Here is a 72,089-nt window from a genome sequence, read left to right as displayed (position 1 = left end):
TCTACTGTGGTTGGAAATGGTACACACTTTTCATATTTGTTCTTAACCCACTTCATTTAACAGTAAACTTTAATTTTATATCCTTAAAACACTTTTTTTAATACACACCAATATGTGAGTTTTCCAGGAACTATTAGAAAAAATGAGTAGGATCTTTTTTATAGGAAATTTAATTTTTTACTGGGAAACATTTGTGGCAGAAGCTGTAGTTTTGAGATATTCAAGAAAACCATAAAAAGTGAACTTTAAATGTCCTCGCACTCCCACACTCACATACTGCTGATTTGGATTTTTCAATGTTATTTATGATATTCCCTCCGATCACTGTACAAAAATTTGTGACTACACAAGAGTTTCCCATTATTCAGCCTTTGTTTAATCTTCGTTGGCTAGGCTACAATGTCCAACATTACTACTGTCTGTGGCTAAAACAGGCTCTTGAGGAAGAATGGACTGTCATTCCTCCACAGACTTTGAGGTACCTCATTAAAAATGTCATGAGGAGAGTTCCAGCCTTAATGAAGGTGTACACCAATAGCTATCCAGATACTTTTGATCAGATAGTGTATGTTGCATACTGAAAAAGGACTTAATTGCATCTTTTTATCCTAAAGCAATGTTAAGATCATAGCTTAATGAATTTGCTTCTGTCAACGTAATTTTGGTCTGCAGTGACGTCATTGGGCAGTAAAGATGGCCTGTCTTGATGCTGCGCAGAATCTGTATGTATCAAGTTGTTGTTCATTTCTGTCCACAATATCTTTGTTTATGAATGGTTTACATTTTCACCTTCATAGTAACTTCGTTAGCAGTGAAGCAGGTGGTGACTGAAATAAGTTATTTTTCTTCTTCAGGTGTTCCATGTTGATGACTATGAACTTCAGGTACTGCTGAAAGGACACTGTCCATTCTGCAGGTATCAGGAGAGACAATCATCGAGTGAAACCGAAGATAATAAATTGGTATAAAATGTCAGTGCACTCCCCACCATACAGCCTTGTGCCATTGAAACAAAAGAGGATAATGTGGCACAAATATAATGTAGGAATAATATTTCTCAACACATATATTGATTGATAGAGCATTATTGCATATATTTGTCACTGAAATGTATTGTAGCCACAAAGCTATGAAAGTGGGGACAACTTATGACTTTTATATAAGGCTCATGTACAGACAAAAATTACACACATCAAGACTTGAGTTACATTTCTTAATGCATTTATTAATGACAACTTTGTTTCCTATGATACTGTTTTTTCATTGTAAAATCTTATTTGCATCATCATCCATGCTGTTTGTTTGTCCCACTAATCAAAGTCATTAAATTATTTGAGATTTATGTTGCTCTTGTAAAACTAACATTCAGGTGCAGCTTCTGGTTTCCATAAAAGGCAAGGCTGCAACATTTATCGATCGAAACTAACCTAGATTTTGAGCTACGCAACACATCATTCTGTTACCAAAGCCAAAATTTGTGGGTGGGGGCACAGTGCCACACTCCAATCAAAAGTTTACATATTGTACCTTGCTTCCATTTCATAATCAATAACTAAATAACATGAAAAGCTTATGTCAAGATAAAATCTACCACAGCACATTGTACCATTAGTGTCACATTTCCTGATGCTTAACAAAATTGTACAAAAACTCTCATTTTGGTGAAATATTTAATGCTTTTTATGTTAACTTTGCAGCACACTTAATGGTTTCCATGTTTTCAGTTATAAATCTGAAATGTTTAGTGTTTTGCCTGCAGTGTTTATGAGATCATGTGGCAAAACAGTGGTGTTTCCATGACATCACTGGCCTTGTGCTGTGATTGTGATTTTTGGATGAATAAATACTGAATTGTGATTGAGTCAAGCATTGACAACAGATAACATCTAATATTACAGAATGTACTTCTATTAGATTAATAAGAAAGTCTCAGAATCTATTAGAAAACCTGAAATTGAATAAAAACAAGGTGGGGACAACAGGACACGAACAGTGACACTGCAACTCCGCAGTCCACAGCTGTGCCTACTACACTACCTTAATCTTTTGAATGTAAGTATCTTACATTATATGATTCCTGATAGGTCATTAACTGACATTTGATTATAACAAATAGTATCAAGTATGACACATTTTTGATACACATTCAAAGTGCCATTGCCTTGACGCAGCATATTTTTCACAGGCAGCTTATAATATCAAAACAATGAAATACGAAAATTCTTCAACATCAGTATGACATTTCCCAATTTTCTTGCAATAAGTCATACCAATAATGATGCATTTTTGAGAGATCCTCAATGTGCTAGTGTTTTGAAGCGACATTTATTCACAGGATGTAAGCTATAATATAAAACCCAACAAACATGGGCTTCTGCTGATTAGGAACAAAACTTAATATGGCATCTCCCAAGTTCTGCTTGTGACATTGGTCAGCTAGGCGAGGGGGGGTGTCCCCAGAAGTGTTACGCTACTATACAGTAAAATAGATTCACACATTCACCTTACATTATGTAGTCAAGGGCCACACATTACAAATACTGGGTTGTGTACAGAACTGCTGTCGTAACTTAAGTGGAGTAAATTGTTTGTGTACAGTTCATAGAATAATAGGTACATTTCTTGTTAAGCAAGTCATAGCCCTATCGATATGTGCTGTCGTTAAAACTACCTCATGAAGCTTACTGTAAGGCAAAACCATAATAATATTAATAATCAGTGGCAAATATCCACCCCTTTTCCACTCATTCATAAGTTCAATTCCAAAAAACCATATCTGGTTATTAAAATAATTTTAAAAGGCATAGTAAAACTACAAATAGAAATTATAACTCCACTTTTTTGAGCATTAATATACATAAGTCGTGCATATAACAGGTTATTGATGCCATTAAAATTACCCTATATTAACATAAATTAAATATACCAGTCGGACATGGTGACAGGATCCTTCTTACATCTACAGTTATTAAAATGCAATATATGGTGAGGAAGGTATGTACAACATACATATTTATTTTCAATACACATATTTGGTACATACACGCATTTGCATATACTCATGAATACAAATTTCAAATTGCAGTGAGCTTCTGTATTTAAACAAGATGGCAATTGTGAAGACAATTTATGTCGACAGTGCTGACGCACAAACACGGTTAAGTATCTCCACTTCTGCAGGCATGAACACATATCTAAGATTCACAACTGGTTATAAATTATATCATTTAAAGAATGGAAGTTCATTAAAAGCATTGGGAACAATTTATACAGCAACGAAGTGTATATAATTGGAGAAGTCACATAGTGATGTGATGTGATTCATCTGTGGCAATGCTAATGTCACAAATGTGCTGATGAATCACTGTTATTATAGGCATGAGCACACACAATAAAATTAACAACCATTTTAACATGACATTAGTAAAAAAATTAAAACTGTAATTTCCATTTTTACAGGTTTAAGCAGCAAGCACTAAAAGCAATCATGGTAGTATGACAAATACGTAACAGTAATTCCCTTCAATTATTATTGGATGTGATTCATTATGATAATAATGTGATGGCATTACACATACTGGAATAACTAGTTCCCATTATCACTCATTGTGGAAGAATGATTTCAAAACCTCAAATACTTTCAGAGTGTAAACATGAATGACTTGCAACAAATAGAACACTTTATCTACTATTTGCAAGTCAACTGCAAGTGCCAAGAACATTGTTTTAACTGATGTAAACCAAGTATTGCCAACATCTGCAACTAGAGTTTTGGAATGTTTACACAATTGTTTTGAAATGAAAAAGTTGGCTTTAAATATTTAAAAAACTAATTACATCAATTACAGGAAAACAAGGTCACAGAATGACTTGGACCTCAGAATACAAAATAAAGAAATTAAGAGAGTATCTGTCACAAAATTTTTAGGTGTCGGCATAGGAGAAAATTTAGACTGGAAAGCCCACATCCACTATCTCGCTCGCTAGCAAGTTAAGTTCTGCTTGCTTTGCACTACATGTAATTAGTATTGCGTCTAGTACACAATGTAACAGAACTATCTACTTACTATCACAGCATCACTTTTTAGGGTCATAATATGACAAATCTAAAAACCATCTTCACACTACAAAAACAAACTGTTATAATAATTACAAACAGTTCAAGGCTAACTCCCTCCAAGCAGCTAAATAATCTATCTTTACCATGCCTCTACATACAAAAAAGTGTAACTAACACAAAAAGGTGCATCGAAAATTTCAAAACCAACTCAGATCTGCATTCACATAATACAAGAATGTGCAATGATATCCATGTAAAAAGAGTAAGCAAGGCTATTACACAGAGATAAACAAACATTCAAGGTACAAAATTATGTAACAAACTTCCAATACATATAAAAGAAGTGAAAAAATTGTCTATGTTAGAGGAAGCAGTATCCAAGTTATTAATGACCAACTGCTATTACAGTGTAAACGAGTACCTTCAACAACCTAGTAGCAATTAATTATATTCATTTATTATGTTGTGAATATAATAGAGGGAAACATTCCACGTGGGAAAAATATATCTAAAAACAAAGAAGATGTGACTTACCAAACGAAAGCGCTGGCAGGTTGATAGACACACAAACATACACACAAAATTCAAGCTTTCGCAACCCACGGTTGCTTCGTCAGGAAAGAGGGAAGGAGAGGGAAAGATGAAAGGATGTGGGTTTTAAGGGAGAGGGTAAGGAGTCATTCCAATCCCGGGAGCGGAAAGACTTACCTTAGGGGGAAAAAGTACAGGTATACACTCGCACACACACCCATATCCAACCGCACATACTGCTTGTGTCTGTGTATGTGCGGTTGGATATGGGTGTGTGTGTGAGTGTATACCTGTCCTTTTTCCCCCTAAGGTAAGTCTTTCCGCTCCCGAGATTGGAATGACTCCTTACCCTCTCCCTTAAAACCCACATCCTTTCATCTTTCCCTCTCCTTCCCTCTTTCCTGACGAAGCAACCGTGGGTTGCGAAAGCTTGAATTTTGTGTGTATGTTTGTGTGTCTATCAACCTGCCAGCGCTTTCGTTTGGTAAGTCACATCATCTTTGTTTTTAGATACATTTATTGATACTATATGCCATAGTCAGTGTCAAAAGTATTTTCAGTCAAATGTTTGCTATGACCTGAATTAGTACTTTGAACAGAAGTGTTACAACTATTATGTGTTTTTATTTAAATCTTAACATAACTCCATAATCCATGAAAAATATATTTTTTGTAACCAATCAAAGTTGTATGTGCTGTTTTAATAGAAGTTTGTGTAGGGTACTGTGAACTCTTGTATATATACTGTGTATTTTCCAATAAAACATGTGCAATGTAAATTGTCTCTGGGTGAATAAACTACTATTATACATGGGGCAAACAGAGTGATAAGCATCATTATTTTTTCACTTATACACTGTTAAGGGAATACTTACACAATTTAAACTGAGACTTTCTTGAAACTACTTTTGTCCGTATCACATGACATGAAGATACCACAAGAGCCACCTATTACTGTACAGACACTGTGTACAGCAAGTTGTCTACTTGTCTTGTAGCACTACTTGCATATATGCTTCCGCCTTCTGGGTATCGACATTTCAGCTAAGATCTTATACATCATACATATTTGAGAATAGAACAGCAGGCAGTAATAATAATGGGTAACATCCATACCTGCAGACGCTGTGTAACTACTTCTTGCACGGCCAGCTACAGGTTTAGCTAATAACTACATCAGAATCATCCATCTACTGTACATTATAAAGCAACTATAAGAACCCACTCATATTAAACTTGTTCCATTTGTTTAACAAATTGTGTGGGTTTCTCTTCTTTTCAATGAAGATTTCTAATTATTCCAATATTTTCAGCATTGGGCCTGACAGGTCAGTGAGAGTAATAATAATGAGGATATTTCTAACAGTTAGTTAAATTACATGCTCACAAGATGCTAAAAGCTGTTTAAGATTTAATAAATGTACTAGCACTAAAAATAGTATCCAATATACAAATACGGTGGTGGATATAAATATTCCAGAAGATAACAATATTTGCATTCTGGGATTTTACAAATGAACCAATCTGTTAAACCTTAGAGATAATTATAACATCAAAAACAATCAGTTATTGTCAAAATTATTTAATGTGTGCGAGTGTATACCTGTCCTTTTTTCCCCCTAAGATAAGTCTTTCCACTCCCGGGATTGGAATGACTCCTTACCCTCTCCCTTAAAACCCACATCCTTTCGTCTTTCCCTCTCCTTCCCTCTTTCCTGATGAAGCAACATTGGGTTGCGAAAGCTTGAAATTTGTGTGTGTGTATTATTGTGTCTGTCTACCAGTGCTTTCTCGTTTGGTAAGTTACAGCATCTTTGTTTTTTTTTATATATTTTTCCTACGCGGAATGTTTCCCCTCTATTAATATTCAAATTCTTTAATTGAATAGATAAAAAATCTACTCACCAAGTTGCACCAGAACATACACACAAAAGATTTATGATTGGCAAGCTTTTGCAGCCAGTGGCTCCTTCTTCAGGTGGAAGGGTTGAAGGGGAAGGAAGAAGGGAGAAGGAAAAGGACTGAAGAGGTCTAGGAAAAGGGGTAGATTTTGGGAAAGTAACCCAGAACCGCAAGTCAGGGGAGACTTACCATGCGGGATGAGAAGGAAAGACTGATTGTTTGAGACTGCTTTGGACGAGATTCGAAAACCTGAGAGCTTAAAGGTGGAAGACAGAGTGATATGAAAGACAGAGATTACTACTAAAACACTGTGCACGAGTTAATAATAGTGAGAAGCTAAGTGCATCGTAAGTAATGGAGGTGGGAGGGGCTGATGAAAAATAGACAGGAAAGACAATGAGAGATGTAGAAGGCTGCACAGTGTTTACATAATAGCTGGTATATGGCGTGTCATTTCGCAGGTGGCTCTCCCTTTGATAGTATATGTTTTGCCAGTTACAGAGCTATTATAGGTGGTGGTAGGAGGGTGCATAGGAAAAGTCTTGCAGCAGGGTAGGGTAGGGAGATGGGTGCAGAAGAAGCATAGGGTCTGACAATAATATTGCGGAGATTGGGAGGGTGACGGAAAGCTATTCTAGGTGTGCTGGGCAAAATTTCGGACAGAAAGGATCTCATTTTGAGGCATGATTTTCGGAAATCATGGCCCTGTCAAAGTATATGATTAACACATTCCTGACCAGGATAATACTGAGTCACCAATGGTGTACTTCGAAGCTCTTTTGTGGAGGGATCAGCAGTACCAGGTTTGGATGTGATGGCCCGGTAAATCTGCTTTTTAACTAGGCTGGTGGGGTATTCCGTGCAGTGAAGGCTGAGGTGAGAATGGTGGTGTATTGCTGTAAAGAATCTGCATCCAAAGAAATAATTTGCCTCAGGTGCCAAGGCTGTATGGAAGCAAACAGTTGACATGCAAAGGATGGCAACTGTCAAAATGTAAGTACTGTTCTTTGTTGGTAAGTCTCATGTGGACAGAAGTGCGTAGCTGGCCTTGGGTGAGGACGAGATCAACATCAAGGAAAGTGGCATGGGATTCAGAATAGGACCATGTGAAATTTAATTGGGAGAAGGTATTCAGAGATTCTGGGAATTTTAGCATGTCAGCCTCACCATGAGTCCATATGGTAAAGATGTCATCATTTATCTAAACCAAACCAGGGGCTGAAGGCTTATGGATCCCAGAAATGCCCCTTCCAAGCGACCCATGAAAAGGTTGGCATAGGAAGGTATCATCCTGTTTCCCATGGCTGTACCCCTGATCTGTTTGTATGTCTGCGCCTCAAAAGCGAAGTAGTTGTTGGTATGTATAAAGTTAAGGTGAGTAGGAAGGATGTCCTAGGTTTGGAATCAGGTGGGCACTGATTGAGGAAGTGTTCAGCAGCAGGCGGACCATGTACTTGGGGGATATCTGTATAGAGTGAGGTGGCATCAATGGTGACAAGCAAGGTGTGTGTGATTGGAGTGGGACAGACACGGATTTAAGACAATCTAGGAAATGGTTGGTATCTTTTATGTAGGAGGGGAGTTATTGTACTATGGATTGCTGGTGTTGATTAACTAAGGCAGATACATGTTTGGTGTGTGCTTTGAAGCCAGCAACTATAGGACAGCTAGGATGACTGGGTTTGTGGATCTTAGGAAGAAGCTAAAAGGTGAGGGTGCGTGGTTTGGGTGGGGTGAGAAGTTCCATGGATTGAGGTGTTAGTCCTTGTGGGGTCCAAGTAGTTTAGGAAAAGATGCGATAGCTTTTTGAAGTGAAGTCTGGCAGATGATACCATGCAAGGAAACATGAGGCATGTAACCATAGGGTGAGCACTTGAAAGCAAACAACCATACATTCAGGATAGTATGAGAGTTATTCACACAGTAGATAAAGGCTCAACATTGAATGTACTGGAGGAATTGGAAATATTCATTATTTTATCTGTTATTTTATGTTGTAATTTCATGTACTGACACATTCCATGACCTGAGAGATTTGCTCCTATGGAAATAAAAATAAATAAGAAGCATACACAATTTATTATATGAACAAAATGAGTTTATATTAAACAGGTTCTTCCGGTTATGTACTGTAGATAGGCACTTCTGATCTAATTTTTAAACCTGTAGTTGGCCACACATCGAGAAATTTTACATCGTCTGCAGAAATGAGTGTCACCCATTATTCAGCCGTAAATAGCTTTTAAATGCCTGGATATTTAGCCGAGATATCTGTACCCAGAAGATGGAAACAAATGTGCAAGTAGTGTTAGAAAACATGTAAACAACTTACTGCATACCACACCTTTGTGTTAGCTGCAGGCTCTTGTGATGTGTCTTCGTGTCATGTGATCAAACATAGTTTCAAGCAAGCCTCAGTTTCAACTGCACAGTTATTTCCTGAACAGTGTATACAGTGGAAGAATGATGCTTATTACTGTTTGCCCCATGTATGTTCTTGGCACTTACAGTTCACTTGCAAATAGTAGATAAAGTTGGATGTCATTCATGTTTAGACAGTATTTGAGGTTTCATAATCATTGTTCCACACTGAGCCATACTGGGAACTAATTATTTCAGTACAGAAACCACTATCATATTATAGTAATAAAGAATCACATCCAATACTAACTGAACAGAATGATGGTTACAGATTTGTCAGTACCACTATGCTTTTAGTTCTTGCCACCTTCACACCTGTAAAACCTGCAATTACAATTTTAATATTTTTTACTGTATTGTTAAAATTGTAAATTTTAGATATGTATACTCATACCTGTAAAAGCAGCAATACATTACCACATTTGTGATATTATTATTGCCAACATCATTGATCTGTTCGCTGTTCTTAAATATGAAAATTTCATGTATGATAATTTGAAATTTCTTACATTGTTCCATCCGTAATCTTTAGATGCATTTTATATCTATGTCTGACTTCTGCAATCATGTACACTTTGTTGCAGTATGCACTGATAAGCCAGAACAGCTGATCTGAAAGTTTATTGGTAGGCCTGTGGATGTATTTGGTGGCAGTTCATGTCTACGCACAGGTCATGTAATTTGTTTAAATTTGTGCATGTGGTGACAGTATCCAATAGCAACCCAGATGGGTTCCACAGGATTTACATGAGGAGAACATTGTCACCAAGATATCTGTGTGGGTTCATTGTAATTCTCCTCAAACCACAGTAGCATGGTTATGGCTTCAAGACATGGACAATTATACTGCTGAAAGGTAACATTACCGCTGGGAAAGACATCAAGCAAGAAGCGCTCTGGTTTGCACCTTTCAGTGTGTCTTCGAGTACAATCACAGGTCTCATGCAAGTGCAGGAGAATGTCTCCCATAGCATAATACTGCTCCCACCAGCCTGCATCCATGACATGCTGCATGTTTCAAGCCATTAAAGAGCAGACAAGTCTCCAAACCCCACAACCTTTGAGGAGTCATGGACGTCTGACCATTTAACAAATAATGGTAGTTTCAGTTAGGACATAGCACATGAAAATTCGACCAGCTGAACCATTTCTGAGATACTCATTCACCAGCTGTGTGTGATAATCCACCATTTCTCAAAGTTGCTTATCTCAAACGTTTCCCCATTCGCAGCCCATGTCTTCACTAGTATGACACCCCATCTGTCTCTCTTCCACTTATACTTTTTTTTTAACCACATCACATACCTGCTACACCACCAGGCAGCATCCAGCATCACAGCAGACAGTGGTCATAATATTTTGGGTGGTTACTGTGTTTCCTAATGGTTTGAACGAACTTTTACAAATATAACATGTAAGTCAACACCTGTAAAAACAGAAATTTTAATTTTTTTATTATTTAAAAGATATTTATAAACAATTGTGAATCATAGACACATGTTCATGCCTGTAAAAGTGGGGGCTCTTTACCATGTTTATGGTGTCAGCACTGCCAGCATAAATGGTGTTCATAATTGCAGTCTTGTTTAAATATGTCAGTTCCATAACTGTACACTGTATGACTGTGGCCCTCTCCTATGTCATGTAAGTTATCACATTGTCAAGTTGAATCTGTGGATCAATTTTCTTGTATAGTTGTGTAACAAGTTGTATTCCCACAAATCTGAAGATGCTCATGTTGGTAAAGTGAACCATGTCAAAATACAGAAAAGTTACACTGTGACTTGTGTATGCTCTACAATTCTAATGTCTAAAAGCATTGACTGTCCTTAAGTAAATTCCTGTCGGAAATATTCAAAATGTGTCATAATTTAAATTTTGTAATAAATAAGAAGACAAGGTAATTTAATACAGCAATGAAGCTAAATTTCCTCATCAATAATTGGATTATGATTAATATTTTTGTTTTACTGTTAAACCAACAGGTAATTTGGAGTAATGGTGACCTATGCCATCTGGATTCTTATCACTATCAAATTTTCTTAATTGTGCAGGTGGATCCTCTCCTGTGCAACACATCCTTCATTCCAGATCCCTCGCCACCTTCCTGGGCGCAACCTTCTACACCCCTGTGAACTTGCATAGCCCTCACCATTTGTCTGCTTCTTTTGTCTCCCCCATTTGCTCATTCAGGCAGCACTAGCATCCTCCTCCATTACTACCCTGCTATACTCCCCCAGACACACTGCCTATCCGAACATAGCTCCTGGAGACAATTGTGACTGCAAGAGGGAACGAGTTTGGTGGTGGTGGTGGTGGTGGTGGTGGGGGGGGGGGGCTACATATGGTGAAGGACAATGTCCCACAGCAGTCTTCAGCGTGCCTCTTACACAATCAGTGCCTCCTCTATGTGGTGAGTAAGAGTATCCTTTTATTCCTTCCAAGATTTTCCTTTGTTTAAATTTATAGTAATAAAGACATGAACAGAGTATGAGAAAAATACTATGAACACAAGGCATGCAAGAAAATCTGGTGGAAGGAAGCTGCAATAAACTCAGGTTCAAGTATCTCCAACACAGGAAAGATGATGGTACCCCGTGTTGGTGGGAGAAAAGTAAAAAATGAAAAACCAAACTAATGCCATACTCATAAGAAAAAATCTTCAATGCAGGGGGTCTTCTGTTCAGTAAAATATTGTATTTCATAGAGCATCTGTTCATTTCTACATATCTTTTATCATTCTTATGTATAAGCACATACAGGCTGAGAAGACAGAATATTTCCACAAATAGCTCCTCCAGTTCTTTATGTGCCTTGTCTTGGTTTTGGACTAAATATTACAAAAGCACAATTTACATTTTGTATCTGGCCCTCAGACTACAGCTCTATGGGTGTGAGGCCCAACCAAGTGGTTGCACACTGCTGCAGTACACAAGAGTACATAAAAACTTTGCATAGCTTGGTGAAAGTTACCAAAGATGACGGATGCTGTGACACCTAATCTCGCATACTACTGACAGTAAGTGCTGCCCACGACCACAAGGATGTTATGCACTCCCACTCAGTCACACATAGGCTGTGAATTTGCAGTCTGTGCCTGCGCTTCTCTTACCACTACATGTTCAACTCTTGAGTGCCTATTGTATAGCTGGATTAAAGTTTTTTTTAATTATGATGAAGCTTATAATTATAATCAGTTGTCACATTTGTCTGTGTAAATCTTTCATTTGTGCTGCCCAAATTGTCTCATTGTCAGTGCACTTTTCAGATGCAAATTAAATGCGAGCAGTATATTCATTCACACAAATTTCAAGTTCCACACCTAAGTCAATGACCTTCAATTATATTTAGCATTCAATTATCACTAATTTTTATTCTACAGAATCATACTAGTTGCTGTGGTTATACTTGGGGAATCTCAGATATGCAGCAGACACTTTATAGAATGGAAAATCAACAAATAAAAACGAATTTTTTCCAGGCCCATTAGTGCCACTATGTTATGAAGAAGTTATAAAAAGTCCACATTCCCTCAGCAATCTGTCAAGTGCTCTCTCACACAACTCAACTGCTCACATGCTTCTGCACCACATGCAAAGTGAGTGGTGTAAAACAAATGCCGTCACGCAGGTTCGCCGTGCAGATTCAGTGCTCTACCTCAGACTGCACATTCTGCAAGGTCTCGCTTTTATTCTTCAAACTCCCTCCCATGGTGGTATAGAATGATTGTTTTAATCAGTTTTACTATAAGGAACTGTTGCCCTTCAGTGAGCTCCTTGTCAATAATTAGGACCACAAAGAACGCTACATTGACATGTACATGTCAAGACTTTTTCAATACAGAGAAGTGAACAAACATTTAAAACATTTTGGATGTATAGAACTCCCATATTTATACGGACAAACACAAAACTTACATTTGTGTGATAAAAAATATGACATAACATGCTAAAAATTGTATTCTAGTAAAGCCTGCCCTAATGTCAGCAGCTTGTTATAGATAGAGCTCAATGTCTTACCAGACTAATTTAGTCCATCACCGTAACTTCAATCGCTTATCTCTAAAAAAGGAAGTACATTTGATAGTTTTTAGGTACCATAGTAACACAAATTGGCTCACAATCCATACGTATTATAAGTAAAGTATTAGCCGACCATGGTCTTTCTGATAGATTATATCCTGCACATGTAACAGTATATTTGCTTGAGAACTTCTGTACTAGCCAGCCTATAAGACCTTTCACTTTTCTTAATTAGATGTATCATCCATGAAAAAGTGCTTGTTACCACTGCGAAAAAATAAATTTTCATAATTAGTTTTCGTTTGTTTGCAGTATGTATCTGCAGTATTGGCATATACTGATATCGCCTTGTCACAGTTATGTAGCACACCACTAGTAGCCAGACCAATAAAAATGATTCAGCCATTAAGAAAGTGAAGTCACCGTTTTCCTGGCCTTATTGTGTACATTGACAGGTTCGGCACGTTAATCGGGATGTGACAATGTTAGGGTTAGAGAATGGCCACATGCCATTTCTGTTACAACCCGTCCCCTCCCATGACGTAATTTTATTTGTGTACCCCACCTGTTATATAGCGTTCTCAGTTGAACACGTGAGGGCATTTTTCGAAATGTTTGCTGCAGATCTTGTAACTGAGGTGAGACATGGTACCAGCCCAGTATTCACCAACTCAAATCGGGAAACTGCCTGACATCCACCTCCAGTATTGTTGTTGTGCCAACCCTCTGCTGCTGCTGCTGCTGCTGCTGCTGCCGCCGCCGCCGCCTCCTCCTCCTCCTCCTCCTCCTCCCCCGCAGTATTTGTGTGCCTTAGAAAGTGTCTCAGCACAGCTGTGTGAGTGATACTGTTCTGTATCTAATTAGCAATTAAGTTATCTTGAAAAGGGGAAGCTTTTAGAATATGAATGACTTACTACCTACACTCTTATAGACTGGTGCGTTACTACATCCCAATTCAGATGTTTGCAAAATGGGTCATGACCATACCTCAAATGTTACACTTACTGGACCTTTCCTTACTACTTCGGAATATACTACACACCTTTCTCATTGTGCTCCCAATCAGACTGCCATTTGTACATTCTCTACGTTTGTAGGTGTGTCATATTCGGTATCTGATGCCTCACTCATGTTATTGCCTAACCAACACACAAAACTTTTGTAGCTTCTAGCCTGGTGCGCAGCTGTGATTTGACATCACTTCAACAACTTTTGTTAATTTCACGGCTTTTCGTGTGGCCTCGCGAGGCTTAGTGGACCCTATTCTAGACCTTTACCTCAGATAAATTGGAGGCAGTTATAAGGAATTGAAAATATTGCCTCCACATCAGTAGCAAACAATGTTAACCACTAAGCCATGAAACTCTCACATCTTCTTGCTGTAGGCTTTTAGTTCCCTGAAACTTCAACTGCTTTACGTTAATGGCACTTTATTGTTCATTCTGATTGACCAATACTATTCTCAGAAGCTGCCATTTGCCAAAGCACTTGGCAGCTTATTGTTCCTACAGTCTTGAATTTACCAAGTTTTACACATGTTTATAAAAGAGGAAAAATGTACTTCCTCAGATGAACTCCATGGACCACCCTCTGCATTTCATTAATCAGGTCCTGCTCTTTAACTGCAATGCCAGAAGCATGCCACCACTGAGCTTTTACGCCGAAGTGCAGTTAGATATGAATACTTGCGTATACCTGCTTACAACATTACACACAACGACTGTTTTATTGAATCACATTTCGGAGTCCTTATCTTTATTATCTGAAGGAGGAAATTACCAGTTTCATAGTTAACCTAAAGATGTAGAGAAAAGAAATTTTAACATGAAATGGGACTGAGTTTTGACAAATAAGGGCTTAGCAAAGAAAAAAAACAGTAATGGTTATCTGATGGTGAAATATTTTGCTCCTCTGCTTTCTATCTCTTAGTAGTAATAGAGAGTGGCTTAGAGAAATACACTAGTTGTTCACAACTTCGAAATTTCTGATGAAACAACATATCCCTCATGCAGGTAGATTTTCCTTGTGATATTTCCTGACATTGTAGTATGGTGGGGCACAATCTAGTTGCAAGTAAAACCTTTCATTCCCATCAGCAATACTACCAAGTTGTTAGAGATAAATCACTAGAATATGAAGTTTCATGCATAATTGTGTGTTCGCATGTTTTTACTCTCAAAGAGAAAAACAATTTCCACGTTCAGATAGTGTTGAAATAAATATTGTATGACTATCTTTTAATAATTGTAAACTTTTTTATCAACTTTTAGTGTCTGTAGCAACTGAACATTAACCTGCATTGTGAGCCAGACAGATTACAAAATCCAATACTGGTATAGAATTGGGGAAGTATTAAAAGACAAGAACCTGGAGTGTTTACATTTATTGAAAAGAAATAATGTAGCTTTATTCAGTTTTCTTTGCCCGTGCCTTCTTGACAGGAAGTGGTTTCTGAGAACGTAGAACAGCACTAGCCCTGCGCAGTGCAGCCTGAAAAGAAGGAAAATTGTGAGTTGCAATAAGGTTTAAAAATAGGTAACTTAGTAAATTGTCTATAATTCCATCAGTAATGGGTAGTGGTACATTAATGTCTTCATACTGACATCCAGAAATGCTAAGCATCATATGGCAAAATATTTACATTGAAGAACAAATTAAGTGATATCACAAACCTTCCTTATGTCACTCCTGAACCTGTTAGCTTTAAGAAGCCTCTTCAACTTGTACAGGGACCGTCGAGGTCCTGCTTTCATTGTCCTTTTTGTAACTGATTTTGCAGGTTTGTGCTGGAAAAAGAAGAGGCTCTGTAGATAAGTCAATTACAGACATGTTTATGAGAAATGATTATGCAGCATCAGTAATGGGTAGTGGTAAAAGAAAGTCTTCATGTTCTATCCAGATTAAATAGTGCATCATTTAGACACGAAATTTCCTAGCATTCCTGTTACATACATACCGAGGCTTTAAATTTCTTGCAAACAACAGTGAAGCCCTTGCTATCTGGAGCAGCAACTACTCCAACACTCTTCCGGTGAATCAACCCACTGAACCGATATGAACTGACATTAATAAGGTTGTTTGGCTCCTGTAACAAAGAAACAAAAATTATTAATAAGCAAAAACTTGTTATAAACTATTACCTTTATTCTACTCTTGTGGGATTCACTTCACATCTTTTCAAAAACAATCCATTTCATTCATGTGCTCTTTAGAAGAGAGTTTTGCCATCTACCAGTTACAATGCTCCTTGACAATGCGTCACACGAATAAAACAGAATATATTTCATACTCTAAATTCTGGAGGACATTCCCAGGATCATATGAATAAAGCAAGTCTTGAGATTATACTTCACCTGAGAATGTTAGTGTGGGGGATGTTGCTCAAACGAACGAACGTTCTCCAATTCCATATGAATGAAACCCCAAGGAGTTTCACCCAAGCAGAAAACATTCTCTACTTTTTCTGTTGAGGTTGTAAGTTTTACTGACTTTTGATAGTACTAGAATTTATGTTGCGTGGAAAGCATAAAGAGATATATGTAGCCCAAAGAAATACTGAAGACAGAAAATATATGGGTTTCACAATAAAAACCTTATTTGCCCGGCAAAATTACTTCCAGAAAGTCGTGGAAGAAGGGGAGGGGTGACCTTTCAAATGAAGTGAAAATTAGAACTTTTTTCGGAATTTAGCAAATCCAAGTTGTCAGACTAGTGCCCAAGAAGACTAACTATATGCCAAACAACTGTCACCAACGTTTCCACATCGCCATCATCATATCTTCCCAAAGTATAAATGTTATTTCATTATGAAACTTCCTGGCAGATTAAAACTATGCTGGACCGAGACTCTGAACTCGGGGCCTTTACTCAGTAATACTCAGTTGGTAGAGCACTTGCCCACGAAAGGCAAAGGACCCGAGTTCGAGTCTCGGTCCGGCATACAGTTTTAATCTGCCAGGATGTTTCATATCAGTGCACACTCCACTGCAGAGTGAAAATCTCACTCTGGTTATTTCGTTACGTTAGAAATAAGTAGGTGTACCAGAAAATTAATAACTGGTTTTTTACAATCCTAGCAAACTGTTTTTCTTAACAAACCACATTTTAATGGCTTACATGCTTAACATGTGAGCAGACCATTATATATTGTATAGTCCCGGTTTGGAGTAGATGAAATTTCATGTAATCAAGATTTTTGTTCACCTAACTTCAATAAAAAAGTTTATCACATGTCAAAAATTCAGGAACATCACAAGAAAATTCCTTTTGTACACCGTTTTAATAATGTGTTGCTGCACATAAAAGTAAAATTGAAACAGTGCAACTCTTCCAGAAAACACTGATGCCAGTTGCACAGTTGTAACTGAATACTTTGCCTGTTAAGAGTGTTGAATCAAGTGTAACATTACACATGCATCTTCTGCCATACACGGCAGACACACCCAAGAACCTTCTCAAGGAGGAGGGGAGGCAGTGAGAAAGATATCTCGTCAGAGAAAAGGTTTCAATTTTTTTTTATTTTTAGAAATTCAGAACTTTCGCAGAGAATGTTGGTTTGCTTTGAGAATCTTCTCCAGTAAATGTTCTCTTTTTATTCATAAGACCAATTAATTTCCTTTGTGTTTATTTAGGTTTAAATCACTGCTTGCTGAATAACATGAATATGCTATAAAAACCCTGGGCCACTTCACAACCACTGCTTCCCAAAAGCAGTGTCTAAATCTGTTAGATATGCCTTTTTATCACCCTATCTGAAGCCTTTGACTGTTTAATAACTTGTGTTGCTCTGCTGCTCCCCATTTGCCGAGTTAAAAATGTGGCCTCCAGATTTTCCTTGAGCACTGTTGGTGAGTCAACTCAGCTGCCTTTGTACCGCTGAAGAGTAAATTTATACCGGACTTTCGGCTCCGTAACTAGATTCACACATCTCTGGCTGCTGTTTTATTTAGGTACTTTGTTGTAAAGTGAAGCCAACTGCATCTTACTTTCCATCAGGACTGGTATCAATTTCTTTTTATCAAATATTCTAGATAAAGCAGAAATCATCGAGATGTGAAGAACAGTAAGGAAAAACTAATGTCAAAATAAGCAATAATGCCTCCAATGACAACGTGGAAGTCTTTTACAATAAAGTCAACAGCATTCTTACATTACAACAAGATAATTGATGGCTCACCAGAACCTGAAAAATCTGGACCTGGTACTGAAACACTTAGGATGAAGGCACAGTTTAATGACAAATTTGATTGGGAAGAAACTTAACTGTCCACTTAACCACACACTACTTGCCTCTGAAAACTCAACTAGGAAACAATCCAACAATTCTGTCATTCTTAAAAGTAATTAGGTTTGTGCATAAAGTTTTAGTGTTTTGTTTCGTATGGTTGTGTTCCAGTTGCTATGTTTATTTATCAATTGTCATTTTTTACTTGTAGTTCTGTTTTTTGACTTTACATGCTGATATATGGAGATAATGAGTGGGGCTGTGGACACTAGAAAGTGGAGTGCCAAGAAGACAAATCTGAACATTTCCAACATTCTTCTGTTCAATAGAGGGATGCCAGCAGCAGATGCAGCCACAAACAATTGCAGCATATGTGCAGAAAATGCCACTGGACAGAGCACACCAAGAAAATGGTTTTCTTGTTTTGAGGAGGATTGTTTTGATATTAGTGACACTCCATGTTCAGGAAGACTTTCGGCAATGGTAAAGGTAATTCAAACACATTAATCCACAATGATCTCCATCAATGTACTCAAGAACTGGCAAATGTGACTGACTGGTCATCCCACAATCGTGCGACATTTGTATGCAATAAGAAAGGTTCAAAGATTGGGTGTATGGATACCACATGCTTTAAGCCAAATCAAAAGGCATCTCTGCATGCTCATCAACTGGATAGTGAAAAAACACCAACCATTCCTATCCAGTATTATTACTGGTGACAAAGTATCTTTATGTAAAAATAAGGAAAATAATGGCTGAGCCCAACTAAACCAACAACTCACTGTACAAAGACTTGTGCGCATCCACAAGAAATGTCATCGATTAATTGATTAACTGAGAGGGGTTATGGGACCAAATGGCGAGGTCCTCAGTCCCACAATGTCTAAGTCATAGGAGAAAGAGGGTCTGCTAAAAGCAGACAGATCCAGTCAGGGTAGTCAAATTATAAAATAATAAACATTAAACACACACAGGAAAAGACATAAAAGGTGGGAATCTAAAAACTGGAAAAAGGAGGAGACAGTCATGGGGTCACAGACCGAGAAGACTTTAAAAAAGTCCGAGCCACAACCAAACTGCCCCTGCTCCAAGTATAAAGTAGGAGAAGAATCATGAGTCCTCCATGGGCTGGAACGCCTTCAACAGAGGGGAGATAAAATCGGACGGACTGAAAATGGGGGAGAACAAAGCGGTCATGGGGACGCAGCTTTGTTTCCTGAAGACAGAAGATGACCGGCGAGTAGGATCTTAAGAGGATCGACAATTCATCCCGATTGGCTCGAATGCCGCGGATATTCCAGTGGATAATGGACATAGGGTGAACAGAAAATGGAGGAATGTGACCAAGGTTGCTGTCAACTCAACTGCTCAGAGCTTGCGACCGATAGCATGGAATGGCATTCAGCCGAAGGCAGAAGATCCAGATCCATAGGTTGTTCAGGAGCAGCTCCTGCCACCAGCGATCGGCCGCCAGCAGTGCGCCTCGGCAACACAGAAGACGGCCGAGAGCGATTTCCGCCAGGTGGTGCTGTAGATGGGACACGCCTTGGCAGAGAAGGAGATGAACTGGGTTTCTTAGTAGCCTTCTTGGAAATATGATGTTTAGATGAAGGAGGAACCGATGGTTGTGAAGTTGTGGTACGTAAAAAATCTTCACAAGTATGCTCTTTTTTCGAAGTCTTGGTGTCTGACTTTTGGGTTCGAGATTTAGCAGAACCCGATGAAGGGTGAGCCATAGAGTGGGCAGGCGAGAGGTGAGGTTGAACGGGCGATCTTTGCGCTGGCCGATCTGACAACCGTGGCACTAAAGGTGAGGTCGCAAGTCTGCGTGGCCGCCTCCTTTGTTGGCCGAGGAGAAGCAAGGACAGTGCTGTATTTTCCTGTCTGAGGCACGGTGGGCTGTCAACTGGCGAATAATTTTCGAGCAGCGAAGGTCAACACCTTTTCCTTCACTCTGATTTCCTGGATGAGCTTTTAGTCTTTAAAAACGGGGCAATCTCGAGAGGAAGCAGTGTGGTCACCCATACAGTTGATGCAGCGAGGGGATCGAGGTGGACAAGCACCCTCATGGGCATCCTTGCAACACGTTAACACATTTGGCCGGATTTGAACAGGACTGGCTGGTGTGATTGAACTGCTGACACCGATAGCAACGCGTAGGGTTTGGGACGTAAGGGCGAACGGAAATTATCTCATAGCCTGCTTTGATTTTCGATGGGAGTTGAACTTTGTCAAATGTCAAGAAGACAGTGTGGGTTGGAATGATGTTCGTGTCAACCCTTTTCATAACCCTATGAACAGCCGTTACGCCCTTGTCAGACAGGTAGTGCTGAATTTCTTTGTCAGACAATCCTTCGAGGGAGCGTGTATAAACGACTCCACGCGAGGAATTTAAAGTACGGTGCACTTCAACCCGGACAGGGAAGGTGTGGAGCAGTGAAGTACGCAGCAATTTTTGTGCCTGAAGGGCACTGACTGTTTCTAACAACAAGGTGCCATTCCGTAATCTGGAACCAAGACTTTACAGGACCTGCAATTGCGTCGACACCTTTCTGAATAATGAAAGGGTTGACCGTGGAGAAGTCGTGACCATCGTCAGACCGAGAATCAACAAGGAACTGTGGCAACGATGGAAGAACTGTCTGTGGCTGAGACTCAGTGAACTTACGCTTGTGAGCAGACATAGTGGAAGGTGAGGAAACCATTGCGGAAGAACCCCCATGATTACCAGCGTCTCCGATAGTGTGCTCCACCCTTGTGGGGGCCCTCTCTGAGGGCACTCCCGCCTTAGGTGATTGTTCACACCTCAGGTCACACCTCCCGACGAACGGACAGAGGGACCAATCGGCACTTTCGGAAGGTATCAGCTCGGGTAATCACCCCTCCCTGGGCCTGGCCATTACCAGGGGGTACGTACGTGTCCTACCTGTCTACCCGAGGCGGGGAATTATGATTGAGAAGAGTGGAATGGCCTGCACCCCAAGATGTGTGGGCCAGAAGGCGGAGAGCATTAAACTTCCGCATACATGTACTCTTGAGGTGGCTAAAGTGAAGCAGCCACATCAGCTTGTTATCAAAAAGAAATCCAAAGAAACAGGACTGGACTACAACATTGAGGAGCTGGTTGCCTAAATAAAATTCTGGACTGGGGGTGTACCGTGGGTCGACAACAAAGATGCATAACCCGCATTTTGGAGGAAGAAAACGAAGCCGTGGGCGGTGGCCCACACAGAGGCCCGTTGGATGGCACCTTGGAGCTGGCGCTCAGCGGATCCTACGGAGCGGGAGCTGCACCAGACGCAAAAATCATCTACATACAATGCCAGGGTAACCAGAGGTCACAAGCCCATTGATGGCAATGAGGAAGAGTGGGACACTAAGCACAGAACCCTGTGGAATACCATTCTCCTGGATCTCAGGGGCACTGCGTGAAGTGTCAACTTGAACCCATAAAAGCCAGTGAGAGAAAAACATGCAGATAAAAATCAGAAGGGGACCATGACATGCAGATAAAAATCAGAAGGGGACCATGGAAGCCCCAGTCATGGAAGGTAACTAAAAAATGATGGCATAAAGCCATGTCATGTGCCTTATCAAAGAAGACTACAACAAGGTGCCAGTGGTGAGTAAAAGCCTGTCGGATAGCTGTTTCCGATCGGAGAAAGAACAGTTGATCGCCCTGCCCAGAAGCCACACAGACAGGGACAAAAGCCCCCCCCCCCCCCAATATAATCTGAAGCTGACCATCCATTTGAGCAATTTACAAAGTACATTCATCAGGCTAATTGGGCAGTAGCTGTCTAAGAGTCGTTGGGTTTTTTCCAGGCTGAAGGACGAGGATAACTATACTGTCTCACCATTGTGACAGGAAAGCATCTGTGAGCCAGATGTGGTTGAAAACCCTGAGGAGCTGTTGCCTCTGGGTAAGTGTTTGATCATCTGGTTGTGGATGGAACCTGGACCCTATTCTGTATACCGATTGGTGCAGTAGGTTAGCTTCTGTTAGTGACATTTTCGGGTCTTTATCCGAAGTTCCTGTTCAGTAAGCTTCTGAGACATGTTACTAATTGGTCCTCCTAACAAATTTTCAACCACTACAGGGAGGTTTTGAATTTTGGTATGGCTCTCTTTCAGTTTGGTTTGGTTTATTTACACCCGGAATTTGTTATTTTAAACATATTGAGCCGTTTTAGCTCCGGATTTAGTGATTGTGTTACCAGGGTGTATACGTGGACAAGGAAAAAATTCCCGGATTTTTCCCAGATTTCCCGGTTAAAATCACTTTCTCCCGGGTCACAGTATATTTTCCTTTACCAATCCTTTGAATGGTTATGGTTTTGTAGAAGAGCGTACAATTTCCCAGCACTTTAGAAAACTAAACTCACTCAGGGAAAAAGACGTGCTTTGGAAATATCTTTGATGTGCAACAACATGTACACTGCGTATTTTCGTATTACAAAAGCATACTCCATTCCACCAAACACCGCATGTCACTTTCCGAATCACTGAAATCGAGATTTCGATGCGCTTTCGTAAGCCATTCATAGCTCATGTCACATGATCTCGCCAGCTGATGACAGCGGATATTCTGAGCATAGGACACGTGATGTAGTCAGCCAACAGCAACATCACTGTTAAGTAGCATAAACACACAAACAGGGAAAATCAATAGTTTAAATTAATATACATAGTGTTGCTACAAGAAAAGCAAAGCTTTCACATATAATATTGATCAAGCTGCAAGAGAAGGTAAGCTTTCGCATATACTGTTGATCTTTTTTGCACGTGTTACACTAAGATATATCAACACAAATAAGCCAGTAAAATTTTTAATAATGACAAATGTCTGATCTGCAGGGTTCAAAATTCTTCTAAATGGCTCGTCATCAAAGAGTTGATTTTTAAATGAGAGTCAAACGCTCTGATTTAATAAATTCATGGTACATTCTTGCACATAGCTCAACTTATGTAAAAGGATATTTACTTTGAAATTAACACTTTTCAAACCACCATTCGCAATATTTTCCCGCGACCTGTTAAAAGTAGGTTCGTTTCAGCAATTGCCAAAGAGCGCAGATAACAAGCGACACCGTGCTTGGGTAGGAAGCCCGTATGTAAGTACGTGTAAAACATTGAAAGATCATAATTTATATCATAAAAGAAAGAAGACATCAGAGGATACTGCAAGAGCATCGGAATTTCGTGAACCATATTAAAATGTGCACATTTTAAGTACATACTTAAAAGGCACATTCATGTATCCAGATTCCCAATGAAGTAGACCTCAACCTGATATTAAGCTTTCCCATGTGGTTTTTGGGATGTAAATTTTCTTGGAGCACCAGTACTGTATTCTATCATGTTTGGTTCTTTATTATGGCATAATACCATATGTGCTAGAAAATGAAAACGTGCACTTGAAATGCAGCGAACAGTTGAAACTAGCCAGTACTGTGGAATTAAACATTTGGTTTCAAATACATTGACTGCCTCTGCGGAAAAGGTTAACGAAAATCAAATTTCTTTAGCAAACAGACAAAAATAACTTCATTGTTCCGCAAGGCAATTAATGCTTGACTGTCAGAAAGGTGGAAATAAAATTTAAAAATGGCTCTGAGCACTGGGACTTAACTTCTGAGGTCATCAGTCCCCTAGAACTAACTTAAGGACATCTCACAGACCCATGTCCGAGGCAGGATTCGAACCTGCGACCGTAGTAGTCGCACGGTTCCAGACTGAAGCACCTAGAACCACTCGGCCACACCAGCCGGCGAAATAAAATAAAATCTGAAACTAATGACATATTTCAGCCATCCGCAATTATGTGAATGTGTTTTTATTCACCTGATAGCTCACGGTCACAGATATCCTTTTTGTTTTCATTTGATGTGAGAGTAAACGAAGGGGAAACAGCAAAGTCACTAAATGTAAACACAGGTCACGTGGAAACTACTCACTATAACTCAAGACTGCTCAGCGCATCAATCCCAAATCTACGATGTTTGTGAACCGGGTCAATACTAAAAAAATCGAATTTTCAAAATATGTTAATCTTGTAGAGCGCAACTTTCTGGAAAGTCAAACATAAAACATATGTATTCGAGGAAATTTAATACATTTGGTTTTAAGTATGCCAAACTGCAGTGCCACACCTCTTCATAAAACATTTTTCTACCGCACGTCCGCCCCTCTTTAAAAAATGATATCAATATAATGGAAGGAAACATTCCACGTGGGAAAAATTATATATAAAAACAAAGATGAGGTGACTTACCGAACAAAAGCGCTGGCAGGTCGATAGACACACAAACAAACACAAACATACACACAAAATTCAAGCTTTCGCAACAAACTGTTGCCTCATCAGGAAAGAGGGCAACAGTTTGTTGCGAAAGCTTGAATTTTGTGTGTATGTTTGTGTTTGTTTGTGTGTCTATCGACCTGCCAGCGCTTTTGTTCGGTAAGTCACCTCATCTTTGTTTTTATATATAACCTCTTTAAAAAATCTCGCAATTAATAGCAGATGGGATTATTTGTAATCGAGAGAGAACAAGAACTCTTTAGAAAATTAATAACTTGCTGTTTTGTGTGACATACAATTAAATATACAATATATACAACTAATACTGACAAGAGATAAGCAAGAAATTACACATTTCTCAAACCTTAGCTCCTAGCATTTTTTTCTCTCTAATCTTGCTACAGCTTTACATGGCATGCTTTCCTTTCTGCGAAAGGATCTATTACCTCAAAGTTTGTCAAACGTTTTGCTACATGAAAAATCGAAATGTCGTAACCTAATACTGAAAACGCTGTTTTACAAATAATACCCAAGACTGGTGTGGTTTCACAATCTGATAACGTCTATTTTGTCACTGTCTGCTAGATAAAACAAAATAGGCCTTTCTAATAAGGCTGCAATTTTGTAACACACCAAATAAAGGAGACTTTTGGCACAAATGGCCATTTTTATAACACGACAGAATATAATCCAATAAGTACCAATATCAAATGCCTATTAGGCCCACTACAAGCATAAATCTGTATATTAGGAAATAGTTTGACATTTCATTCATACGCACCAGCTTCTGAAGCACGAGATCAAAAAGTAGTATTACGAAATTTTTATATAAATTTGGAATCATCTTATTCTGCCATAATTTGTGTGATGTCCCCGTTTCTTCTCCTTCCTCATTCTAACAATCTTGTCATGAAGTCTGTAGCAATTGCTGCCACTGTCAAAAATTTGTTCGCCAATTAACTTCACTAACCCTGCCAGAATCCCACGATTATTTTCCGGTTAGGCATTATTACGTGTTCAAACAACATGTTTTCCACGTTACTTCCAAAATAGAACTTACGCAGCTGCTAGCCGGGGACTGTACTACTGGTCCTTACTAGTGTAGCGATCTGGCCAAAAATTGTCAAAATTTCATTTTCTTGGATACACTGAGAAGATCTTTTTCACCTGTTATTCCTGTCAGTTTATTTCCATGCTGGTAGTCTGAATCTACGGATTTCCCTAGTAATTATAACAACACTGATCATTTGCAAACCCAATCAAACACATAGACAGCGATTGGCATTCATCCGTTCGGCTTTACTCCCCAGCTCGTATAGCCCCATCCTTTTTGCCTGCGGAAAGTTTATTGCTAAATGCGACGAGGATTCTCCTGACAGACATCACGTACACTATGCATGCATTCAAAGTCAACTTATGATTCATTCAGAAATGAACTTAAAATGTGTTCAAAAATGTTCAAAAACAAACAGGGAAGCGTTTCAAAATCATATGAATAATCAACAGATAAACGTGTGCTGGATGCTAGGTGCTTTGGCAAAAAGTTTTTTCCTTAAGAATATGAATTTGGTGGGGGGCACCAAATTTTTGCGGTAGCATCTAGCTGTGACTGCTTGCCCAGCCAACATCCACATTCCCGTTGCCAGAAGCGGAAGAATCTACTGTTCAAACATGACAACTGCGTATGCGCCCGCGCATAACTGCTAAAACAAATCTAATGCAATTGCGACTTCACGCTCATTGGAGGCAATTTTTTGTTATGAAGCACTGCATAGTCTTCCTAAAGCCTTTGACAAGTTTCAATTGGCAGACACTTGCATGAGCACTGTGTGTCGTCTTATATGGCGCATTTCGTTTGCAATTTAAGTTATTTTCGTTTTTTCTCTTGTTTATGTTTTATTGTTGGAGTATTATTCTGCAGTAGCAGGATACAGTAATATCCTTTGTTAAGAGTATCTGTTCTCACCAGTCAAAATTAAAAAAAATTTAACTGAAAACTAAAGCAATGAAAAATTCCTGGAATTTTAAAAATATCCCGCGTTTTTCCCGGTTTTCTCCCAGATGAAAAAATTCCCGGGTTTTTCCCGGGTCGTATACACCCTGGTTACTGAAGAATCTCCAGGATGCAACCGGTTGAAAAGTGAGTACATAATAGACTTTTTTCCTTTGTTAGAATTATGATTTGTATTGTTATTAGGTACGACAAACAGTTTAAATCAATATTCTCACTAAATACCTGTTATGTAATTACATGATTAAAAATTCATTAAATTTACTAGTAACTCTGCGTACTTTTTTCCACAAATGGTTAAGTTAATGATTATCGAAATGTGTTTAAAAGTTTTATGTAACAATGTGAAGGAATTTTGTGAAGCCTGATCGAGGAAACCTTACAAAATTTTGTGCATTTATGGCTTATGCCCGCATCAGTCAGCAACAAAGTCAGCCTGCATCTCTCTCAACTGGAAATACACGGAATAAAGTGCTGGAGACAAGCAGGTTGTTGTAGCACAGTGGGTAAGGCAACGAAGTGCCGTGTCAAAAGCCATAGGTTCGCATATCGCTGAGTATCAACACATTTTTTTCTCCTCTTCGTGTTTGTAAAACATTGAGACTTCATTATTTGTTAAAGTACAGCATTTTTCTGATATATTCATTATTTACACGTAAGAGCGCACTTTCTCAGTAATGAGAGTCTTGGATTTCTCGACTTCCATTATGTTTAATAAAAGAAAGAAGAAACTGCTGGGTGTGAAATAACTGACAGTGACATACTTTTTCCCATCAAAAATCACAATTTTTTTCTGAATATGTAGCAATTTCCAAGTGTGAGGTCAGACAGGAATCTAAGAGCACAACTTAAATTACTGTGAATAAAACTAGCAGCAATTGTCTTTATACTTTGGCCTGTCACAAGTATTTATATATGATCAAATCCTGAACAACAGTAGACGAATCCTTAACAGTAGACAAATGAAAGATTCCTGCCACAATATTTTTAGACTATACCATATATGAAACACTGATTCATTAAATGCAACTACAATGAACTTCTATAGCCACACTCGCCACACACTCTCAAAAAGACTTCAATTTTGTTTTTACGAACCAAATCAATAATATATCATATGGGGAAGTAAGCTACTTCATCATCTGAATTTCTAGGAGTGGGGTACAACCACATTCTATGCATGTTCTTAATTCTTTGACACTAACAATTTTTCAGGTTCGTGGAGATGTGTTCCATCTATGCAACTAACTGAAGGCAGTTTATTGTCACACGCAATTCGCTTCTTTTATTTGTGAAGCATCTTCACAAATAAAAGAAGCAAAATGGGTTTGGCAATAAAGAAAGTGCCTTCTAATTAGTTGCATAGATGAACAAGACCTCCACGAATTTTGAAACAACCACGGAACGACAAAAAACAGAAAAAATGATGAATTCTTAGAGTTTCTATAAATGTATTTGTACAATGTGGTACTACACTCCATTCTTAAGTCATATCACAAAACAGAAAATCCAAAACAAGATGATGTGAATGAGAATAAAATGACAATATGACATTTTCAAGAACACAGTCAATATTATATCGTTATCATGCATTCACGGAAGCACTTCGGGTTCGTGCCGCTGTCACGCTGCAGTGCACATGCACGTGTCTTGAGGCAGATTACTTTTGATTGGTTGGCACGAGGAGAACTAACAACAGCGTTTCAGTTCCCTAGGACCATTCGGTATTCTTACAAAATGCTTACAGAATAATCTTGGGGCACTCCTTCGAAAACAATACTTTTCGGTGCACTGGAGTACCAAACCAATCGGGAAATGGTGGAAAAATACAGAATAGGCCTTTGTCTATTGAAGTGCTAAGAGCTTGCAACAATTCCCATTCAGTGAAAGATGCATTATTGGGTTTAATGTGGTATGGGATGAAACGGGGGTCTGTTCAACTCTGCATTTCTGCTGGAGAAAGGTATTAAGGTAGGAAGAGGATGATGCCACCGCAAAGTGTGTCACGAGGTGTTCCGCAAAGACCAATGGATCAGTGCACAGGGCACCCTGGAGGTTTAGGCCCCGAACAGTCTACTGTTGCTGGCAGCCCTGAAGGTTGCGGAGTTTGGACCATACCTGCGATGAAGAGACATACGTCCCAAGGAGGAAACATAGCACTCCCAGCATTCCTTTTACTCCGCTTAATACGGTAATGAGCCTTAGCACGGGGACACTTAAACATGAGCAAGGTGGCCTGTGAAGGGTGCCACTTAAAATCATTGCAGCACCTGTCGGCAAATACAACTTCCTTGGTCCACCACGGTACCGGTCGACAGGGACAGCAATACCAGCAGCATGAAGAATAGTGGCAGAGATGCCTTGCAGTGTCAAAGTGGACAGCAGACATATATGAAGGCCAAGTGGCCCTGCTGAATGCCCAATGTAGGGGTCTGTGCCTGGTGGCAGCAGGGGAATGATAGTATCACCAGAAATTGATCACTGTCACATAGGTCATCATGGGACAAAAAGCAAGACCTATCAGAATGTGTACTTATCACATCGGGGCAGTGACTGAGTAAGGGATGTTTGTGTGAACCAACAACCGTAGAGCTGCCTTTCAACCAACTAATGGCAATCCCATGGCCAATCGGAGCGCATGGCACCAAGTTTCCGTAGTTTGAAAATGGTGCGCTGTCAACCTACACAACATTAGTAATTTTGGTTCCTACTGGCATCAGTTATCTGGAATTAAAATTTCGCGACAATTTTTCCTCCATCCTGTATGATTGATGACTAAAGTATTTTATGTGTATCTGTGGTGTTTATTAAACTTATGGAAAAATGCTACAAATGTATGCGCCAATCCGAAATTTTTCACAGAAGTTAATGTGCTGACAAATACAAAGAAATGTATGTCTAAAGTATTGCAATTATTTCATATGTGAAGTACACAAAAGTAAAAATACAGCATACTAGCATCAGATCTCAAAAATAATAAATTATCTGTTACCTACACCACTTCTCTACAAGCCATCTCAGTGTGTGGCAGAGGATACTTAGTGTATCAGTGACACTTCCCCATTTCTTCTGACACTTCCAGGAACATATGATCTTGAACTTCAATAATAGATCACACTGTGATGCATAAGGTTGTCCTTGCAACACGTCTCTCAAGCTGTGACACTGTCGTGAATAAAACAGCGACCTGTATATGCAATAAGTTTTATTTAATTTACATCTATGGTCACAAACTTTGTTAATAGATTACCAGTTTTGGTCTATAATGACCATCATCAGATGTGTTTTATAAAAACGAAGTCCTAATGTATTGCAGTCATAGTGGCATAGTCAATTGCATTTAACATTTGACAATGCCACTATAGCTTCAGTACATCAGGACTGTTTTTATAAAATAGATCTGATGACAGTCATTATAGACCGAAACCTGTAAACTGTTAACAAAAAGTTTGTGGCCATAGATGTAAATTAAAGGAAACTTGCAGCATGTATCACTGGAATTGGCGCTCTGATGCTTTTGTGCTCACCAATGTACCTGTAATGAAATGTGACCTGCTCTTTGGATCTTCTCTATGTTCTGTATCAATCTGGTATGGTACAGATCCCTGATTGACAACCAACATTCTAAGTATTAAACAAGTGTTTTGTAAGCTACCTCCTTTGCTGATTGACTATTTCCTGAGGATTCCTCCAATGAATGTCAGTCTGGCATCTGTCCTGCCCACAAGTAATTTTATGTGGTCATTCCACTTTCGATTACTCCCTACATATTTTGTGGAAGTAACTGCTTCCAGTGATTGTTATGCAATTGGGTAATCACACAATGAAGGGTCCTTCTGTCTATGAAGAAAATGTTATTTATCTATATTTAAGATTAATTGCCACTCCATTTCAATCCTCCAGTACTGATGTGTCTGCGTACAACAGAATCATCTGCAAAAAGACTCGTGGAACTTCCAGCATTACCTATAAGGTAATTTACATATATTGTGAAATGTAATGGTGCTGTGACACTGCTGGGAAACAACCAGAGTTATACTTTCAACTCTGGGGGCTTCTCTCCTTTGAGAATGAAATACTGTGTTCTGTTTGCTAAAAAGTGTTCAGTCACATCATTCATCTAATATTCTATACACTCATTTTGTTCATTAGGCAGCAGTGTTTAATTTTATTGAATGCCTTCCTGTAATCAATGAAACCAGTATCTACCTGTGTGCCTGTATCTATTGCTTTCTGAGTCATGGGCAACCAGAGCGAACTGGGTTTCACAAAATCATTTTCCAAGACTATGTTCATTCCTAAAAATGATATTTTCAGCCTCCAGAAACATAACACACAAGCAAAAATATGTTTCAAAATTCCACAACACACTGTCATCAAGAGATATTAGCCTGTAGTTTCGTGCACCTGTTCAATGCTCCTCCTTGGAAACTGGAATAACCCGTGCTTTATTACCAATCATTAGGAACATTTCTCTTCTGCAGAGACCTACAATACACTACAGTTAGTAGATGGTCACGTTTTTCATATACTCTATGTAGAACTGAACCAATACCTGACAAACCGAGTTCAGTAACACTCATCAGCACCTAACTTTTGTGGAATTGGAATTATCCCATTATTGAAATCTGACACTCATTTTGCAAACAGATGGAATAGTTGTCATGGCTGGCTTTGTCAAGAATTTCAACAATTTTCTGGGAATATCATCATACCAGGTGCCTAGTTTCAACAAAGGTCTTTCAGTGCCCCACCAAATTCTCACTGTATCACCTCAAATGACCCATTACCTCTTCCCTTTCTGTAACACTAAGTTTCTTTTGTTTAACATACTACTTTCAGCATTCCCTTCTTTGCTTAGCACCAATTTTCTAAGCTCTTGATATTCACATATCTCCAGAATCTTGAAAGATCCTCAATAAGAAAATCCAATATTCAGAAGTTAACTAAAAGTACTTTTGAAAGTTTTCAAGAAAAACCCTATGACTTTGTGACAGTGGCAGAAATAATCCTTACAGTAATAAATTAGTATTCAAAGATTGTTTTAAGAAACATTGGTGTAGCCTGTTTCAAACAATTTGTATTACAGTAAATACCAATCACTAACCGTACTGAATGGTTTGTTGATGTTCCTTTTCTTCAGGAGATACGCATTGTTGTTCCGGATGATCATCCATGATAAATGAGAAGACATTTTACTTCACCTGAAAAGAATGTTAAGTTACACATGTTCAAAATGTTATAACAGGTAATATGCAGCCATTTCACAATAATTAAAATTACCCCACCATTAAGCTGGCAACAGAAATTTTGTTCAATGCAAATGTTCTATTTTGAGCGTTAACACTTTCAAATAGTTTTTATAAATGCATGAATTGTAATTTTAAATTACATGAATATTTCTGGTACACGAGTTATGAAGGTGAAATGTAAATACATTCAGGCAGGAGAGATTTAAGTTCCCCCCCCCCTTCAATTTTGCATGGTCATAATCAGGCCAGTTGTCACCTACAGATGTGAAACATTGACAAGTACTGATGAACAGCAGCTCAGGATATTTGAATGCTGGCTTCTGCACAAGATATATGTGAAGTTCAGGATAATGATTTCTGGAGTTTCAGAACAATGAGCTGGATCACTTAATACAAGATGACATTTTTTAAGACTAATAAGTTGGAGAAGACCCTAGCATGGACATGCCCTTAGCATGGATACTGGACGAACTAAGGTTTCTGAATGAAGGCCACCTGGAAGACAAATGCCACAAAAGAAGTGGACACACAATAAGGAAAGAGACAAAATCCCTTTGAACTTCAAAGGATGGCAGAGAACTGCACTAGAGGGCAAAACATATGAAACTTTAAGAGGCAAAGACCCCATGCAGGGTTGTATTGCCATGAAAATTAGATTAATAAGGCAAGTTCAGTTCATGAACATATACAGAAAAAGTGAAGCTGTCATCAATTTGAAGGCTGCTCTGAACACCACAGTGCCTTTATTAGACATGGTTCTATTACAAAGGGTAGGCAGTTAATTTACTCCAACCAACTCACTTAACCAGGCAATTACAACAGTTTAATGGGAATTGCAAAATAACAGAGATAACGCCATGTTTTCTGGTGCATATTACATACCCAACTGTTCACGTAAAATGAAACTAGAGAGGTACAGAGTACACACTAAGGAAAGCCAGTTTCTTTCACAGAATGGGGAATCACAGAGATGTGAGCTGTGGTTATTTGATAAACAGGTTGTAAGAGGTATATAAACTTCTAAAGAGTCCACACAACAAATTCACTCAAAAATATAAAATCATAACTTACATGTGGATCAGAGCAACAACAGCATAGACTTTTCCAGGCACACAGATCTCACCCAGAAACGATGCTTTTTATCACAAGAAAAGTTATTCAAATTTCACTTATCTCAGCCTATAGTACAGCATGTTAAACCATATTTCCTTGACACGGTAGCCATCTGAAAATGTCTTTATATCCCACATAATACCAATGACAACTCAACCACAGTTCTTTTCTACAGCATCGGACACAGACAATTTAAATCTGAACGTACACTTCTGAGTTCAATTCCATTACATAACAGTTTTGTTCAAATGAAGAAAGAAGAAAATACTACTGTTCATCTACTGCATATTATCAAATTCATATTCAGAATAATTTACTCCAAGATCTCATTGTGCAGTTAAGACTAATACTGTTGCCAGTTTGGCAAGGATTACTTTCACATACTGTAGCTGCCAAATATACCATGGGTCAACAGAAGCCTCCAATTCCACCCGTCTGCTTTGAGCCCTGATGTTAGGGTGTTGTATGACATTACGGTGCAGAAATTATGATTTGGTTGAATTTGTAGATCTCATCTTGTGTTTGATGGCACTGTGTGTGTGTGTGTGTGTGTGTGTGTGTGTGTGTGTGTGTGTGTGTGTGTGAATAAATATATACCCACCAGTCTAAGATAGGTTGGGAAGTGACAATTCAGATAAAAGTTGGCAAAGCCACAATTTTTTAGCACAAATGTAAAAACACTGATCACAAGTACAGCTAAATGCATGCATCTAGAGACTACTGAACAAATGTTTTGAAATTCAAGTGTATGTTTAGGGGGGTGGGGCAGAAAAGTAACTCAACTAAACTATTTGCACTATAAAACTTATGCACTGCAGACTACTGTTTTGAAAATACATGTGAACATAGTCTGGTAAATGGAGCATCATATCAGGCAAGGTGACATGGTAAAGAATGTGCTATACTATATCTACTGGACATTACAGTTTTCAACACATTCAACACTCTACGAGGTAATTCATGCATTGAATAAGAAAATTGGGACTAATTAACAGAAATGGAAAGGTTCTAATCGCAGCAGAAACACGTTTACATTTAATATACACTTTCTGGCATCCTACAGGAAACATGTCTGATAGCACTAGCCACGAGAAAATTTTCCACCAGTGGATATTGGCACTCTGTTGGCAATAGCGTCACATGGATATTTCCATTCTGTGCGCGTACTCATCCACAGAGAGGGGCTCATGTTCAATAATACGAACAATCTTTGATTAGTTAATCTGTTTCGTATATTCAGGAACACTGCATTACATAAGCCATATTCGAAAAAGTCTTAAAAACAATTATAAAATTACGAAATTAATGTTATGCTATGCTGTGTTTCTCCGTCAGTTTAAACAGAAAGCCCGTAAACCGCAACAAGATTTTAAACAATTTCCGACATTTACCGATCAAAACCTAGATCACAAGGTTTTTAAAATTATACTCATTATCATCTTATAATAATGAAGAATTAACAGATGTCACACCATGAGCCTGCACTAACCTGAATCGAGAAACTTACAATTACTGCAAGAGACGGTTTTCCCAACCCAATTATGATGAATAAGCATAATAAATTATATAGGGACAATAAAATAAGTACATAAGTAATTATTATAGCGGCGGGGGGGGGGGGGCTCAATTAATTTATAATTAACACGACGAAAGGCTACGTGGGGGGGGAGGCGGAGCGTCGGGTAATATATAATTAACACGACGAGAATGGCTACACGTAAGAGGAACTTACGTTCACAAATATACTAACTAAAGCAATTTAAAAGTGTCAACAGTACCTGCAACCAGAGACTTTCGAACAAACACAACGGCAAAGTGCACACCAAAATTATGAATAAAATTAAGGCAATAGATTACAAAGCTACAGTATAAATTATAAGATACGAACACACTTTGAACCAACTCCGATGTGGCTATACATCCCGTACTATTACAACCAAACTTCTTTACAACTAATTACTTATAAAATTTGTATCTACATAACAAATATACCACATGCATAAATACTTACCTTACCACCACACTCCCTAACGGAAACGGAAGAACAATATGCCGCAACATCGCAGTGGTCGTCAAAATTCACTTTGGCCAAAGAGAACACAACCAGCACGAAATGCAATGACGTGTCCCAATGATCTTCAATTGGTGTTTCCACCAGTTCATAGGCGTTCAACAATATTGTCAAACTCTCAATACATTGACCGCCTGAGGGCATGTATTGGCTTCTTGTCAATACCAGAAATATTGATGAGCAGTATTGATGGACTTAAAAATAACCTCAGTACTGAACGTGTGAGGTCAAATATTGACGATTCGACAATATTCTTCATTCGGATGTTGACAGAGCTTCAGGAACCAGCCACACGATGTTAGTGTGGACGGTTTTTTTTTCAGTTCGCAGTTGCATATGTCATACATCGGATACCATTTTTAAGCAGCCTTTTAACAAAAAAGAATTTTAATGGGGCTATGCAAGAGTAATAATTGTATACGCACTTTGGGATGGTTAAAGGAGGATTCTCTACGAGCGTCCTTGCTTCATTCATTGGTAAATATTAAACAGATTGTTGTGTTACGTTGCAGTTTTGAAAAACGGCCCCATTTCGAAAAATATATATGCAGTGACAAGTACGACGTCTGCGAAATGCGTATCAGTTTCACCAAATAATCACAAAGCATAAAAAAGAGTTTTACGCTGATTCCCTGAATAGGTCCTTGCCAGGCAGATATAGCTGCTTCATTGGTTTCCACAGAAATTGATTAAATATACTTGCTGATATTACAGAACTAAACATGTGGCATTAATTGGCCTTGTCTATCGCCAGACGTTTCGAAGTTAATCCTAATATCTTATAGAATGCGACTGCCTCTCTCATTAATGTATTTTGCTTCTGTTTGAACTCGTATCGATACTGGTTACTTGTCATACGGTGCAGAACTCAGCGGAAAATAACTTGTGAAAACTTTCTCATCCGTGACCAGATGCTCATTCTTTTTCTCTTGTTTTCTGTTGCTTAGAAGTTATCTGCTGTAGGTTCAAATCATATCTGCACAGACGTGTCGGAGGATGTGAACAGGACATCGCCGCAAATCTGGTGCTAAAACATGTTTGAGTCAGCTGTTTATTCAGTCAGGTGTTTCTCGTATGTGGGTGTAGAGAGAATTTTAAAATAGCAGATGCACACCAGTGTTCTAGATAGTTCGTTGTCGAATTTATCGAAAACTATAGGAGTCTTACATGTTAGTGGAAAATTAAACACAAGGAATATAGCAATAGGGATAAGAATGCAACTCCTTCTAATATGCTTTAACAAGGAAATTACGAGAGGTTCACCATACGACAAACAGGGAAACGATATATAACAATGGTTAATAAACTAAAAATCGTTGCAGACTGTTTACTGAAAACACCTTAGCATAATAACGAAATCCATTCGATCTGTTGCAGGTAGGTTGCTAGCTTACTTTCACTCAGTACTGTCCTACATCATAATGTAATGTGAGTAGTTACAGTGTAGGACAAAAGTAGACCTTATTTGTTCTACAGACCTTAGTTATTATTATTACACTTCCTTTACTTCCTAGAATAATTTGTGGTTTATAGCAAGAGTGATTTATAGATGAATTGTAGATTTCCCTACTGCAGTACCACAAGTAGAACTTTCGATATATGAGTCCCTGTCTAAAGTTCAGAATGGAACTAAGTACTTTTTGTATTATACTAGGAGCTATGAGCGTCAAAAGATAATTATATGTTTGTAAATTTCATTCCCAAATAATTAAACCAGTCTTTGAGCGCGCCCTGCAACTCCTAAAGTAAATTTATGTGAGAAAACTGCCTTTGCTTAAGCAGCCTCTGCTTAGACAAATTTTGCCTGCCTTTCTGCTTCTGACATTTTGTTTGTTTTTTGCAGTGCAAGTTGTGAAACCAGGCTGTAATAGAGTTACCTCCATTTCTGAATAAATAAAAAGGCTTTAAGGTTACTATACGAGAGTACAGTCGCTTGCAACCAAAATTTCTTTTCTGCGCTGATTGGTAGCGGGCTAGCAGTAGATTGGATCATGTGTCAAATGAACATACCACATTTGCAGCGATATATTGCATGCACAGACATTTTCGGAGATATCTGTGCAGACAGATATTGCATGTGGACAGGCCTTTAGGGACAGCTCGGTCCGAAATTTAAGGAACCAATGGCAATCCAGGGTAGCCAATATGACTGCTCCCTTTCAGGTGGACTTCTGTGCAGTCTGTCATAGGCTCTATTTCATATTTATATTTTCATATTTATTTGCCTGTATAAAACTGTTGTGTTGTATAGGCATCGTCAGATGGTTATACAAATGATTATACATAACGTCAGTAGTTACATAGTTATACAGATTGTGGTACAAATGATTACACAAAAGTTAACATACGTTATATGATTATACAAAAGGTCAGTATGGTTGTACGACATAAATTACAGTTTGTTTGATCACAATTACATTTATAATAATAGAGTATCATATTTTTTCATTATGTAGGAATTCACTTATGCTATAGAATGCTTTCTCTTTCAACAATGTCTCTAAAAATATATATAGACTGGGACCTGTAAGAATTTAGTGCTCAATGAAGTACTGTCTGCAAGAAGTTAAATTGCTCACACTAAAAATACATCTAATGGCTTTCTTCTGCCAGAGGAAAACATCTTTTGCCCCAGCAGAGTTTCCCCAAAGAAGTATTCCATAATGCAGATGAGTATGAAAAAAGGCATGGTATGCCATAAGTATGTATTCCTTACTCCCAGATGAAGGCTCAGGGGTCTCGTGAGGTATTATCTATGCTATGAGAACAACTGAAAATAATTACATCCTATGGGTAACTTGAATTTGTGCACGCAATGGCCTGATTGGCTAACTTCAATGATAATTTACTTTAAATGACACAATGTATCGAACTTATTTCTCATCTGTCATTTCTCAGGACAATCTACTCTGCAACACTCTTAAAAGCTTTTCCACTGTTTCTGACCACTCTGTATAGGTAATTCATCTGCAGGTTTTCATAATTGAGATTGCGAGTATCAAAATATGGGATGTATACTGACGTATGTTTTGATTGCATTGACTTACAAAGGAAGTCTTATGTTACGCTATTCAGCGGTTCAAACTTCAATAGCTTCTGTTGGACTCTGTCGATTTCAGTAAAATATTGAACAACTAAAGGATACATTTTCTCGGCCTTGTGGTTCTATGCATCGGCGCCTACCCCGTAAAATGACACTTCTTTCAATTGTTTTATGCATTTGGACATGGAGTGTGGTGTGAGAATATTTTTAACAATCGCTGTAGCTTTCGTCCTGACTGTAGACTGTTTTGCGGCGACTTTGGTGTCGGGATACATTGCGCCATTCAGTTTTATGGTACAGTTAAGAGAACTGAACGATTGATGATGCTAAACAACTTTACAAGCTGTTGTTAGTTTTGCAGCAACAACAAGCAATTCTTCATGAGTATATTCTTTAGTTATGAATCTAGAAATGAAACTACCACATGGCTAATTGTATGATTCTTGGTAGAAATGTGATGCCTCGCATCTGCCTTAACTCCATGAGTTACTGAGATGAAGCAGCTACACACCTCACAAACACTTTCCAATCTGTATGTCCTTTCTTGACAAAAGACCACTCTTTTGTGTAATTATCCGAAAAATAAAGCTTTGTGTTTCCATCCTTAGGTTATTCATAACCTATATTAGACTGTAAACAGTCGACAAGAACAGTTTAGTTGGTTGGTTGGTTGATATGGGGGAGGGGACCAAACAGCGAGCTCATCATAACAGATTAGTCATCTAAGTACACTTAACTACACACTTCACACCCTATAAACCTGCAGCAGACACTTCAAACAATACTAACTTGTGTAAGTATGCTGTTTAGGTTTTTATATTGGTAACGCCATGTAGCGCTCGGTATGAAAATCACTGGCTGTGCTGTATGCAGTCTGTGGCTGGTTTGCATTGTTGTTGGCTATTGCAGTGTTGGGCAGTTGGCTGTTAACAGCGGGTAGCGTTGCGCAGTTGGAGGTGAGCCGCCAGCAGTGGTGGATGTGGGGAGAGAGATGGCGGAATTTTCAGAGCGGACGATCTGGACGTGTGTTCATCAGAAAGACTAAATTTGTAATATTGGATATCATGGACTGATATATATATTATCACTTTTGAACACTAATAAGGCAAATACATTGTTTGTTCTCTATCAAAATCTTTCATTTGCTAACTATGCCTTACAGTAGTTAGTGCCTTCAGTAGTTTGAATCTTTTATTTAGCTGGCAGTAGTGGCGCTCACTATATTGCAGTGGTTCGAGTAATGAAGATTTTTGTGAGGTAAGTAGGTTAATGTTAGTCAGGGCCATTCTTTCGTAGGGATTTTTGGAAGTCAGATTGCGTTGCGCTAAAAATATTGTGTGTCAGTTTAGTGTTGATCAGAGAGTAATGTCTGAGTACATTCAGTTTTGCTCAGCTGTTTGAAAATCAAATAATGTAAGAGGTTTATCAGCACAGTAATTCATTAATTTTTCTAAGGGGACGTTACACTTGCACTAGTTGTTCGTATTACGATTAGAAAGAATAGTCTTATCAGACCACAATTGAAATGGGAACTATCTGATTCCTCTGCGTAGTGCTGCTTAAATAGTTCCATCCCCGTACTACTGAAGAAGTTTCGTATTTTCTCGAATGATGGCGCTAGATGTAGAAAATGCAACACGCAACATCATCCGTGAAACGACCTTGTCAACATAAATTGTTGACATAAATAAAGCTAATTGAGACTGCATTTACCCGTTGCGCTAACAGATGGAGTTATTTCAGTATTTGAGCCAAACTCGTAGCAGTATTTTGCAAAATCGGGAGAAAATTGGTTTCAGGTGCATGTCGGGACAAGAAGGTCCATAACGGTGATGGTCCTGGTATATTGGGATGGATGGCAACTCTACTCTAACTGTCCATGAGGAAAAGGTCTTTTAACTGTCAGATAGGCAGACAGACTGACAGATGGACAACAAACTGATCCTATAAGGGTTCTGTTTTTACCAAATGAGGTACAGAACTCTGCAAGTGGATTCTATTATTTCAAAAAGCACCTACATCTCAAAGGTCAAGGGCAGAACCAAGATCCAAGGGATGAACTGACCAGTTTACTTACTTAACGTGAGAACAACTTTGAAGCAACTTTGACGTCAATCTCAAAGGAGGCCTGGAAGGCGTAAAAAAGGAAGAATGGCGAAAAGCAATGAAGAAAACATTCTCAACTCTAATTCATAATGACACATATGCAGAGATAGAGTTACCAATGCTACAAAAAGCTCTGAAGACTAAGTGGGTGTTACAGAAAAAGCTTGGGACTTACAGCACACCAGAAACACATGTGAAACGTCTGGTTGTAAAAGGGTACTCACAAGTTCAAGATATTAATTATCAGGATACGTTCACAGTGATAATCAAGCTTGAGTCCATCAGATTCTTCTTATGTATGGCAGCTTGAGAAATACCTGGACATCGACCTTGTTGATATAATCACAACTTATCTCTATGGATACCTAAATGTAGAAATTATATCATCACCAGAAAATTTTGCAGTTCCTGGAAAAGTATAGAGGCTGAAGAAATGTGTTTATGGACATCAACAGGCTGGTTGGTAAGGAAATAAAAAAATTGATAAGTTGATAAGAAAACTGAAAGTGACCACAAAAAATGCTGACCCAAGTATCTCTTTTAATAGAGATGGCGCCAAATTATTCATATAGCTTTAATCTTGATAATGTGCTGTTATTTTCGAGAGATATAAGTTTTGAATCACACCAAAATTTCTTTGAAGAGATTTTTTGAGATAAAAGATTAGGACTAGTGTGCCAATCCAAGGTGCAGAAATTACACGAAATCTCAACGAAAATTCACCTATGTATACGAGCCATGATAACAACTGGTGAATGTGTATGATAGTTTTAGTTTCAAGTGCAACAATTTACGACTTCATGATATTTTTACTACCTATTCTATATGTTCATAGTACTATACGTTTTTTGGTGTTCACCTGAAATAAATTTCTGTGTTAATTTCTAGCAATGCTGGAATTTTATCAGTATTCGTTTTTCTCCCAGCATTTTCCTCCACTACTAAAAGTGTTATCCATTATTCTGCCACTTTCTCTCCACTCTGTTGAAAAATGTATTGGCTCCATAAGACCGTAAAAACTGAGGAAGCTGTATAAAATCTTTTTCTGAAATAAACATGTGGCAGTTTTCTTTATTAATTTGTCTACAACCATTTAAACATTAGTATGAGATGCACCAAAACTATTCTAAAAATATGTTTGCACATGTGAGTAAAGAAAAATATAGTTGCAGAAAAGAGAACAAAGCACACTATAAAAGCATGTGGAAGTAAAACTCCATCATGACCTGTTCAAAGAAACCATCCTGACGTTGCCTCAGCTATTAGGGAGAACCATGGAAGAATGGTTAAACAATAATGTAAAGTCTCCTCATCACAACTACATTTTAGAATCAGGCACTGTTTCATCAAAATCGTTGCCAGCACTGATGTGTATTACATTTGTTATTGGAGTAATTACTCGAACTTGGTTTGGTATTTGAGGCTGTGGCATCAACTGACATCAAAGAACTTTTCAGGTTGGTTGGTTGGTTGGTTTGGGGAAGGAGACCAGACAGCGAGGTCATCGGTCTCATCGGATTAGGGAAGGACGGGGAAGGAAGTCGGTCGTGCCCTTTGAAAGGAACCATCCCGGCATTTGCCTGGAGCGAGAACTTTTCAGGAGGCAACAGGAAGTTGTCTACGTCTATCCCAAAAATCTCCAAATCTGACATATGCTTCACTGTCAGTTTCCTTAGCAGATGTCATCACTAAAGCCATTAGTTGCCAGTAAAAATAGTATTTATATATTCAAGGGAACTATAGAGTAGAATTTTCTGCAGATAGCCATAGAGAAATAATACACATCAGTGATACAGACTGGGTAAATAAAATTTATGGCAGTTTGGGGGAAAACCAAGGCATTATCAGAAAACTGTCAATATTTTTTATATATTCTAGTAAGTACCATTAAACTAATATCGATATACAGTGTGAAATTCATATATAAACAGACATGCCCTAATTTATTTCACAAGGCCATAGTTTCTTACTCATGTTTCGCATCTAGCATTACTTATTGGCTTTGTGACATTATCAGTTAATGTTTCTTTAGAAGGCAGATGTTAAATATTAATAACACCTGACTCTACGTGCATTTTTATAAAATGACTGGCACACTTTGCCTTGAAAATGCAGAATAAGTTCCCTATGTGGAATAAAAAATAGTTGGTCAAAACGAAAAAGATAAACTAAAGTATAAAACACGATAATATCCTTAAAACGCAGCAAAATAATTTAAGATAATAATTAACAAGGTACATTAAGGTGTGCTGCATAAGCAATATTTATAATTTTAGAATAGACAATGCAAGATCAAATTAATAATGGTTGTTGTCCTAAGCCTAGTTGTAATGAGGATATGGGGCAGAAGAGGAAAACGAAATGGATGATCATTCCTGTTGTTAGTACTTTCCACCACCAAAAGAAAATCTAGCTATTGCCAAATGCAATTTTCTCACCATCCATTCCCTTCCAAAATATTACTAGATTTGTATTCGATTGCAATCAGTGAGTTCTACTATGGCTACACATATGATTAGTGAATTAGTAATCGATACTCCCAACTACCCCTGTGTCCAGATCATTTAGGTCAGTTGTGTGGAATGGTAAAGGCACACATCGGTACACTCCATTGGCTATCGGCTCATCTCTTCTTCAACCTGAAACTAGGACCAAAACAGATACCCAGAAATGCAAATTTATGAAAAAAACTTAACAAGACATAGACCTTGTGAGACACTTTGTACACCTTGTTCACTCGAATTCCATCACTGACAAATCACATACCTACAGTTCATACTTTACCTTCAGTTAGAACATTAATTACTTTACCATGGTTATGATGGGTCGCCTTATTTTCACTTGAATGAGTTTGGCCTCTTTACTGTGAGCACCTCCTATGGCGAACTGTGTTGGAGAACTCATCATTATTGCACACATTTTCTGTTTCTCATAGAATATCAACCACTCGTGGTCTGACTCATGGATCTCTGGCAAGAAGAATCATTGTTCCATTAATAATTACAGACTTTAACTTTGAGTGCTCCTCAGTATGAACTCTTAAGTTCTATTTAGCCCCTTACTTGCAATACCATCTCACCTTCACATTAGTTTTCCTTGGGCTTGCAATAACACAATTGCCATGTCACTTTATCCAGCAGCCTTCAACACAAAAAAATCTCGTCAACGAGACTCACATCATTGTGCGTGGGCACAATAAATAAAACTCTCAATATCATAATCGTCATCCTTCGACATTTTTACTTCCTTAAGATCCTGAAACATTCTGAAAAATGTTGTGCTACACAAAAGGCATTTATTTTCTTCAGCCATCGTCCAGAAAAAAGCATTCTAATCAGACTGCTACATATATTTCTCATAGTAACCACAATCATGCATCACTCAGTTGTGTAGAGATTGTAGCACACGACGAAACCCACATGACACAAGTAAGAAAAATCACACCAACTAGAACACCTGTAAAAGCATCACTCAAATAGACACTAGACAAAATACCTATGCAAATTCAAAAAATAAGTTCGTAAGTCACATAAAATCAAAGGTCTCGCCACATGTTCCTGGCACATGTTTACTCTACATAGAGCTTTTGTTCTATATGTGATGTATCCCTTTTGATTGGTTTCATCGTAGGGTTTCCAGTTCTGCCACAATTTGTACCTTTGGTACAAATACTTTTATTTCTTCAGCAGCCAGTGTTTCATTCTTCTGTCTTTAACAATACAAACAATTCACTGCCCACAAACCATTTATTTACACTAGATCCTAACTCTGTAGATTCATTCACAATCAGTAAATTCAAAAAAATCTTCAAGGCTCCAGTGTTATTCTCTAACTCCGTTTTTTTTACAATTCCTTTCGTCAACAAAATGGTTGGTTCCGAATGCAAGATGTTATCTTAGTGACCGGAATGACATGTAACCTTGTGCCCCATGTTGAACCGATTTCACCTCCTAATATACCATTCGTTCCAGGGATATGATCCCATTTTGTTGTTCGAAGCCTTTATCTGCGCTAGCAATCGCTTCTCGCCTTTTCCTCCACCTCACCACACCGGACTGATGAAGTTCATGCAGTGCAGATCCGAGCAGAACTGCCGCAAATTACTTCCTTGAGTTACAGCAGCACTCCCACTTCTTCAGTGCCATACTACCTCCTTGTTGGAAATCTCGTAGCTCATCCTCCTCTGTTTTTTGCCGCTACTCCTTACTGCCTTGCTATCTGTGTCTTGGGAACTGTGAGGGACCATGTCGCGTAACACTCGCGATTCTTCGCTATTGCCTACTGCTGCAGGCAGCCTGCAGTCGGAATCTCGATCATATGTAAGTACATTCGTTCCAGTCTTGTCGTAAGGACCTCAAGTTTCTCGGATACCTAACGGAGATCGTGCTCCCGTTTTCGAAGTGCGGTTTCCTGTTGCGAGACTCGCTCAGTAGCGTTTTCTAAAACTTTTCCTTGTTCTTCACAAACTTCCGCCAATACTATTTTTATTATGGTGCTATCCACAGTGACTCCTTCAGAATGTTGATTAGCGTTGTTTTGTAGGGCACTGAATCTGGCATCTATGTGTCTATTCATTTCACTCCAATTTTTGCACATCACCTCTATTTTATCAGTTACTTCCGTTTTCCACATGGATATCGCTTCTACTTCTGCCCTAACCTCGCTGATTTCTTTTCGTGTTGAGTACATGGTAATTTGGTTCTCCTTCACTATGTCGGTAATCAGCTTTTTTCTCATCAGACGTGTTTTGAACCCCTCGCTTATTTGATCGAACCTTTCATTCAGATTCCTCATTTCTGTCTTCCTTTTCTCACTTTGTTTTCTGCCTTGTGCTTCAAGCAGTGCTTTATGAGCATTGAAAACAAGGATTACATCGTTGACCTCTGTCAGGAGTTGCTGCAATAGCCAATGGTGCCTCAGGCAGTGTAGCCTGGTCCGGTTTCCTAACTACATTTATGCATTCTGCATTTAGAGATAAAGGTATTTCCCAATCGACTACATCACTTGCGACTCATTTATGTAATTTTGTGATTCGCCCTGTGGTAAATCTGCCTCCTTCAGGTCGAATACGTTCACGCCACTATCATGTGGCTTACTATCCATTGTTTCGTACCCTCAGGTACTCATTGTCACACGATTTTCAATATAACCACATGGTCACACTCATAACAAATTCACAACTACTAAAGAAATTTTACCCACGAAATACACGTCCCCATTCAACATTTTCACACACAAAATTTCAAAGATTCACATGCATATCCCCTACAAAAAATAACGTGAACACTCTTACATTGAAACACAGCTCAATAAATAAACCACAAAAAAGCGAAAGTGGAAAAACGAAACATATCGCAATGCTCATTCACAAAACAACGCCAGTTTTAAGACACATATGGAAATGTGTAACTAACTATTGTAGAAGAACAGAAATGTATTATACAATCTAGCACCTGACTATTTTTAACGAAATTCTCAAAGGAAACGAATCTTGGAAGAGTCACCACATGGTAGGTTGATGTACATGCCATGAGATTAAACTGAACGCCTAATTGTGGAATGTCAGCACTGTCCTACTTTGATTTCGTTATATTTGTGACCAAAACTGTCTAAGATCGCCCTCTTTGCATTTATGTACACCAAATTCACTTTCCACACGTATTCTGCAGAGACTGCTGTCTAGAAACTAAAGGCTTGGTCCAATAAAAAATGTGAAATCATCATTAATATCTTATTTAATTAAGCAGTGGATAGTAATTCTACAGTGACAGGAGACAGACTAAGGGCCACATGGTTGGCTGAAGGCCTCAGTACCAAAGCTGTGGATCACAAGGAAAACTATTTAAAATTACGAAAATCTACACAGAAACTGTATATCATCATGCTTGTTATAACACACGAAATCATTTTGTAATCGTTCTTCAGTGGTAGGAGACAGACTAAGGACCACTGAAGACCACAGTATCAAAGATGTGGATCACAATAAAAATTATGATTATGAGGTTCCACACACATTTCTACACGAAATATATTGTAACCTATGCAATTGTCAAAAACCTTACATGACCCCTACCAAAATCAAGGGGAACAGGTATCAACAGAACTCCACAATGCTTACAAAAACTATGGTTCACCTGTGGCATCAGGTTACTTTCTTGGGTTCCAGCATTGCCTTCCAGAAGTTTGAGCTGGCACTACTACATTAAATCATAACAAACTACCAAACAAACTGACTATGCTGGAGCGAGTTCTGAACTGCTCTCATTTGCTCGTTTTCTCATTCATAAGCTCTCTGAGACTGCAGATGTGTGTGCAAGTTGCGTTTATGTGAGTGTGTGTGTGTGTGGGTGTGCGCGCGTGTGTGTGTATGTGTGCCTACTGCTAACAAAGGCCTTAATGCCCAAAAGCTTTAATCTTTTTATTGTGCCTATCACGACTCGGCCTCTCCGCTATATGGTGAGTGGCAACTTTCCTTCTCTGGTACTGTTACATTCCATCCTGGATTTTCCATTGTTTGACTTTTGTCGTCAGAGATTCACAGTGCCATATAAATATTCAGTGCAGTGGCACCTTCAAACTATATTAATGTACTTGTTCTTCATTTTACTTTTCTGTTAGTCATTCCATGCTTTACATTGAGCAAACATTTGCGTATGTATAATTGTAAGCTATTATCGAGTGTATGTGGGAATAAATATCTTGTTTTCTCCATTACCCACAAGGTGATCCAGTCTTTTGGGCTACAAAATCAGCAGTCTTCCTTCACATGACTTTTGTTTGTGGGATTACTTGAAGAGTGAAGTTTACAGTGAAGTGCCAACAATGTGTGGTAACATGATTCGGTGTTTCACCAATACATGTCAGCAGATTATGTCGAAACACTTCTCAGGTGTGTCAAACCATTCCATGTGCAGATAAATAAGTACATTGAAGTGGGCAGCTACGTTTTTGAGCCCTCACTGTCAAATAATTCTTACAAACAAGCATCCTGTTGGTGAGTCATGAGAGGATACACCTTGAATGAGCAGTGTATTACTGAGAGGACATGCCTCAAACAAGCTTTTTCAAAATTACTGAAAATATCTGAATTTCTGTTTTTGGTCCAATGCATTTTTCTCGGATAATACCGTTTTGGAACTCTATTCTGTTATTTGTCGAGCACAGAGCCATTTGTCATCCAACAACAAGAGTGTTACATAAAAAAAAGTTGCATATCTTTGCCTGTGGAATCTGAATCTGCAATAAAAATGGCATGTTCATATTTAAGTATTCGAAGTTGTCCTCGCCGAATAACGTTTTTAAAGATATTGAACACATATTTTCCCATCTTTTAATCTGATGCATGTTTTTGGGTATATCGTTGTTTCAAAATAAAAAAACGCACACTATGTGTATTTTCCCAAATGAAATTCGTCATAAGTAATCCATTAACTCTGGAGAAAAACAGAGATGTCCACACTCACGAATCTAGAGGAAAAAAATCGCCTTTATTACTTATTATTAAAGATTTCATTAGCACAGAAAGGATTTCAGTATGTGCAAACAAAAATTGTTGATCATCTGTCCAGTAACACTAAGTGTCTGACATGTAATGAAGCAAGTTTTAAATCAAACCTACAACCACTGCTTTATGACAACTGATTCTATTCCATAGACGATTTTTTATCTAAACCTGGTAACTTGGAAGAAACTTAGATTGATGTGTAAGTACATTAGTATATCTGAAAGATATTATGTTCATAAATTTTAAATTAGGCCACTCTGGAATTTATAAAATTGTAAATGGCCAGCACATAGCCATTTACCAAAAAGTAATCATGTATACATCTCCTTTAAACTGACTTCCATATCATTTCGATAAAAAATAAATCGTTCAAATTTTTTATGGAACATATAATTAACTGAGAGAGATTTGTTGTGGTTCTTGCATACATAATTATTGTCAGCACTTTTTGAGAATCAGGGGAGTAATGAAACCTATTGATAGTTATTAATGTCCATCTTACTGTTCATGCTATTGAAGAAAAGAGCTGCAGTAGGCACAAACGAAGCTCTTGCAAGGTAGTTCTGCATGAGCAGCAACAATATTTGGGTAGATGCAAAAGCAGTAATTGTGGGTGAAAGATCCATAGGGCAATACACGTTACTGAGCACATTAACAGGTTGTGTATATCACGAATTCCTACATGACAAATTGCCCATGTTACTGTAGAAGTTTACCATTGCAGAAAGATTATGGTTGTGGTTTATGCACAATGGAGCACCAGATTATTTACTACACCTCACACGAGAGATAAAGGTACTGAGCAATGAACAGATTGAAGAGATCCATAGCATGACCTCCCCATGTGCTTTACCTTGGTCTCATAGATATATGGCTATGGCAACAAATCAAGGCTTTGCTGTATTTCACATATATTGACAACGTGCTTACATTAGAGGAACAAATGTCCAATGCAAGTGGTAAAATCTGAGGATCCCCAGTTGTGTTTGCATATGTTTTTGAATCTTTGAGGTAATCTGGAGCATGTGTAGGAACAAGTGGTTATCATATGGAGAATCTTCTACAGTGTCAGCAGATAGTTATCTCAGATGGCAAATCTCAACATGTGTTTGTTTCTAGACATATGTGTACAGAACTCCTTTTTCCAATGTTGACCAACTCTATCCCCTGTAAGAATATTGAAGACTTGCTCCTGTATAAATAAAATCATATAAAATCAATTATGTGGATATTGAATGAATTCAAAGCACAGATTAGACAAGAATTAGAGAAGTGAAACTTTTTCCATTATATTTCATGAAACTACCTTTCTAGGATGGATAGTGTCACATTTTTTAATGCATATTGTAAGGATTGTACTGAAGATGCAAATTAAGAGTGTCATTTAACTGCAGTCATCTGTACATGTACAGTTTAAAATCTTTGCACAACATCTAATGTCAATGTGCAGTTATCTTTTGGAATGGGACTGACAGCTTCCATTTGCTGTTTCTGATTCAAATGGAGCCATCAATGAACTTACTAAGATAATCATTCACACCAGACATGGGCCATATAATAATGATTTAGTGAACAATTGTCGGACAAAATCGTTCATAGCCACCATTTTTGCCAACATATCAGAAACAATGAGGTAGAATGCAGTATTTGCTAATTTCTCACTGCCAAGTGGTGGTATATTCACCTTCATAGGTCCCCACATGTCACATTTGGCACCTCAGGCTCTGGTAATAGAGAGTGGCTGCTGTGTTGAGGTGGTACTGCTGTTTGTCCATTGACAATCAGTATGAACTGTTTACTTTTGTGGGTACTTTGAGAGGTGTTGCTAGCCCTGTGTTGTCTAATGATGCCCATAACACCAACTGCTTTTTGTGACATGTGAGCTTCCTCCATTCAGTGATTGTGATTAACTCTGCTATCCTGTTTGATGAACTTCAACACTCTGCATTCGCCATGGAATGTATGTAGCTGAATGTGGTAAGCCCAGATTTGGGAGACCTTGTCGAATCACAAGCATTTGCTACGTCTTTTTAACTGGTAAATTTGGTTCAGGTGTCTCCTACATTGGCAGATAATTGATGATGATATCATCATCAAGCTCTGAATTTGGCTTTTGACTGTCCTGACTATGCTCTCAACCTCTGTTTTGATGCTGGAGTGAATGGAGTCGTGGTCAAGCGTTTCAGTGGCTGAAGCTGTAGAAAGCTATGGGCCAATGTGTCAGACTATGGTGTGTGGTATCCCCTACATGGTAAGTAACTTCTCCGGCGACTGGATAATAGCTTGTAATAAGGTGGCTGTCATCCAAGCAGCATACTGAAAGTTAGAGAGTACATCTACAATCGTCAACCACACTGCTTTCACAAATGGGCCTGCAAGGTACAGGTATATAGACATCCACTTCTATGGGCATTCTAGTGTGTGTCCTGGAAAGTACAACGACAGTGGCGACTCCTGTTTCCAGGCAGAAGAAGTGCAGTTCAGGACTACCTGCTATTCGTAAAAGTCCATTTGTGGCCAATAATCATGGAGAGAACCTTCATACAACACATCCCCCACATTGCTGTTAGAGCAACTGGAGCATCTGCTATAGGAGATTGTTGGGAAAGTACACCTTGCATTTCGACTTCTGTCGACACTGATACCAAGAACCGGACGTTGGTAGAGTGACAAATGTTTGTGAGTGCTGGGATGTTCCTGCAGGCAAACTCTCGGTTCCCAAGGCTTGACATTTTCCGCTACTGCTATCCCATCATCAATTCTAGGCACTTTCTTTTGCATATTGAAGATTCAGTTCACTCAGTGTTTCTTCAATACCTAAAATTTGCCCACACAGCTGAGTACTCATTCTATTTGACCAACTTTGACGATAGAGATTTCATCTCTGACAATAGAGATGTCTCATGGATATGTATTTGTTGATCAATAAATTTGTTCTGGTGTTATCAGATTACTATATTACTTCCTGAATGAAGTGTAAGCATTACTTTATTATAAACAATGGACTAATTACTTGTTAGTACCAATTCACACTGGCCATCACGTCACATCGAAATATTCCACAATGAATTTCAAATAGTGGCATTTACGAACCAATAGGACACGTCACGTCACGTCATGTCACGTTATGTCACGTCGCGATTTCTCGGGACATTGTCTGCTGAGATCGAAGGTTAACCTATTTTCGCCCAGCTCACTCAAGTTTTAGTTGTTGATTTCTGTTTTCGTGTCTTCTTAATTTTTATTTTTTATTATTGTGCTTTTTTTCATGGCAAACAGCAAATGTCCCGTAACTACTGGGATATTTTTTCACTGAGTGTTCTTCTGCAATATAGGTCAGATCTGCAAGCGAAAATTATTATGTATTCTCAGTAACATAACACAGTTGTTGGCCCTGCTGTATATAAGTAAGAAGAAAAATTGATGAAGCGATTTTTGAAATAACATTTTAAGTGAAAAAGTCAGATCTAATGAAGGAGGAATGTACAGTTGTTTATTGTATTATTAATTTCATAACAAAACAACATGATGGATAAGATAAACAGACTCTACTTATTCTAAATATTGTTTCATGTTCTTGTGTGTGTATACAGGGTGATTATAATTAAAGTTAAACTTCCAAACCGCTGTAGAAATAACACAGCTGCTCAGAATGACATCAAATTGCAATGGATTATTATCGGAGAAGGAGAAAAACGTATAGCAGAAGAAAAAAAATACTGTGAAAACTGATCAATAGATGGCACTGTATGTGTCGAATATGTAAATAAAAACACCTGTCATGTGCACGACCCCTTGAAGTTGGTATGAACACGTCTGGTTTACTGCTTTTCCTCCTTTCTCGTGTGCAACGTTTGCCCTGACTGTCTCAATGCAGGATCGCCCTCTGCTTGTAAAGCTGTGTTACGAGAATGCCGACTGTGCACACGTCGCTCTGCAGAAGTTCTGGACACTGAATGGTTTTCAAAAAGGCTTGGTCCGATGAATGCAGTGGGTCCGGAGAAAAAAATTTGGAAATTCGAAACGATGGGTTCTTTTGGTGTGCAACTTCATAGAGGGAGGAAACGAATTGATTCGACGTCAGTGGAAGCAGTGACCACAGCAATGTAGGAGGAGACAAGTGGTGGTGTGCAAACGTGTAGGGAGTGGAGAATTGAACAAACACTGGACATACCCATGAGCATGGTGCATAAAATCCTATGAAGCATTCTTCCTTCCTATCCATTAAAAATTACCCATGTTCACGAGCTGCTTCCTGTTGACCTGCCAGCAAGAGAGACCTTTGCTTTAGAATTTCTTGCCCAAATGGAAGTGGACAATGATTGGCCATGGAAGATTTTGTGGACAGACAAAGCCCACTGCCATGAGACAGGATTTACCAGTACACAGAATTGTCGAATATGGGCACAGAAAATCCACACACAAAACAACCAGTACCACTTCATCCTGAAAAGGTCACTGTTTGGTGTGGGTTTATGGCATCATAGGGCCATGTTTTTTCGAAGAGACAGGTGCGTCCAGTCCTGTTACCTGTTCTGCCACTGGTAAGCACTATGAGTGTCTTTTGCGCAACCAAGTCATTCCAGCTCTCTAACAGCATGATTGTGTGGATGGGATCATTTTTATGCAAGATCGCGCACCTCCGCAAATTGCAAATCCAGTTAAGCATCTGCTGAAGCGCCATTTCGGAAATGCTAGAATTATCAGCCACCATTTCCCTGCAGCCAGGTCGTCCCAATCACCTGATCTTAATCTGTGTGACTTCTGGTTGTGGTGCTATCTGAAAAATGTTGTGCTCAGTGTTACAATGGCAAACTTAGCTGTATTGAAGGCACACATTCTGAACGTGACCCCCAAAACTTTTCGATCAGTTGTGGAACATGCTATTTCTCGAGAATGCAGGCTTTCTCGGCGAATCTTGATGATGAAATCTTCTCAGGTTTCTGTTTCTCGATTTCAACTAGTTGCAGAAAACGGTGGACAACATATTTCACATGTTTTGCGCCAGTCACATGGAAATTAATAATCCGATTTGATTTTGACTGATGCTTTTTATACGGTTTTTAGTCTCAGGACAATTAAAAACCGGTGTGAGTGATGCCTTTTATGCGGTTTTTGGCCTCAAGACAATTAAAAACTGATTTCTCCCATCCGATGTGATATGACCTTGCTATGGTGGATGGGCTTACTTAGCTAACAGTATCAAACCTGTACATCCATGCGCACTGAGTACTGCAGTTTGTTTAATGTCAAGCGTACACGTTAGGCATTGTTGTATGATTCATTTGTCGACCACTATTAAATTATGATACTTACAGCGCCATCTGTTGTTACATTTTGTAACTATTTATTTTTCTTCTAGCATACGTTTTCCCTCTTCTCCGATAATATTCCGTTGACCGGTGGTGTTATTTCTACAGCGGTTTGAAAGTTTAACTTTAATTAATAATCATCCTGTACTTTCGATGGCAATTAAAGATCGAAGTTTTGAAGTGAAGTAAGAATATGCATTAAGCCGGGTTCACACAGGCAACAAAGGTGTCGCCACAGCGAGTGGCATATTGGGGTTGCATTGCAGTTGCATGTGTGAGCTCCCAGGTTTTAGTGGTGCAACTTCAGAGACTCAACTTTTGTCATCACACAAAAAGTTAAGCTTGGTTGAACTTTGATGCGCCACTTTCCTAACAGCACTGTTCCCTGGTGGCAGTATTTCTAGACAGGAGTATTCTGTCGAAGTTAACGTGGTGTAATTGCTGTTGCACACCATTCGATTTCAATGTTTTTTTTTATTTCTAAAAAAAAGTGAAAACAATGGTCGGCAGGTACACATTTGCAGCTTCTAGAACTTCACGATTGGCAACCTATGTCTGATTTTCAGCAGCAGCAGTGTGTGTGTGTGTGTGTGTGTGTGTGTGTGTGTGCAAATAAATTACATAACCCATAGTCTTAAAAGATGAATAAAGAAACTTAATATATTTAACCATAAAAGCGTGTCGTATAAACTTCGTAATTTGTGAGACCAAGCATTGTATAAATTTTGCATTATACGCAGGAAATAGTTCCAGAGTGTGATGCGGTAGTTGTTATACTAAAAATTAGTTATTCGAAGTGCCTATATCAATGGATATAATAAGGATCTAAAGTCTTGGAAGACTGGCGTGTCTGCCGATGATACCTGCCAGCTGTTGGTTATTTTGCCATTGCAGACAGAATTTTCTTCTCTGAATATTATTTTGTTATAAATGTGTTTGTTTCCCCTGATTTATCCCTGAGCGAAATCTATTTTCGGATCTAACATTTAGGTTTCGTCTTCCTCGTAATTAACAGTCATCCCAGCTCTAAGGGCATAACCTGCACTACAACATTCATACTCGCTCATTTGATTTCAGTTGACGCCACCCGCAGAATTTGTTGCGTCCCATGTGGACGGTAGCTTACGATGCCACTACAGCAAGTCACAAGCTGTGTCGCCACGTTAGATGCGTGTGTGAACAAAGCTTTATGAAGTTTGCTTTTTCCATTAATAAACTTTATCGTTGTTAGTTCCATAATTTCGATACTATACTCCGAATTTTGTATCCCGTGTGGCAATCTACACGTTGAATTTCACCGTTCAGTAGTAGGCTAAGCGAACTGACGTGATGGACAGTGTGAATACACCTTGACGTGGCGCTTCCGTGGCTGATAGCCAGTGTGAATTTTTCTACTTTTTTCCTCTGGTGGAAAACACAGCTGGGGGCCCTCAACCATTTATATCTTTGCTACCGACTGCATATACATAAACTTTAGCGCTGGTATGTCAGCGCTCAGCATAGAAATGTTTGGTTATGTTTACGGTGGACGGAAACTGTGTGTTGCGTAGAATAAACCGCGGAGTCTAACGTCCAGACATGGTATGAGTAAAAGAACACATCATCATTTAGTAGTGTTATGTACAAGATTCGATAATCGCTCCAAAAAAACTGAATTTGTGGCTTGTCAAATGAATGTTCTTCCCGTGCTTGAAACTAGGAAAGTATTATTAAATCATCTTGCAGCGAAAGTATGGCCTTTATGTCATTCTAAATCATTAGGCAGAGAAATTGCATCTCGTATAGCTTTCAGCTTAACAGATAACGAAATTTTGCACCTTCTCGAAAATGAAATACAGCTTGAAGAAGCCGTTGGAAGGTCACTGACATCCGTGTAAGTAAAATAATAGAGTTCATTGTACAAGATACATTCTCCACAGAGGTTCAGTGTGTTTAAAAATTTTCTAATATGTCATCTTTCCATGTTCAGCTGTCCAGAAGACAAGAAACACGTACTCGGAGAAAAACTGTTTGCTGCTGTTGCAAGTGTAGAAACAGAACTATGTGCACAAGTCACAGGGATGCTTCTAGAGCTAGATTTCAAAACCGTAGAGTTTCTCCTGAATGAGCCAGATGCCTTGACAGCAGCTGTAAAGAAAGCAAGGAATGAATATTTGCTGTACACTCAGGTGATCTAGCTATGAATAGAATTCAGTGTTTTAGGTTATTAATACTACAGTTCCTTGGATACACCTTTTAGTTTCTCAACAATCAATTTATTTAGTGCACTGCTTGCATTAGAAAGTAAAATTACAGAGAAACAAAATTGACTAACTAGTATTTACCTGCAGGAAGCAAAATTCCGTTACTTCAGATAGACACCTTTGGGAATGAAAACATTGATTTTAGTTTTTGGAACTATTAGTTCCTGCCTCACGGAGGAAAGATGAATAGGTTGTGGACAGGAAAAATGGGCAGATCACTCAGCTTCCAGGATGAGAGGATCCCACAACCTGCTGTGTTAGACACTCTCACTTCCCCTTAAGCTTTGTTTCCATTCCACCTCACGGTGGGTTAGTATCCCACACCCTACATTCCTAGTGACATAGTGTTGCTTTCTAACTTTCATCCCTGCAGAGTGAACTAGGATTAGTGTTCTCCTTTTTAATTGTCTATTGACAGGGCTGGAATTTTGCCTCCTGAAAGTAATTCCTGGCTAGCCATTTTATGGTTTTTGAAATTTGAGGCTTCTAAACTGAATTTTGTTTTTGATGTAGTTAAAGTAAGCAGTGTATTATGTACAATTTACAGGAAGGAAGAGTGAATGTTTTCGATCAGCAAATGTCATTGGCCTGAGCTGGTGATGGTGTCTTGTTGGTGCTACCTCCTTGATATTCACATAGTCTCAATCAGTCCTTGAATCTCTCTGCTTACCAGAACTTACTATTAACAATATATTTATCTGTAATGTTCTAGTTAGATTCTATTAGTAATACACACATCACAAAAAGTTTTGCATCACCTCAGTTCCGAGAGTTCCGGAACCTGTACTGAAAATTGGAATAGAGGTCAACATAAACATCATTTCCGCCCTTTTTATTGCTCGTGAAAACCACACACTGCATGTTGTACCACCATTCAGCGAGACCTTCAGAGGTGGTGGTACGTCTAATACCCAGTAGCATATCCTCTTGCATTGATGCATGCCTGTATTCGTCATGGCGTACTATCAACAAGTTCATCAAGGCACTGTTGGTCCAGATTGTCCCACTCCTCAACGGCAATTCGGCGTAGATCCCTCAGTGCGTTGGTGAGTCACGTCGCCCATAAATAGCCCTTTTCAATCTATCCCAAGCATGTTCAGTAGGGTTCATGTCTGGAGAACATGGTGGCCTCTCTAGGCAAGCGATGCCATTATCCTGAAGGAAGTCCTTCACAAGATGTGCACTATGGGGTTGCGAATTGTCATTCATGAAGACGAATGCCTCATCAATATGCTGCCAATATGGTTGCAGTATCCGTCGGAAGATGGCATTTAAGTATCGTACAGCCATTACAGCGTCTTCCATGGCCACCAATGGCGTATGTCGAGTCCACCTAATGCCACCTCAAAACAGCAGGGAACCTCCACCTTGCTGCACTCGTGGACAATGTGTTTAAGGCATCCAGCCTGACGGGGTTGCCTCCAAACACTTCTCCGACGATTGTCTGGTTGAAGGCATATGCGACACTTGTCTGTGATAAGAATGTGAGGCCAATCCTGAGTCTGTACTGCGCAGCATGGTGTCGTGGCTGCTAAGATGGACCTCGTCATGGACGTCGGGAGTGAAGTTGCGCATCATGCTGCCTATTGCGCACAGTTTGAGTTGTAAGATGACGTCCTCTGGCTGCACGAAGAGCATTATTCAACATGGTGGCGTTGCTGTCAGGGTTCCTCCGAGCCGTAATCCATAGGTAGCGGTCATACACTGCAGTAGTAGCCGTTGGGCAGCATGAGCGAGGCATGTCATTGACGGTTCCTGTCACTCTGTATCTCCTCCATGTCCGAACAACATTGCTTTGGTTCAGTCTTAGATGCCTGGACACTTCCCTTCTTCAGTGCCCTTCCTGGCACAAAGTAACAATGCTGTATTTGACCGTCTAGGCATGGTTGAACTACAGACAACAAAACCCAAGTACCTCTTTCCTTGTGGAATGACTGGAATTGATCGGCTGTTGGACCCCCTCCATCTAATATGTGCTGCTTATGCATGGTTGTTTACATCTTTGGGCGGGTTTAGTGACATCTCTGAACAGTAAAAGGGACTGTCTGTGATACAATATCCACAGTCTATGTCTAACTTCAGGAGTTCTGGGAACCGGGGTGATGCAAAATTTTTTTTTGTATGTGTATTTTGAAAGTGCAGTAATAATTCCATTCTGTGATTTTGCTGTGACTGTGAGAGTGTAAATCACAAACTGGTTAGCTAGCTATAATGTGAGCTGTTAACAGAAGACATGGTTGGTGCAGTATGATGTGGATATGGAGCTTTTTGTATTTCAAAAGATAGTTAAGAAAATAGAGTGACTGTGACAAGCAACATCAGACTAAGCTAATGCAGTGATAGAAACAACTTTACAGAGGGAATTGCTTGGAGGCCATGATGTTGATAAAGGCGTGAAAATGCAAAAAACACAATGAAACAATTACATATACGGGAAAAGTGTGGCGTCTCTTGAAAAAAAATTATGTATTTTGTAGGACACTCTGAACTGTTTGAATAGCTGTCACTATCCATCTACCCGTAACACCATGTCACTTTCTTGCAACCAACATACTCTGAAGTTTGGTGTCTACCTGTCTGCTTTGACCAGTGATGTAACTGTGTTGTCTTGTGTGACATCTTGGTGGTGCGGTGAATCTGAAATGGATTGTGTTTGCAGAGAGCGTGTCGGAGTCTGTAGTGGTGATCTCTTGTGTGGGATGTTTATGTTTCTAAATGCTTTTGTGAGTGCCATTTGTGGTTCATTGGACTTCGCAAGTGGGATAAAGTGTGTTAATGGACTCTTCGGATATTTTGATTGTGGTGGTAAACTGACCTGTAATGCAGCCAGAGGCCTAGGTTAGGTTGGACACTGACAGTTTGTTTGTGAGTTGACATAGTTAATGAATGTGAAAGTGGAAAATCTGGTTATAGCAACAAATTGACCTGTAGCAAGGCTTAAAGTTTATGCCCACACTATAGTGGAAGATTTTTGTATGGGTTTATTAATCGATTATTTGGGTCAATGGAAGTGTCCGATTCCCCCCCGTCTGCTTTGACCCACGATGTAAGGGTGTTGTGGTGTCTGATGTCATTATGGCGCAGAGTTTGAGTTGGTTGTGTTTGTAGATGTCGTCTTGATGGCGTCCTCTCTCTCTCTCTCTCTCTCTCTCTCTCTCTCTCTCTCTCTCTCTCTCTCTCTCTCTGTGTGTGTGTGTGTGTGTGTGTGTGTGTGTGTGTGTGTGTGTGTGTGTGTGTGTGTGTGTGTGTGTGTGTGTGTGTGTGTGTTAGAGAGAGAGAGAGAGAGAGAGAGAGAGAGAGAGAGAGAGAGAGATGGCCGGCCGAAATTTGTTGGTGGTAAGTAATTGTTTTTTTTGGGTCTATTTTTCTCGAGTTATAATGTTTTGTGTATTTATTACTGTGTACTGAATGTGTTTTAATTTACGTAGGGATGTTTGAGTTTTTAATTTTTGAGGTGTTGTGGTTTTGTTTTTGTTTTTCGTAGTTGTAGGTGTTGGTTTTTTCGTACCAGTAGTTATAGTTGACCTATGTAGGTCAAGGGAAATGACCGATTCCAATTTTCGTGTTTTTATATGTAGGTATAGGTGTTTTGGTACCATCAGTAGTGGTCAAGGGAAATGTCTGATTCTAATTTCCTTAGTTTTTTGCTGTAGGCATTGGTGTTTTGGTATCGTCAGCTGCCGTTGACCTCTATAGGTCAAGGGAAGTGTCCGATTCCTGTAAATTTATTTATTTTGTATTTATTTTATTTTTTTTTTTTTTTAATTGTGGTGTGTCTGTTTTTACTGGGGTAAAGTGAAATTTCTGAGACCAGATTTGTTTCTCCAGATTTTTTGTTATTGTTGTTTTGTTGGTAGTGTTTGCTTTATTTTTTGCATTACTATTTGCTTGTGTATGTCTTCATTGTTAGGACTGCCATACATACTCATTTTACAGGTGTCCCTGCACTATTTCTCTGATGGGTTCATAGTTTGATTAATTCGCTCTTGCCACACTCCACTGTTAGCAATTCCCCAACACCAACTCTTCTTGCTACAAGCTTTCATCATTTAACACTTGTTTCATTACAGCTGTACAAATCTGTCTCTCAGTTCATTACTCATAGAGGATAATCATTTTAAAAATGAAACACACTGATCCACCAATAATTTTTGCTAATTGCTCTTGCCTTCATCTTCTGAGACCTTTCTTTCAATAGTAATTGCTGTGATTTTTCAAGATTGAAATGATGAAAAACTTTTACTAAACAAATGTAAATAATTTAGAAGTGAAGGAGACCACTTACACCAGCACCACTACACTGTGCCAGCTGTACACACATTGCATGGGTTGCTTTTTGGTGGGTGAACTAGGATGGGGTTGGGGCACTGGAAGATGAGTTACCTCGAAGGAGGTAGCAGATTTGCAGCCCTGGTATTATTATTATTTTGTTTTATTTTATTTTATTTTATTTTTTACTGTAGCTTGACAGAGGATGTATTCCAAAAGCTAGCTAGTTTCTTTTTCTTGTTCCCGTTGATGACTCGAATTCTGGTATTCAGTGAGTAGTCTCCTCTACTCCTAAATTAATTACATTCTACCAGAACTCTGCTAACATTTTATTACACTTGTGTATTCATGTCAGAAACGTATTCATGGTTTGTGCAGTGGAACTGTGAGCTACTTCAAACACTTTTACTTTCATTACTGGGAGAATACCTTTGTTGCATAATTAGTTAACAATTTGTTATTTTTATTATCTCCTTTTCTCGGTGACTATTAACTTCATTTTAATTTCAATTTCTGCATCATCAAAATAAGTGCTACATATAATCGGCACACAGGTGACAGCATGCTTACCAATATGTTCCAAAATGCCACACATAAAAATAGGATTTTCTGGTGTTCATACCTCAGGGTCTGTTGGTGATAGAAAGGTAGGGGTCAAGTGTTTTGGATTTTGGGCTAGGGACCATTCACGTACTCAACACTAGGATTGTCTTAGTGTCGCTATCCTAGAGTACAAGGTCAAAGAATGAATATTACACACTTCCTCCTTCTTAGGTATTGAAGCAAATTGGTTGGTTCTTTTTGCATTTGATGTGATAACGGTGGGCTTGATGGGACTTATTATTAGTTCATGGATGGTCCCTCAGAAAATCCCCCCCAAAAAAGGATTTGTTTACTACATTTTCACCATCATCAGTGGACCAAAACCCAGCTGAGGATTCGAAACTGGCTATGCACAGCCAGTGGTTGAAATTTTTGTGGTACACTCCCAAGGTCCCAATCTTTACTAACACCCTTGAAAATTTTCTTGCTATATTTATTACTTTCCCACATACAGGGGTTCAAAGTTACGCAGCTCATACACATAAAATATACCTATAGAAATTAAATAGATTATTGATGACGGGTATACCCACTATAAACATATTCTCAATTTGAATATAATAAATTTTCTTGAGACCAAGAAGCTTTCATCCGTGAATTAGCATTTTTTTAGAGAGCATTGCTTGTGTGAAACTCAGCTTGCTCTTTTCTCACCTGACATACTGCAAACTATGGATGAAGGGCAACAAGCAACTTCCACATTTCTAGATTTCTGGAAAGCATTTGGCACAGTGCCCTGTTAAGACTCTTAAAGAAGGTACGGTAATATGGAACAGGTTCACAGATAAGTGAGTGGACTGAAGACTTCTTAAGTTATAGAACCTAGTATGTTGTCCTCGACGGTGAGTGTTCATCAGAGATAAGAGTATCATCAGGAGTGCCCCAGGCAAGTGTGATAGGAATGCTATTATCTCAATATAAATAAATGATTTTCCAGACAGGGTGGGCAGCAATCTGCAGTTGTTTGCTGATGGTGCTGCGACATATGGTAAAGTGTTGAAATTGACTGACTGTAGGAGGATACAAGATGACTTAAATAAAATTTCTAGTTGGCGTGGTGAATGACAGATATCTCTAAATGGAGAAAAAAACAGTAACTTAATGTGTAGAAGTAGGAAAAACAAACCCTTAATGTTCGGCTACAGCATTAGTAGTGTCCTGCTTGACACATCATTTAAATATCTGGGTGCAACGTTTGTAAAGTGATATGAAATGGAATGAGCAGGTGCGGAGTGTGACAGGAAAGGTGAGTGGTTGACTTTGGTTTATTGGGAGAACTTAAGGAAAGTGTGGTTCATCTATAAAGGAGACTGCATGTAGGATGCTAATGCAACCTATTCTTGAGTACTGCTCAAGTGTTTGTGATCTGTACCAGGTCAGATTAAAGGAAGACACTGAAGCCATTCAGAGGTGGGCTGCTAAATTTGTTACTGGTAGGTTCGAACAACACACAAGTGTTATGGAGATGCTTCAGGAAATCAAATGTGAAGGCATAATTCTTTTTTAGGAACACTATTGAGAAAATTTAGAAACGTGGCTTTTGAAGCCAACTGCAGAACAATTCTGTTGCCTCCAGCACACATTGTGCGTAAGGACCACAAAGATATGATATGAGAAATTAGGACTCATATGGAGGCATGTAGATAGTAGTTTCTCCCTTGTTCTGTGTATGAGTGGAACAGGAAAGGAAATGACTAGTAGCGGTATGGGATGCCCTCTGCCATGCACCGTAAGGTGGATTGCGAGGTATTGATGTAGATGTAGAAACTTGAGTTAATGTAATTGATGCGCATACAAGTGAATAAATGAATTATGCATTTTCGTACTTTCACCGATAGTTTCGGAGAAATTTTTACACAATTTTTCAACATTAGCTGCAACCACATCCCACTCGTGTATTCCAAGATGGCTATGAACAGCAAACGGCTGTAATTTTTACGGTATATTCCTAAGATTCCAGTCTCAATCCATCTTGGAAATTTTGTAGATATTTTATCCATTTGGGAGATGCCGAGTTTGAGTTACCCTACGTGTGCATGTACAGTCTTGACAGTGACAACGAGTGAAAGAGGGATAATGACAGTGAGAAGAGACAGCAGTAGTGGAAGGAATGAATGAGATAGTAACTGTAAGAGAGAACAAGAGGGAGACAGTAACAGTGAGAGGAGGCATTATTATTATTATTAGCAATGGACTAGTGGGTGTGAGCGAGTTATAGTTATGGCAGCTTGTGAGAGTGAGAGGTGAGTTACATGTTAAGAATAACTCTAATGTGTTGGGCATGACAATATTTTTGCAAAAATTTTTAAAGGCAGTGAGGAAGGTAGACTGAGGCAGCTGGTACCCCACTTTTCAAAGCCTATGAATAAAGAGTAGCATTATCACCTTTTTTGTGCTCCGATAGCATTATTCTGCTGGTCATTACGTATGTATGTGTTATATGCATATGCAAATTATTTGTAATATGTTTGATGCACTTGATATTTGTTGTTTTTGGGATGAGTAAAAATCATTTTATTATTTTTTGTTTCATTTTCAGAGCACAGGACCAGTTAATGATGATAATAAAAGTGATGAAATAGGAGAAGCCTTATATGATCTGGTAATCAAGGACTATCCAGATGAAGTGCTGGCAGCACGCTTAACAGGGATGATACTTGAGCTTGATGTTAAATATGTGAGACAACTTGTTAGAAATCCTGATGATTTAAGAGAGAAGCTCTTGGTGGCACATAAAGCTTTGGAAAAAGCAGAAGAAAGTATAACTGCTTAGGGTGCACAATGGCATCACCAGAACATCAGGAACTGGCTCTTTTTATTAAATCAGTACATCATTCTCTCAGAAGGCAATGCAGAAAATTAGGTCATGAACAAGCATGGAAGTACCACTGTAATCAGAAGAATATTTTAAAAAAATATGCATCAGTTATGCATACACTAGCTACCAAATTTTGGGATCAGTCAAATGACCCACTTGTGAATGGTTCCAGCAACAGGATCCAATGGGTTGTTACGGTGTGCATGAACTATTTTCTGAATGGTGGCAGGGTGGAAGAATTTATCAAAGAGGTTAAAAAACAAAGTTATTATACAGAAAATACATCAAAATCATCATTAATATGCAAAAGCTCACCTGAAAAAAGCATGGAGAAACTGAAGTTATTGGATGTAGGAAGCTGCTATAACCCATTTAGTCAGTTCTCAGTGTTTCAAGTTGTCCCTATTGATCTGGCACCGGCCACCCCTGATGTATGGCAATGTGACTTCTTGAATGCAAAGATTTCTGATTACGGTCACAAATCTCTAACAGTTCAACAAATCTTAACTCAAGGAGAAATACCAGCAATTTTTTTTGATGTTGTAGTTTTCTCCTTATTCTTAGAATACATACCTTGTCCACAAGAGAGATATAAATGTTGTCAGAAAGCATACACAGCACTTCGACCTGAAGGCCTGCTCTTTATTATTACGCCAGATTCAAGGCATGCAACAGCAAATGCACCTATAATGAAACATTGGAGAATTGTTTTGGGCAAAATGGGGTTTCATAGAATATATTATGAAAAACTGACCCATTTGCACTGTATGGCCTATAGAAAAAGCATTGATCACAATATTCCACTAAAGTGGGCTCAGAAAGTTGCAGTGAAACTGCCAGATTCTCTTCCTGTTGAAGATAATGTCTTGTATATTCCTCAAGACAATAACTCTTATGAATCTGAAGAAAGTGATAATTCTGATGAGACTCTTCCTCAGTTAGAGAGAAATGACCAAGACAATGCACTAATGGCAGAAATGTTTTCAGAATTGCCAAGTTATGAAACTTAGAATTCTGAAATTTTAATAGTGACTGTAAATGGAAGAATAAAGAATGAAGAGGTTGAATATTTTTGTCTTGGTAGTTTCACATTTGGAAGCAATATGGAAGACTGGAATGTGTGCCTCCCATTCTGTTCTTTCTGAAATTGTTTTGTATAAATACAATAGTTTCATTAATAGTATGAATGTCTCAGGCATATTTTGTGTCTTTGTATTAAAGCATATTGTTTCAGAGTTCATAAAAACCGTTTTTGAAGTGATAATTTTATTCTTTTAAAAACATGTTGTTATATACAAAGACTTATTAAAATATGTTTGCCATAATTATGAGCTTTCCATATCATTTGACTGTAAGAAAGACTGCTATTGACACTTCTTCCATACATCTACAAACTAAACAAGAGTAATCAAAAAGTAATGGAAATATTTGTTTTCATAAAGAATCTTTATTTATTCATCAGAATCAACTTTGTCCCCATCAAAGTAATCCCAGATAAAATAAAGGAAGGAACTCATAATGCACTGTCCCATTGTAATCAAAGAAAACAGTGAGGAGAACCTTCACATGTCATTGATCTTGTCAAATTTTTTCGGTCTCGGCTCTACAGGCAATTTCCATTGGGACAATTGGGCCTTGGTTTAGACATCATACCCATGTTTTATCACCTGTTATAATCTTCTTTAGAAGTTGCGGATCGTTGTCGATGTTGTTCATAAATCCCCAGCAACGTCTATGTGACATTGCTTTTAGTCAAAATCAACAATTTTGGAACAAACGTTTGCTGCACTTTATTCCATTTTTCATGCAAAAGTTAATGCAAATTGTTTGATCCGTCTTAAAATTCGCCAAGTATTCGAAAATACATGTTGACTGTCAACAATTAATTAAATATTCAAAACAGATGAAAATGCAAACACATGTCATGAACATGTGAAAAAAACACCTGAAAATTGGATGTATAAAGCCCACAAAACAAAAAATTCCCATTACTTTTCAATCATACCTCCTACAAGGGCTCTTGCAAATTTCTTTTAAAGCTACTGTATTGGATGAACTGCTAAACATAAATATAGCAACAACTCAAAAAAATAGCTATTATTTGTTATGACACAATGTTATTACAGGTGTTCACTGATATTAGTGAAAACTGCAATACCAAGGAGGATACATGCTTAATACCACAAGAAATTATACAAATGATCATGATTATAAAACTGTACACGATTTGTTGTTGAGAATTCAATCCATGTCTCACAATCAGAATTCTGAAACATCATAATATGGAAAGAAAGAGAGCCTATATATGTTCCTAAGGACTCATCCTCACCAAAGTTCATATTTAAATCCATAAAACATCAACTATGGTTGTTGAAGGAACGTGAATATTAAATTATGATTCTGCTCTATTCGGCTCACAATTTGATACTGCATCCTTTGACTCTCTGCATGCATACTCTGCAAACCCTGAGAATTGCATGGCAGATGGTACTTAACATGTTAGGGTTTTTTCTGTTCCAGTTGCACATGAAGAGCGAAGAGTGACTGCTTAAAAGCCTCCTTTTGTGTTGTAATTAGTCTACTGTTAAATTCACTTTCTGTTTGGGAGCAGTATGTAGGAGGATGAATTTCTGTAGATTCTTCACTTAATACTGATTCTTGAAACAATGTATGTAGGCTTTTGTGGGATAATTGGCATGTGTCTTCAATATCTGTCAATACAAGGTTTTCAACATTTCCGTGATACTCTCCGAAAAGCCAAACAAAAGTGTGACCATTTTTGCTGCCTTTCTTTGTAAATGTTGAATAGCCCTGTTAGTCCAGCACAATAGGACAAGACGCTAAGATGGGACACACGTGTGGCTTGTAAGCAGTCTCCTTTATTAATTTCATTTTCCCAGCATCCTGCCAATGGACTGAAGACTGCCACCTGCCTTACCTATGGCTCAGCCTGAGAGACCACTCCATTTCATATCCCTACAAATCTTACACCCAGCTATTATTTACTTATTCTGATCCTAGCTCATTGATGTTGTAGTTGTAAGGTAATATTGTTCTTCATTTTATGAATTTCACATTTCTCAATATTTAAGCTGCCAAACTGTTCACCCTTTGAAATCTCCCTGGATAGTTGTGCAGTTTTTTTCCAGCAAGGATATCATTATAGACAACTGCATCGTCAGCAAAAAGTCTGAGGTGACTACTACTGTTGTCTGCAAGACTATTAATACACAACATTAACAGCTAGGGTCCCAACACACTTCTGTGGGGCATGCCTGAAGTTACTTCTTCCTCTGCCGATGACATATCATCCAAGATAACATGCTGTATGCTCTCAACCAAGAAATGTAGCTACTTCATCGAAACATCATGAAATTTTGGTATCTTCATGGAAGGTTGTTCAGCAGGCCATTTTTAGTGGCCAAATAACCAAAACATATCACCACATGTTAAGATAGGAACTTTACATTCAGAATTTTATTCTTAACTTTGATGCTTGACGAACGAGATCTGGGTTTTTATTTCGTAATAACTTGACACATTTTGCTTCCAACTTTTCTTTTCTTCAGGCACAAGACGAAGTTACAGACAGCCTCACAGCTGTAGCTAGTCTCAACCACACACAAAATGAGACCCAGTTATCGACAATAATTACTATGACTCCATGTCCTACCTATTTATAAGATCTGCCTCTCAGCTTATTATGGTATATTGTTGTTTGGATTAAACACACTTGCTTTTTTTTTTATTTTTCACCAAATTACTGTATTTACTATATGATTTACTATACTGTATGATTTCAAGTATATAACATTGATTAGAATACAAAATTAATTTTGCTTTTCATGTTATTATTAGTTAACTTAAAATTGTTTCATAGTAAGACTTGGTATGGTATGAAAGGAAAGAAATACTACATCCATGTAGTTGGTGTGATGCATAGCTTTCATGATTTTGTCTGAGAAAACCACAAGTTGGGTTTTGTGTGATTGAAGTTTTCAAAATTCTTGCTGGTTGGCATGGAGGAGGTCATTGAATCTGAGATTACATTTTAACTTGGAATGAGGTTGCAGCCATGGAGGTAGCAGGCATACTGGATGCTGTGTTCAAATCTTTGTCTGCACAATCCAGATATGTCTCGAGTGCTGTATGGTGCTGTGCACACTCATGTCATATTGCCACTAGCATCGTATTCCATACTGAACTGAGTTCATGTACTTTCTCCCTGTTGCGGAGTTTCTTCTGAATTCATATCTCTATGGATTGCTTTATAATGTTGGGATGGATGGTTGCTCAGCATAGTGCCTTGGTGTTCTGAGTCAAAAATGTGGTCTTCTTTTAAGGTATGCTCTGGTACCACTGATTACTCCAGAGACCCAGTCATACATGCCCTTTGTACTCCTCAGCGTTTCAAGGTACAGCACTACATTTGCCTGACATACTGGTAGCTACATTCAAGAGAGATGCTTTATATCCCAGGTAAGTTCAGTTTCAGTGGATTTTTGCAGAGCTGAGATACTCTTTCATTTTAGGCAGTGGTCAGAAGATGGTTATTATGGTATGTTTTATTTTTCGAGCAGTCCCACCGTTTTGGTTGAGAGCAGTCCCAAGCAAGAAAGGAAACTGAATGTCGTGTCTATTTCCTTCTCTTCTCAGTTTGCTGCATCTTTTCTTTTCTTGAACTCCCTACTAATCTATGCTTCACTGGACACATTTTAATGAAACACTTTGTGAAGGTGCTCAATTCATCTCAGAGGATTTCCTTGTTCAGATGATACATAATCTATGTACCAGGCTGATTAGCACTGTCTCCAATTGTTATGGATGGTGGCATATCACTGCATGCAGGTACAGGTCACTGTGGGTCTCCGTCCTAAATAGTGTATGGCCTGATATACCATCTCCCTTCTCATTTATTAGTATATCCACAAAGGGGAGAGAACTATTCTTCTCTGTCCCCATAGTGAATGCAATGTTTTGATGGATGCCATTAAGGTGGTCCAGAAACTCAACCAAAACCTGTCTGCCATGCTCTCACACCACTTAACTATCATTGACATATAGGAAGAAGTGTTTGAGTTTTTGATAAGTGTTCCATGTAGAGACCTGAAATCATAGGAGCCACTTGGGATCAAATGGCTACACCATCCATCTCTTCACAAAAGTGTCCATTGTAGTTGAAGTAAATTGTTGTCAGTGCATATTCAAAATGTTTAACTATTTGCAGATCAAAATGTTGAATAAGAGGTGCCAAGGAGTCGTGTAGATGTACTTTCATGAAGAGTGATGTAACATTATAGATTGCAAGCAGGTCATCCATTTGTATGAAAAGGATACCTGGTGTAGAAGTACAAAACCAGAATTTCTTTATAAATGGTGCTAGCTTTCAGTATAGGGCCCGTGAGACCACGTCTGCAGTGCCATCTGCTTCCCGTGATGGCTGATGACGAATATCAGTGCACAGTAACCCAAGTTCCATACATTGGTATCTGTTTCAAACCTGTAAACATGTCGAGTTTTATGCCTGTGAACTACGATTTGCAGACAGCATTGGTTTTTTGTCATCAGTTGAATAAAACTGTTGCAGAATCGCATCAAATGCTTGTCAAAGCTTTCGGTGAACATATTCTTGAGAAAACAGTGTTTCGAGTGGTTCAAAAAATTCAAAAATGGTGATTTTGATGTGAGAAACGATGAGTGCAGGAAACCAACAAAAAAAAAAAGTTTGAAGACAATGAATTGCAGGCCTTATTGGATGAACAATCAAATGTGACACAGAAAGCCATTTCTCTTTGGTTGGAAGCTGTGGGAAAATGAATGAATGACAGCAAGCAACTTGAAAGACCACTTGTGAAATGCTGCTCGCTAGATACAAAAGAAAGTCACTTCTCCATCAAATAGTGACAGCTGATGAAAAATGGATCCTAAACATTGTAAATCATGGATGAATCCAAGCAAACCATCGACATCCACTGCAAGACCAAATCACTTTGGAAAGAAGACAATGCTCTGTTCGGTTGGGTCAGAAGGGTGTCATCTGTTATGAGTTGCTAAAACCTGGTGAAACCATTTACACTGGTTGCTACCAACAGTAAATGATCAATTTAAATCAAGCATTACGAGAAAAATGACCGGAATATGGAAAAAGGTAACACAAAGTCATATTACTCGATGATAAGGCCCCATCACACACAGCGAAACGGGTCAGGGAAATGATCCAGGCATTCAGTTCGGAAATGTTAGGGCATGCAGTTTATTCTTCACACTTGGCTCCGTCCAATTATCATCTACTTGCATCACTGGGAAACGCTCTCGCTGAACAATGCTTTAATTCACATGAAAATGTACAAAAATGTCTCACTGACTGATTTGCTTCAAAAGAAGAATTTTTTTTTTTTTTCTTGGCATTCACAGCCTGCTGGAGAGGTGGGAGAAGTGTATAAACAGCAATGGAGATTATTGTGAATAAAATATTGTTTATCGGTTTCAAACAAAAGATGTCTAATTATTGCAACCAAATTCCGGTTTCATACTTCTACACCTGGTAGTTGCTACTCACCGTATAGCAGAGAGACTGAGTCACAGAAAGGCACAACAAAAAGACTGTTGGAAAGTTAGTCTGACTCCAGCTGCTAGAGACTGTGTGTGTGTGTGTGTGTGTGTGTGTGTGTGTGTGTGTGATCTATTTTTGACAAGGCCTTGTTGGCTCAAAGCTAACTTTGTAACAGTCTTTTTGTTGTGCTTTTCTGAGACTCGGCAAATCCACTATACGGTGAGTAGCAGCTATCCTTTTCGTTATATTGTTACATTCCATTCTGGATTTTCCACTGTTTGATTTCATCCATTTGTAGTCACATATCGTTAGTACTTGCCTGAAATCAGCCAAGTTCTTCATGTAGTGAGCACAATGTCCCACAAGAGATTTCAGAAGTATCACCTGATGTTTGGCCAGTCCATAAGTGTCGAGACAGTGGTGTCAAGTATTCATTACAAACAGAACACTTTCTTGTGGACTTTGGGAAGTCCTTACAGGTATGGTGTCACTGGAACCCTAGGATACAGGAGCTTCTTAACTTCCTCTGGTACTGGCTCTTTAACAGAGCACCATTTTCCAGGTCATCATTAAGGTTGGATCCTTTGTGTGGAATTACCACACCCAGTGAAATCGAAGATCAACCAGATATTATGATGATCAGGCATGATCATAGCGAGGGAGCATATACAGGGTGATTCAAAAAGAATACCACAACTTTAAAAATGTGTATTTAATGAAAGAAACATAATATAACCTTCTGTTATACATCATTACAAAGAGTATTTAAAATGTTTTTTTTTTCACTCAAAAACAAGTTCAGAGATGTTCAATATGGCCCCCTCCAGACACTCGAGCAATATCAACCCGATACTCCAACTCGTTCCACACTCTCTGTAGCATATCAGGCGTAACAGTTTGGATAGCTGCTGTTATTTCTCGTTTCAAATCATCAATGGTGGCTGGGAGAGGTGGCCGAAACACCATATCCTTAACATACCCCCATAAGAAAAAATCGCAGGGGGTAAGATCAGGGCTTCTTGGAGGCCAGTGATGAAGTGCTCTGGCACGGGCTGCCTGGCGGCCGATCCATCGCCTCGGGTAGTTGACGTTCAGGTTTCATAACAACCTTTTTCGTAGGACTCTCCATACAGTTGATTGTGGAATTTGCAGCTCTCTGCTAGCTCTGCGAGTCGATTTTCCTGGGCTGCGAACAAATGCTTGCTGGATGCGTGCTACATTTTCATCACTCGTTCTCGGCCGTCCAGAACTTTTCCCTTTGCACAAACACCCATTCTCTGTAAACTGTTTATACCAACGTTTAATACACCACCTATCAGGAGGTTTAACACCATACTTCGTTCGAAATGCACGCTGAACAAATGTCGTCGATTCACTTCTGCCGTACTAAATAACACAAAAAGCTTTCTGTTGAGCGGTCGCCATCTTAGCATCAACTGACGCTGACGCCTAGTCAACAGCGCCTCAAGCGAACAAATGTACAACTAAATGAAACTTTATAGCTCCCTTAATTCGCCGAGAGATAGTGCTTAGCTCTGCCTTTTGTCGTTGCAGAGTTTTAAATTCCTAAAGTTGTGGTATTCTTTTTGAATCACCCTGTATGCTTCACAGGGAAAGAGGTGGACAAAAATGTGTGTGCCTTATATGCCACCTGCATATGACAAGGGCACGACAACCACACATTTGGGTTGGACTGAACCTCTTACACCAGAGCAAGGTCCACAAATGATGTGCTGCTGCAAAACAGCTTTGCAAATTTGATAGACTGTCAGGAGCTCCCCTGAATAATAAGGATGCAAATAACACTAGAACTACTGTAAATTTGACAGAGGAAATACTAGGTTGAGCTATTACTTCAGCCCATGAAGAGGAGTGTTCTTGGCACCCATCTCAAGGACCATACTCAAATCCGACATTGTTGGGGGGGGGGGGGGGGGGGGGCATGGAGAAAGCTGTTCAAGGTCCACCAAAGGAAGAGCCAGAGGAGATCAGGCAGGAAACCTGCAGGGTCGTTGGCAAGTCCCAACTTCAGACATCCAAAAGTGAACATGACTGCTGCGGAATGAGAGGCTCTCCAAATACTGAGGGATGATGCTGACACTAAGGTCCTTCCAGCAGAGAAAGGGAAAGCAACAATGCTGACATGTATCAACTGGCTCTGTTTTGCTGCAGCACCCAGCTTACAAGACGCTCAACAAGGACCCAACCTGTATGATGACCAGGAAAATGGTTGCTCTATTGAAGAGCTCAAATCTACCAGAGGAACTGAAAAGGTGGCTGTATCCCAGGGTGCCAGTGCACACCTGTATGGACTTCCGAAAGTCCACAATGAAGGTGTGCCTCTGTAGCCAATACTTGACACCTTTAAATCACATTATTATGGACTCACCAAACATACTGTTGCATTTCTAAAACCCTTTCTGGAACACTGCAGTCACCATGTGAAGAAATTGCCCAATATCACGAAAGTACTTGCAGACATGTGACTACAAAGGGATGACCTGCTTGTGATCTGCATTATTTCACTCTTTATGAAAGTACCTCTTAAACACTTCTTGGTTCTCCTTACTCAACATTTAGTGCCCTAAGTAGTTGAAGTTCTTGAACATGCACTGACAACCTTCTACTTCAACTGCTATGGAGAGCATTATGAACAGATGGGTGTAGTGACCTTGGGATCTCCACTGGCTCCTGGGATTTAAAATCTCTACATGAAACACTCTGAGG

At 38.8% G+C, this 72,089-nt stretch overlaps 3 protein-coding genes across 4 annotated transcripts in view; 2 read left to right on the top strand and 1 right to left on the bottom strand.

The window, feature by feature from the left end:
* Positions 1 to 1,857, top strand: part of LOC124795389 (intraflagellar transport protein 122 homolog) — a 242,550-nt gene extending 240,693 nt beyond the window's left edge. The window contains exon 25 of the mRNA XM_047259406.1: positions 855 to 1,857. Within this exon, the coding sequence (XP_047115362.1) occupies positions 855 to 968 (114 nt within the window). The 3' untranslated portion in view covers positions 969 to 1,857. The remainder of the gene's footprint in view (positions 1 to 854) is intronic.
* Positions 1,858 to 15,303: 13,446 nt separating this feature from the next.
* LOC124795368 (60S ribosomal protein L28) lies at positions 15,304 to 44,112 on the bottom strand. 2 transcript variants are annotated; one of them, XM_047259383.1, is made up of 5 exons: positions 44,102 to 44,112; positions 31,583 to 31,679; positions 15,893 to 16,021; positions 15,609 to 15,722; positions 15,304 to 15,426 (listed from the first exon to the last, which is right to left on the bottom strand). In XM_047259383.1, the coding sequence occupies exons 2-5, from the start codon at positions 31,667 to 31,669 to the stop codon at positions 15,343 to 15,345; spliced, it is 414 nt and encodes a 137-aa protein (XP_047115339.1). In that variant the 5' UTR covers positions 31,670 to 31,679; positions 44,102 to 44,112; the 3' UTR covers positions 15,304 to 15,342. The 2 variants fall into 2 exon arrangements, with proteins under 2 accessions (XP_047115339.1, XP_047115331.1); XM_047259375.1 differs by lacking the exon at positions 44,102 to 44,112 and adding an exon at positions 34,852 to 34,964.
* Positions 44,113 to 54,278: 10,166 nt separating this feature from the next.
* LOC124795685 (S-adenosylmethionine sensor upstream of mTORC1) lies at positions 54,279 to 64,134 on the top strand. The gene is made up of 3 exons (XM_047259769.1): positions 54,279 to 54,749; positions 54,846 to 55,044; positions 62,531 to 64,134. Exon 3 carries the CDS (start codon positions 62,773 to 62,775, stop codon positions 63,817 to 63,819), a length of 1,047 nt encoding a protein of 348 aa, XP_047115725.1. The 5' UTR covers positions 54,279 to 54,749; positions 54,846 to 55,044; positions 62,531 to 62,772; the 3' UTR covers positions 63,820 to 64,134.
* The last annotated feature ends 7,955 nt before the right edge of the window (positions 64,135 to 72,089 follow it).

This window comes from Schistocerca piceifrons, chromosome 1 (genome assembly GCF_021461385.2).
Source record: "Schistocerca piceifrons isolate TAMUIC-IGC-003096 chromosome 1, iqSchPice1.1, whole genome shotgun sequence".
Taxonomy (NCBI): Eukaryota; Metazoa; Arthropoda; class Insecta; order Orthoptera; family Acrididae; genus Schistocerca; species Schistocerca piceifrons.
Note: the sequence above shows the minus strand (reverse complement) of the source record. Positions and strands in the feature narration are given on the sequence as shown.

What these genes read in the sequence shown, in the direction of transcription:
- LOC124795685 (XM_047259769.1), top strand. Translation starts at nt 62,773, where the DNA reads ATGGCATCACCAGAACATCAGGAACTGGCTCTTTTTATTAAATCAGTA.
- LOC124795368 (XM_047259383.1), bottom strand. Translation starts at nt 31,669, where the DNA reads ATGTCTTCTCATTTATCATGGATGATCATCCGGAACAACAATGCGTAT. An exon ending in TCAACAAACCATTCAGTACG is followed by an intron (nt 16,022 to 31,582) that starts GTTAGTGATTGG and finishes TCTTTGTTACAG; the next exon opens with GAGCCAAACAACCTTATTAA. An exon ending in GCAAGAAATTTAAAGCCTCG is followed by an intron (nt 15,723 to 15,892) that starts GTATGTATGTAA and finishes TTCTTTTTCCAG; the next exon opens with CACAAACCTGCAAAATCAGT.